This window comes from Azolla caroliniana, unplaced genomic scaffold, assembly GCF_043228905.1.
Source record: "Azolla caroliniana isolate FFs.n. ecotype wild unplaced genomic scaffold, voAzoCaro1.0.p SCAF_1, whole genome shotgun sequence".
Classification (NCBI taxonomy): Eukaryota; Viridiplantae; Streptophyta; class Polypodiopsida; order Salviniales; family Salviniaceae; genus Azolla; species Azolla caroliniana.
In genome coordinates, this window is record NW_028230436.1 from 4080805 (window position 1) to 4152399 (window position 71595).

General features: G+C 46.8%; 3 protein-coding genes across 6 annotated transcripts; 1 reads left to right on the top strand and 2 right to left on the bottom strand.

The window, feature by feature from the left end:
* Positions 1 to 379: 379 nt before the first annotated feature.
* Positions 380 to 6251, bottom strand: RTE1 (protein REVERSION-TO-ETHYLENE SENSITIVITY-like protein (DUF778)). 2 transcript variants are annotated; one of them, XM_087319319.1, is made up of 4 exons: positions 6191 to 6251; positions 2422 to 2480; positions 1912 to 2287; positions 380 to 861 (listed from the first exon to the last, which is right to left on the bottom strand). In XM_087319319.1, exons 3-4 carry the CDS (start codon positions 2194 to 2196, stop codon positions 436 to 438), a joined length of 711 nt encoding a protein of 236 aa, XP_087175445.1. In that variant the 5' UTR covers positions 2197 to 2287; positions 2422 to 2480; positions 6191 to 6251; the 3' UTR covers positions 380 to 435. The 2 variants fall into 2 exon arrangements, with proteins under 2 accessions (XP_087175445.1, XP_087175438.1); XM_087319312.1 differs by lacking the exon at positions 6191 to 6251 and having other exon boundaries at positions 2422 to 3742.
* Positions 6252 to 10119: 3868 nt separating this feature from the next.
* CYB-1 (cytochrome B561-1) lies at positions 10120 to 12764 on the top strand. Its single transcript, XM_087319326.1, has 4 exons — positions 10120 to 10545; positions 11288 to 11336; positions 11421 to 11620; positions 12233 to 12764. The coding sequence occupies exons 1-4, from the start codon at positions 10237 to 10239 to the stop codon at positions 12533 to 12535; spliced, it is 861 nt and encodes a 286-aa protein (XP_087175452.1). The 5' UTR covers positions 10120 to 10236; the 3' UTR covers positions 12536 to 12764.
* A 1126-nt stretch (positions 12765 to 13890) lies between these two features.
* Positions 13891 to 21854, bottom strand: LOC147868450 (mechanosensitive ion channel protein 10-like). 3 transcript variants are annotated; one of them, XM_087319337.1, is made up of 11 exons: positions 20202 to 21310; positions 18774 to 19829; positions 17769 to 17942; positions 17346 to 17684; positions 17112 to 17252; positions 16735 to 16977; positions 16431 to 16646; positions 15222 to 15253; positions 14864 to 15140; positions 14207 to 14355; positions 13891 to 14082 (listed from the first exon to the last, which is right to left on the bottom strand). In XM_087319337.1, exons 2-10 carry the CDS (start codon positions 19680 to 19682, stop codon positions 14218 to 14220), a joined length of 2469 nt encoding a protein of 822 aa, XP_087175463.1. In that variant the 5' UTR covers positions 19683 to 19829; positions 20202 to 21310; the 3' UTR covers positions 13891 to 14082; positions 14207 to 14217. The 3 variants fall into 3 exon arrangements, with proteins under 3 accessions (XP_087175463.1, XP_087175459.1, XP_087175466.1); XM_087319333.1 differs by lacking the exon at positions 13891 to 14082 and adding an exon at positions 21485 to 21854 and having other exon boundaries at positions 14143 to 14355; positions 20202 to 20293; XM_087319340.1 differs by lacking the exons at positions 13891 to 14082; positions 16431 to 16646 and having other exon boundaries at positions 14143 to 14355.
* Between the last annotated feature and the right edge of the window lie 49741 nt (positions 21855 to 71595).

Below are 71595 nucleotides of genomic sequence, written 5' to 3' on the forward strand. Positions count from 1 at the left end.
ATGATGTCCATTTTATGAACATCTCTCATTTATATAATCTTTTGCTAAAATATGTCAGTCCGCAGTTTCTCATTAATCATGGGGGGCAAAAAAAACTTTGCCTGTAGCATTTGTTGCTTTACCATATATAAAGCATTTGAAATGTTTCAAAAATAAGCAGCAAAGCAATACTGATTACTATAGCTTTGGGCTTATGTTCGTCTGTTTATAACATTTACATTCCTTCACTTTGCGCCTGAACAAGGTATAATCTTTTAATAGAATTCCCTGAAGTATCACACCTCCACAGATCCTTCGCATATATTTTTGGGATAAGAACTTATATATACTTCTAATCATATGTGCATATGAAAATATCTTTGAAGTAGGAACCAGCTCATCATAAAACCCACGAACATTCTCATAGAACAAGAAAGGAAGGCACATTAACCAGTCTCAACATTGAAATAGTAGTTTTGGTAAAAGATAAGTTCCCAATAGAAACCAACCAATCAAAAGAAAATTGAACACTGCCCAGCCAGTGAAGAAAGGCCACCCCACCATGTAATAACCCAAGAAGATAACCAGTAAAAATGGTGCAAATGACCTTATTATAGCTGCCTTACTAACCCACTGTCCTTTGATGAGGACCAATAACACAATTGAGATAATATTCCATTTGATTGAGCCTTTGTAAGCAAGTTTATTGAGGCAGCTGGCGACAAATGAATGGCAGTTACATGTAAATAGATTATAAGATGTATGTTGGAACTGCTGCATTGTGGTTCGGATTCCATCATCCCAACTCTGAACTGTGCCACATTGAGCATGATCAAACCCTGATGCACATGTGTGGTCTGATAAGTAATGTGGTAAACAGCACTGCAAAAACAAACACATCAAGCTTGGATCAAAAGGTATGATCGAAGCAAATATTTAAGAATCCAACGGTCCTAATCAACTAGTTAACATGGAATGATTAAGAATCTAATAAGAGAAGGGAGGTCGGATTAGATATGACTATCCACCCAACCAATTGCTCCTGAGCTGAGGCCCATCAGCTGACACTAGGTCAACCAATATCTCATGTATGATGAGGAAAAGATCCTCGTACAGAGGAAAAAGGTGTTTAGACACTGTCATACATACATTGGGAGATGACAGTGGATCTTGTAAGAGAGCGTCATACTCTTGATACAAGAAAGGGAGCTCTCCAAATTGATAGTATCAAAGAGCACAATTAAGTTGTGCCTCTACTTATAACAGTTAACCTTCAGCTTACTTCTACACCAGTGTCCAGATTGTGGACGACCAAATGACTGTTCACTGAGCTAATGGACCTATATCCCTTCTACTTGACTATGATAATCTATGCCTGGAAGAATATATCAAACTATGTGAATGCACGAGATGATGGGGTCTCGCTATGATTTCAAACTGCACATATGACTTGAACACGCCAAATTCGCATAAAAAACTGAAGGGGTAGACATGGAACCATAGAACAAATACAGGCTCACCCTTATTTAGAACAAGAACCCGCAATGTACAGACAATCCATTGTCACGGGTTCCCATTCTGTATCATTATTTCGAAGGACAAGAAACCAAGAATAGTCATGTTACCAATCACTAATGATAAAATGATTGCTTGGATTCCTAATTATTGGACTCATTATCTTTCTTCCAACTAAGGTTCTAGATGTCAAGGGATGTACCAACAGCAATCCGTGAGAATAGAAACATACATGAGCATAGGGTCCAAAAGTATATATATGCCTCCGCACAGCCATGAACAATGATTGAGGTGCCCATATTTTGTAATAAGATCTATTCTCAAATAAAACTTCAGGGAAAACAACTTGAGTTGCATGTACACATCCCCCTCTAGTTTGAATGCATCACGCATTATAATATGGCATGGTAAGCTTACTTGTTCTCTTCTCAGTTGCACATATCTTGCAACAGCACCAAATGCAAAATTATCCACATTAACAAAGTATGGTCCAGCAAAATCCAAGATAACCCCATCTTGACGGCATATGCCCACATGACCAACAAAGGGAGCAAGCCATGAAATAATTGGCAAAGGAGTCCACACAACACAGAGAGGAAAGCGGGCAGTAATAGTATCAATAGTAGAAGATTCCTCTTCTTCTCTCGATGTTCTAGGCACTTTCACGCCAATCAGAGACTCCTCATCATTAAGCTCATTCATCCTTGAAGAATGATATTAAGTTAGGGTGTGGGTGTCCTGTATATCAAGCTCCTCTAAGGTCCCTTTCTATACTCTAAGCAAATGTCCTAACCTGCAAGAATCATACAAAAAACAAAACTAGATAGTTTAGAATTTCTCTCTTTTATCACGGATGAACAAATACTAAATTATCCAGACTTTTGATTTATGATAGCGATAGAACCATTCCATTTATTATCAACATACCTTAGGGTTTGACCTTGAGCAAATAGCACATAAACTCCTTGGGCTTAACATCAGAATCCCTACACATTTATTTGAACAACCTGCTCATCAGTCCTCCTTGTGCACTATCTCATTTGAAGATTTTTCTATAGTTGGCCTCAAAAATCATATTATCTAATATAAGAACTAGTCATACTGTCTAATAAAAGAACTTTTTCAATCCGGATTGTACAAGCATTGGAGTCTGAGACACATTCTGATCATCAAATAATAAACTTATAAATTGAGCAATACCCAGACCCACTGAATATTCATACAATTTTTAAAATTAAATAGTGATTTGCAAAACTATATCCCATTGTTATTTTATAACAAATTAATATCTAACAAGAATCCGAAAGTTATACATTCTTATAGAGATAATTAAGTGAAAGGAACTTGTATGATCCCCTGGCTACAGCCTACAACGCCTAGGAATGTGAGCATAGCCTGCTGTAAGCTTTTTGAACACAAACCACCAAAAAAGTTAAAGGCCTTTCATAAATCCATATAACAATGTGGAAGATGTCATGTGTGGGATGCACTATGCAGCTAATGAAACAGGACCAATTCCCGTGCATTTAGAAACGGAGGCACTGATCACTGAAGGCAGGAAACCAGAATCTGTAGCTGTGACTGCAACAACAATGAGATATTACAGAGCACGAACACCACATACCCAAAATATTTACATTGTCAAATGTGTTCCATTGCATTGATTGGGTTTCAGATCAGAGCACTGACTTGTACAGGCACACTATGGTCAGCCCAAATGAGTGCCGGTTATCCCGCAAACAAAAGTTTGCAGCAAGTATGAGAGTGCATCGTCTATCTATTCTACTGAGGATGGATGGCTGGACCGCATCTTAGACAGCAAGCAAAGCCAAACCTTTCGACTTGCACCTTACCCACCCATCCATAGGTAAAACCGGCAAAATCTTCTAAGGGAGAATAGACAAGAACAAAATCAGTGGGCCTATACCATCTCCCTACCCTCATAAGGAGGAGATGACATTTGTAATAAATGAGATTTCTGTGAATTAGGGCCAAAGTCTGTAAAATTGAGTGCATGAAGGGTGAAAAAGGACAAGATAAGAGGTGCGTCCCACAATCTTGGTGGAAGTGTTCTACTACGCATCTCGCGATCCAGGATGATTTAGCAACCCTGGTGCAGACTGACATGTGCATAGGAATAATCATAATAATAGAAGTCAATTTTGCTGGAGAATCTTCAGAGCCATTCATACACAACTATATATACCTCAATGGGCAGACAGTTTATTTTTCTATTGTACTACCTCATATGCAACATCCAGCCAGAGATGTACCATGCCATAGGTAATAAAGCCTGCCGGAATTAAAATCATGGAAGACGGTGAACGATCTAGTCTCTCTTGGATAGACTGAATCGCTGTCTGAATCTGTATGGAATGTGAGACATCAATACAAACCTGCAATCCAAAGTAACTAGCTGCCCGGCCAGGTGTACTATACAGATAAGGCCAGCTATAGCACAATAAGTGATAGCGGAGTGCACAGAAATGAAAAATGCAAAAGATTGTCCAAAAGATGCAACTTCCATTTGCATGACCATAGTTATGTAAAGAGACATTGGTTTTATCCAAAGCCACCAGGTAGTAAGAAACATAACGCATGGTAAAATCTGCAAATTCCAAGTCATGTAACTCACGGTCAGCTGGCAACTTTATCTTGTATGGATGGACATAGCCTTCGCATAGAAAAGAAGAGATATGGTGCTTCTGGTGAGACCTGTGGAATACATCTTGTTAAGGGAACTGGTGCTTGACATAGCTCTAAATTGTAAGTGCAATAGATGCTGTATTGTAAAGCCCAAAAACGTCAGCAAACTATAGCTGGGGAATCTCGTTCTTAGCACAATGCCCCAGGAAATCGCAATTCATTCAATTGTATGCCTTCTCAAAATCCAAAAGTGGAATAGCAATATGCTATCCTCTATCTTGAGCATGCTGAACTGCCACTGTTCCAAATGCAATGATCTTGAATATAAATTGTTTGAAATCAATGGTTTTACCAATAACATATCCCTATATAAACAAATCCTGAAATGAAACCTCAAAAATATCATGGGATTGCGATCCAATCAAGTGATAATCTGAATTCAGTATGAGCAAAATTACACAGGGAGGGATGAAGAAATAGAAGACGGAAGCAGTGAAATAAACCCTAAAAATCAGATTATAGGAATGGGTAGGCAATTCAAGAAGGGCAATAGGAGAGGTATCACCAGGATATGATTAAAATCCTGCTGTATGAAATTCAGATACAGAGTGTAAAGAACAATGGCAAGAATGACGTGCACTAAGTTTGAGGGTGGGAAAGGAGAATCCCCTGCTAAAAAGGGATACCTCCACAATATGTCCCATTAGGGTAGCAAAAGATAGATCCTTGAGAGCATGACAGCCCAACCATCCAACCAATCAGGTGCCCACCTCTTTGTCTAATAGGCATCCCTTAACGTTGTAAAGTTTGGCATTAGTTTTCACCCTTCTTCCCTAACTAGCTTTATTCTTTTACATTTGCAAAAAGAAAACAGAGATATTTTTGGCAAATAGGGTCAGTCCCATTCGATGAAATGGAACACAAGGTAGACCATCTCAACAACAATCTACACCCATTGCCAATCCCTAGGAGACCATAGAAAATGTTGACACTGTAGAATATGGCGGTTAGAACAATTTAAAGCTTTGGGCACGTGCATGTATTCCCTCGAAGAAGAATAGACAAACATTCAAAGGAGAAATCGAGGTACTAAAAGAAAAGGCTTGATCTTGTAATACTTAACTGAGACAATAGAACAAAATTGGGCATTCGGAACAAACATGCCTTCCCAAAAGCAGGAAACACAAAACTAAAAGAATGAGGCATTTGACGAGGAGTTTGGTCTCAACAGCAGGATCACACAGAGAGGATGAGAGGATCAAGCATGAACTTGAGAACATCAAGGCTGAACACACGATTCACAAAAATATTTTTGCCTGTATAACTATGAAAAGAAATAGTTTAAAGTTTCCATTTTAGTTCTGAATTCTTTGAAACGATTTCCTTCACTTTTTACCATTTGCCCTGTTGGGATGCTCCTCTTAACAGAGGTTCAAAGCATAGAGAGCTGAAAAGGATGCTATCACGAACCACTTTCATACTACATATACTTGAGGAGGGATGTAAGACATAATATGTGGAGACAGAATCTTTCTAGATAATGATGTCCTCTTTCAATGACAATATTCGTAGATAATGATTTCTTCTTAGATGGACAATCTTCTGTTCGTTGATCTCTTCTTAGATCATGATCTAATGCAGCAAAGCATAGGACAGGAATGTGTATCCATGCATTATATAACTGAACTCTACGAGTGAATATTTAGTCCTCTCATGAGACAATTTTTTAACAGGAAATCAAGAAATGTTCTTTTGTTAATCCTGATCACATCAGGTGATGATCCTAAAACTCAATATCTCCAAACGTTTTTAAAGGGGATGCAAAAAGATTGTAAAAATGGAGATTTTTTTGCTCATTGTCAGCCCTTCTCGAAGATCAATCAATCGATTGCAGTAGAAGAGAAAGGGGAGAAGACATTGTTTGTTTTTGTTTTTTTCGGGATTGGAAGCTATGGAAAAACATCTCCTTTTCGGAAGAATTTGAAGATGAAGCAGAACAGAATGCACAAGGAATAGGAATCTATAGGAGAAGAGAAAAAGAAGGATTTACCTCTCAGAGTGTGATCGTTTTTTTTGGGTCTGTGCAGAGATTTCTCTTTTCTGTCGTCGAAATCATGGAAAGGGAAGGTTCTTCACATTTTCGTGACGAGCCTGTCGGAGTTCACACTGAAGAAGTATCTTAAGCCCATTGTCCGTGTTCACACGGGAGAATCTCGGCTTTTGTCCGCGTTCACACGGAAGCATCTCTCAGCCGTGTGTCACTTAACACCTCGGAAGAATCATCAACTCTCATTTCAAATGAAGTTTCTCTGTCTTTGTCTTTGTCTTTGTTTCTCGGGAGGGTCCTCTGGTTTTGTTCTTTTTGTGTCGTGGCCACCGAGCAAATCGTGTCGTGTGGTTGTGAGATTGTGTGTATCCTCTGTCGCCCATCACAATTCCAGCCTCCCCTCATCTCTCTTCTAAGACTTTGAATCTATGCACCCATACCATTCACCATGCCCTCGTGACACACTCCTACTGTCGTTGTCATAACCAAAAATACATGTCTGCTTCTTAGAATGAGTGATTCACTCGAATAACTCTTTGCATAATTGATACAATCCAAATAAACCTTTGTTTTGATTAAGCCCCTTTACGACGAATAATGTGAGCATGTGTGGCGTTTTGTGGCCTTGCATTATGGAGAAGAGTTTCAATGTATATGGTGCATGTTTGCAAAATTTATAATATATATGTACATGCTTTGATGATGTTGTCGACTTGTTTGCTTTTATAGTTGGTGCATTGTTACATGTGATTATGATTGTAAGGTCTTCCTTCATGTGTTACATCTGTGAATCTTAATTTAGTGAAATTGAATCTAATTATAACAATCACTACAATGGAAGTCATTAGTACATATGTTGTCTTGTTTAATTATAAATGGTATGCGTGGTCACTAGATTGCACTTGTAAATCAAGCTTTTTTGTCTTTGATTGATCATGGTTAGATGGAACAACAATTCAACATGCATCAACGTTTTCTATAGGTTACCACACCAATTCAATAATGTAGCCATACTTGATTTCAAAATCTTTGAGTCATATTATGACTCTATAAATATAATTTTCATCTAGCATTTGTCTCTCCAAGGGACTGACTTTCTATAATCTATGTAGAAAATATACAAATGTCATTTGCATGCAAGTCATACCATTAAGCTAAGCCACCCTTTAATGAAGGACATTGTATATAATGCGTGTCAAATCTCGCTCCGTGATGCTTTGATTGTTCAAATTAAGTGAACGTGTAGTCAAAAGATTGTTTAGGTCTTAAAATACTAGGGTACATTGCTTGCTACTTTATGATGCTTTGAAAGTTTGATGCTCGAAATAAAGTGATCACCAAGTCAAAGTTTTCCACATTTAGGTGTTCTCATTTGAAGTTTATGTACCCAACAATTGTGAAGTCATGATTCCGATGCAGTAAAGCAATTATGTCACCATTGTAATTAATATGGCACCCACAATACTAAATTTGAAATATGCATTCTAAAGTCAACAATTTAGATTTTATTTTATGTAATCTTTTTATTGCACATTTATTTATTGTATGACATTTTCACCTTTGCTCCTTGAGATCCTTCAACGAATGTCAAATCAAAATGAACTAAATTGGAATTGAGCATGATTCCAAGACCATGTTGTTAGGGAGAAAGTTACAAGAGTAATGCATTGGTGATCAAACCAATCTAACAGTAATTGGTTTGTTCCACTTGCATTAGGTTTGTGGCAAAATAGGTGTCCACAAAGTCGTCGCCCATGGAACTCAAGATTAAAAATTAACCCCTATATTATCAATAGTCATTATATCATCATGGTACATTCAATTACGTAAACAAATAACGGCTCATAGAGAATGTTTTGAACCAAAATTGCATCTCATGTAAAAAGTTTTATTGATGTTCATGTATGAATATGGAGATATATGCAAATCAAATAGCAATTGCAAGTCGTTTGGGTTGGACTTAAATGGCATTTGCAATTAATGAACCGCCATACTATAATAACTTAATTTGAGAAGGAAGGTTTCACAGTTTCATTTGGTATTCGTCTTTGAGTCCATGTTAGAAATCATGTTTAACTAATTGGCACCTTCCAATGTCTAACTTGTTGTCAATGCAAGAAAGTAAAAAATTCCTTCAAAATTCAAAAACACTAATTAAATTTAACCGTTTATGAGGTAAAACTTAAAGACTTATCTATTTTAAAATATAATTTATTAGTCTAATGTTATGAAGGTAAATGATGTATATAGGGGAATGGAGTGTTCAATGGGTTTCAACTTTCAACAATGAATATGCGCCACATTTTAATATGTCTGATTCTTATAGCTTTTATCTGATTGCTTGATGTCATTTTATTTTCACAAGGCACTGTTGCAAGACTACATCATAAAGGGTTTAAATGTGTGGCAAACTGCAAGGGCAAATGAACAATCTAATGTGTGTGTTCACCTATAAACGAGCTAGACATGTTCATATGTAGTTAGCGCTTATTGCTTCCTTTCTTATTTCTCATAAAAAATATGAGGGCCAAAACACATAATAAAACAATAAAATTTTTTAAGGAAAATGTTTTATTATTGAAATTAGCGTAAAGATGTTCATTGAGGTGTTAAGTGTCGGGGACAACCTTCTCCGAAGTTCACTGCTCCCAAAATGGTCCATGTGCTTTCACGACTACCAACAAATGATTTAGAATTAGCCTAGCTAGTAGCCATTATACATATAAAAACTTTAATGCGTTAGGGACATTATGATAGGCTAGGTTGAACTGATCATGCAACTTGTCACCGCGTTGCTTAAAAGGTTAAATGCATCGCATGTGCATCTCGCTATTTTCAATATATAAGTGAACTATTTGGAAGCACATGCCAATAGCATTAAGAACACAAGGTGTCAAAGAAATAGGAGGTCGAGAACAATAATGCATGGAAGTAATTGCATGCAATTCCAATAGTAAGTGGAAAAGGAGATTTCCCCATTGAGGGTACATGGCCTAAGAAAATAGAGTAATGAGGAGTGCATGTACGAACTAGTACGAAGGGCTTACAGTTTAAATTATGAACATAAGGTCGAAGTTTTTATTATGTGTGATGTGTAGTGCGCGGCAATGCTTATATGAGAGATAGAGAGTGTGAGAGCAAGGGAGACATCCACTTGGGAAGCTCCATCCTAGTCCATATAGAGAATATGTTTGGTCAGTCTCTCTAGTTAAATAACTATATTTGTGGTGGCAAACCCATGAGGCACTTAGCATACTTCCACACTTAATTATTTCAACAAAAGCTAAAATAGAGAATTTGGTTATTGCCACCATAATACTTTTCCTCATCTCTTGGCATGCTCGTGAGATAGAAGACACTTAGCAATGCTAACCAATAACAAAGATACCAAGGGAATATATCGTTTAACAAAAGAAGGTTTCCTCGTAAGTTAGTCTACTGTAACTATATCGCTCTAAGTGGGTCATAGGAATCTGATAAGGTTGCATCATAATCAATAAATTAGATCCCGTTACATTTCTTCAATTGGCTTTATCTTAATTGATTAATTTGATATAACAATTACATCGGTCTTGTCAAGGCTCTCGGGTGCATCAAAATTAAAGAAGCAGTTTTGATTTGATCAAGGCATTGTACTCGGGCGGTATCATCATTAATCATCAAGCATTTAAGAAAGAACAAAGTGAGAGTAATCACATGCATGCTCCACCATTACTCTCTCTCTCTCTTGACTCAATCGAGAAGAAGACAAGGTAGTTCTATTTCAGGAAACCAAAGAAACGAAAGGGGTAAGTGTTGGGAATTTCAGAAAGTTGGGGAGGGGTATGTGTGAGAATTTGGTGAAACCTTCGTCATAGTGTTATACATCTCTTCATTTCATTAATTATTTATTAATCCTTCCTTAATTATCATTAATTATTTATTGTTAACATTTTCTCATTATTGCTACCCTGCCTCACAGAAGACAGACACGCAGAAGCACGAATCCGGAACAGAGAGACCGAGTCAGAGAGTGTTTCTTTTTTTCCTTTCCTCGCTCCGTAGAAATCATGCGCTCAAATCTGAGCAGGATTCATGTCCAGTCTCAGAATTCATCACCATCACCAACGTCATACCCGTCTTCTTCTTCTTCTTCTTCTTCTTCGACCATGAACCTCGGCATGGCCACGAAATCGAAAGGACCCGATCGCGTATGGTCCTTTGAGTCTCATGACATGATGCTCGTCTTGGCCCACTGCCTAGGCCTCGCTTGCTCCGTGTTTGTTCTGGCCTGGATCTTTCGTTTCAGAGGAGGCCTCCCTTTCATGGCTTCCACCCCTGCCCTCGCTCTAAATCAGGCCGCTGATCTCGTCTTCAATGTAAAACCCAAATTCGTGTCTATTTGAATAAGCAAATAGATCTTCTCTGCCAAAATCTGACTGTATGTATGTACAATTTCATTTTAGGATGTATGCAAATATAGTTTAATTTTGGGATGTATGTACATAGGATTTGAATATTGGATGTATGGTTGTATGTTTTGATTTCAGCATGTATCTATAGTTCTATGTACATATTATTATTATTATTTTAATGTATCTTATGGACGTGTGTGTATGTTCACATGTGTGCATTTGGCTTATGATGAAATTGAACAATAAAGGAACCTCCAGGTGACATGCAATGTGGTATGCAATCATAAATTTGGATAAAAAAGGTATTTCAATTGGCTTGCAATGTGGTACATAATCGCAAAGTTTAATAAGAGAGGAACTTTAAGTTGGCTTACAATGTGGTAGACAAGCACGAAGTTGATTAAAAGAGGGTCCTTCAGAGGACGTGTAAGATGGTGGAAATTGTATAATATATGAAGTTGAATAAAAGAGAGCATTTTATATGGCTTACAATGTGGTCGACGATAAAGAAAGAAGCATCCTTCAGGTGGTGTGATGGACTTGATGCATGAAATTGGGCTATCATGGAATTGAATGAAAGAGGGTCCTCTAGGTGGTTCTGATATTGTATTGCAGTGGACAATATGTAATTTTTTTGACAATTTAATATCGAATAAAGAGATAATAATGTTGAATAAAGAGTGTAATGTGCTGGGCACCATTTCAGGTTCATCCAGTTTTGATGCTGATTGGCTACATTGTCCTTACAAGTGAAGGTAAAATTGCTTAATTATTATCAAATTTTAGTTTACCATCCATTCGAGTCTGGTTATGTTGAGGAAGAATACTACTTGTTGCAGCAATTCTAGTTTTTAAGGGTGTACATGGTACAAAATCCTACAAGAAAGGAGTTCACCTCACAATTCAAGCTTTGGCCTTTGTCATGGCCATTTTGGGGATATGGGCGGCTTTTAAGTTTCATAATGCAAAGGGAATCGACAATCTGTACAGTTTGCATTCATGGCTTGGAATAATGACTATTGTTCTGTTTAGTCTCCAGGTATGCATGCTTGGCTGAAAAACATGCAAAATTGAAAAACCTGCTTATTTATCCGTAATGAATATGACGGCTCCTTCTTACTTTTGTGGCGGTGAATTTGTGGTTCATCATTAGATTGGACCCAGTAAATGTATAGGAGTGTCAGTGCATACTCTTCCCGTACGTTGAGGTTCCTCTTACTTGTTTTGCCACGCATGGACACACACAAGACATGTGAGAGTGACGTGTCCTTTAGGGAATGGGTTGAATATGGCTTTCTATGGAGAACATTGGTGCAGCAAATCTACAAGGATACATTTCTTAAAGGGGCATGATGAGCATCATTGTGGCATGCATGGGAAGGTAGACAAAGGAACTATCCATGTGACAGAATATGATAGTTTTGTTTGTACCAGAAGGGTATTATTTTAACTTGTATTAGCTATGACCTTAGCAACCTAGTTGCGGATCATCTGACGAGGTTCTTGATGGTTAATTTTGGACTAGAAGGCCTATTTTCTCAAATAGAAGTATTTTTCCTTGTGGGGTAAACACTGAACAGTAACACTTCAGAGAACTCTTGTTGTCTTGAATAGTTGAGAATTTGACATTCTAGATTGATTTATTTTCCAGTGGATTTCGGCATATTTTGTATATTGGTATCCGGGGGCTATTGGAAAAGTACGAGCTGCTATGCTGCCATGGCATGTATTCATGGGCCTTTCAACCTATTCTATGGCACTGATAACAGCAGAAACAGGATTTCTTGAAAAGATGACATTTTTAATCGTAAATAAGGTGATTGAAAGATACAGCTTGGAAGCAATGTTTGTGAACAGTACTGCATTGCTTTTGGTTGTTTATGGTCTGGTTGTCATTTTGGTCACCGTAGTGCCAAAGACCACAAAAGGAGAGCCGATAAGGAATCTTGATTAATTGCATGAAGTGATGTAACTCCTATTATTGAGTAATTGACAGAAAAACCATTTACTGCTGAGTCATCTGTATATTTATCAAGTTTTTTGCTGGAATTGGTGGGCAAGGACCGAGGTACTTGGGTTTGCTAGATTCGCATTGTTTGCCTATTTTATCTAAAGGCATTGTATAGAATTACTGGCGGTTTTAACTTGCCAAAGAGAGTTGATTACATCCATGAAATTTGATCTCCAAGTAACAAATGCAGTTTACCAATTCAATTTTCAAACAATAGCTTTGCATATCAACTGTATATTTTCACTCTTGTTTGAGACACCTTTGATCACATACACCATTGTAGATTTAGTGGGATTTTCTCTTCGGTTTCTGCCAAGGAATGTAGTGAGAAGTCTTGGTCATCACGAATGTTTTAAGCCTGTCCTTAAAAATTCATTCTCGTCATTTCAGAAGGTTTCCACTAAGCTCAAATTCATAGAAGGTTGAGTTAGAGTTATTATATTAAATTATCTATGATGCAGAAGTGCTCTATTGTATGTGGCTGATGGATGTGAGATAGAATGTGATTGTCTATTTAAATCAGTTTAGTTTGTAACACATTGTCAAAGAGAAAGTGTTGTAATTGTAACTAGGAAGGGCTTTGGGGGACATTTTAACCAGTGTATGTGAAAGTTGAAGACCTATGGCTAAAACAACTATGAAGGGTTTGGACATTTACCTAAACCACCACTTCTACCAACATTCAGAAGCTTGTTTCTCTAAGCTAGTATTATCAATGATGATTTAGATGTGGAGTCACAATCAACTCTATAAGCCAATTGCACTCTAGCAGTGGAGTACATATTTTGATGTAAGATGAGGGGGAAGCAGTAGCACATATATACATGATGAAGGTTGTTTTGATGCCTCCACCAAATATCATGCAACAACGTACACCTTACATCTTGCAAAAGCTATCATTCCCAAATGTAATTAGAAGCTATTATTTCTCAATTATAATAAGAACTTATAAAGTAACATCACAAGCTATTATTCCGCAATAAAGGAATTATCAATTTTAAAAACTAATGGAAAGAAGCAAATTTCCTAGATATTTGCCTGAATCAAGACAGTTTAGAGTATGTCAAGATGTATGCCAAGCATGTTTATAGCAAGATGTGTGAAAATGAGCCTTACTACACGAGGTTGAGATTCTACAATAAAAATATGTCCAATTTGATAAGCCTACTTACAATATCAAATTTCTACATGATTGCAATTTCTATATCAAATTTGATTTTTAGGCATATGTACAATATCAACATTCAACATAATAGTACATATTCAAGAACAATCAATGTGCACTATTCATATTTCATAGATTGCAAAATCTTCATAGATGATTGATGTATAAAAGATAAAATGGAAATATGATTTCATACCCTGCAGAAGTGTTGGCTGATTCTTCAAGGTTTGTGTTCTATTGGACCCCTAAACAATAAAACAAAAAGAAATGACGTAGGCTCCAATCCCAACTCTACATAAAAACCACCCCCTCGTATTCCAATTTTCTGTCATATGAGGCAGTCATTAGATTCTTGCTGGATACAGAATGCAGTCTGGAAAGGGTATGAACTGGAAAGTACTTTTTGTCATTAAACAAAACATAAGGATCCTCACAAGATTACGCCTTACATGATACTATGTCACAACATGTTCATCATAGGAATTCCTTTCACACTGATCTCTTGGCTTGGAAGTTGATATCCTATACCGAGATCCTCTAATTGCTGTTTCAAATGCAGCAGCAAATTGCTTCTTCTTTGATATCTCTCACAGATGTCCTGATAAAATTTGCATGCATTTGCGAGTCAGAACTGTTTGTGTATTATAAGCCAGAAATCTCAATATGAGAAAACGCTACTACAAATAAGTGACTTCCAGGGTCATGATATGCTTCAACCAGAAGAAAACAATAAAAGAAAAGTGCATTAGCTATGCACTTCAGTCTGGTAAAGCATCATTATAAATAGTGTAACAAATATATAGAGGGAATGGTATAATCCAGACTGAATTTCTCTAACCGCATATATTATTTCATGGAATGTTAGTGGGTGCAAGATACAGAGTGCTGACATTTTATATAGTGGACCACGACAACTACACAATGGATCGGCACTCAAGGCTACAAACCTCCCCATCCAAAACCTCTGAAAACTTAAGGCTAAATACACCATTGCGTGAAGAAATGTTTCTACTGAAAACATGCTAGTCAGCATAAATTAATATGAAGATTCTTTTGTCTTTAAAAAATAAACACAAAATACATCTCAGGTCTAAAAAATTGAAAACCTGATAGTTTATTCGATGTCTTAGCCAGATCATCAGGTTCATCTTGTTGCAGTCATGAATTTTATCACACATAATACGAAATTCAGGATACCAAAATTGTGGCAAGCTTTCAAGGTATTGCTGGATTCTCTCCTTCAGTATTCCTAATTTTTTAACTGGAGTTTTCATATTTATCTGAAAATCAATTGAATCACCCTGATCTGGACTTCTATTGTAATTTACTATCCATTTTTGACCAAGAACAGCATTAGGAAAATATATCTTGTCATTTGTAGGCCTGAATGCAAGAAAAATCAAAATTAAGAGCCATAAAAAAAAGTACCATCATTATTGCAGTCACAAGTGATGGCAAGCTTACCCCAGGAAGACAGTATTGAGGATATGCATCTCCTGCAGCAGAACACAAGCAACTTCAGATATTGAGGATATGATTGTTAATCCACAACATGGCAAACAAGAAAACATAATTGACGCGCAGTGCACATGTGTAATAGGTACAGAAAATATTCATAAGCTACACTTGCAGAAACATGTTTCAAATACACCACCTACATGATTTAAGTACCAGGTCTCAAATTTCCATGCCAGTACTAAAGATAGAATGTTCCACAACAGTTCATCAAACATGAGCAGGAAGATACTATGAGCTGTTACCGTAGTACTATCCCAAAATTGAGAAAACGTTGGAATCATTTGAGCAGTCCAAGATGAGCCCACTGAAAGTATCCATAGTTCAAGTGTGAATCAACTCAGTTCACATGCATGCTAAAACCTTTGAAGTGGAGGTGATCACCACCAAGAATCATGAACAGCAAGCAGGACTTCCAGTTTTCCATTATCCTCATTTGCAATCCCAAATTTCCTATATCTTATCCACCCAATGGCTTTCTGAGTAGCCCATCTTCTTTATAATGTGTATATGAGGATTATATTGTTTTCCAATGCAGTATTCCCCTGAATGGATGGTCGATAGATTATCTTAAAAGAAATGCCTACAATTGGCAGCAAACATCCTTGGCTATCATTAGGGCTGCTATCAAAGCATATTCACAGAACAAAATCCCTATAAGCCTGGGATGCTTTCCTTGAGGAAAGGGTGCATATTGTTTTCAACTCCAAGCATGCCATTCTGACCCCAAGGAATTCAAATCCAGTCATATGATTCCTTCTTTCAAACTGCTATATCCTGAAATGTGTCCGTCAGTATAAAGAAACTCATAATTTTAATTTAATCCTAGATACACAAGTTGACTCCATCCTCCAAACACCACCACCCTAACATCCTTACCTTTACTTCTACTATAACAAGATCACTATCTGGTGATATATCCTGGAATTGACTAGGAAGATAACATTACATGTAGTGGAAATACATATGTTAACTGCATTATATTATTATATGAGTCATCTGCATTGACTAGGCTCCTCTCTAGCCTCAGCTGATGCATTATATTATTATATGAGTCAACTGCATGTCAAACTTTTAGTTGTGTACAAATAAACTATGCCAAATGCAATCCACACATAGTAAGCATGCCAATTACTTTGAGAAAAAATCATTAAATACCTCAACAATCATACGTTGTCCATCAATTACAACTCTATCACCCACATCAAATGGGTGTACAACGAAAAGAAATAGGAGGGCTTCAAATGTAGTCCTTGCAGAATTTCCAAAAATAAATACAGATGGAATGAAAAATGAAGAGAAAAAGAGCAATAGTTTTGACGTCTCGATGCCAAAAATAAGAAGAAAAACAATGACCAACGCTGCACACAGGACCTGGTGTCAAAACAAGGCATGAGATGATATTCTTTGAGAACTTAAAACTCCATTAACTTATAGCTTCAATATAATCAATCTAACTTACGACAGTAAGCACTTTGTGAAGTTTCGCAACAACAGTTCTGTTATCATTTAATGTCAGAGACAAAGCACGATGTTCCTTATAAACTGATATCACCCACTTGGCAAGGGCTTTCTTTGTTATTTCACCAGCTTCTGTAACTTCAAAGAGTTGGAATGCTCTCATTGCTTGATCCTCAGGAAGAAAATATAGGAAATCCTTTATTGTGAGAGACTTCTGACCAGGCCTGGCCATATTATAAAAAATCTGGAATAGTAGACATTGAACATCATGCATTATTTTCTTTTCAGTAAAAGGTAAATAAGATATAACCAAGTTCAACATGGATACTCATCTCAACGATTCTGAATCATTGATATGCAGAAAGAACAAGTTTGAACCTGTTTTGCTGCGGCTTTTGCCTGCCCCTCACTGTCGATTTCTCCCTCAATTTTTTCATGTGATATGATCGAAGAGTATGTTGATATGTTTGCCTTTCGTATAGTCTTCATTAAATTTTTGACGGTCCAGACAGAAACAGTCTACAATATCCAATAATATGTTCATCATTCTCAAAATATAGGAAATCTTTAACAGAGAGTTGGCAACAATTAAATTAGGAACAACAATCATACATCTGAAGTTAGCTCTTGAATCTTGCTTTGCTCAAAAGGTAACTCAATATTACGGGAGAATCTCCGTGTTCTTTGCATAGATGGAGTACTGGTTGACTGTTTTCCCCCTGCTTTATGCATGCCTTTTTTGTTTTCCAAGTCTGCGGACTGTCTATCATTACTGCATCCAGTATCTCCCGTCCTTGGGGGTCCAGACAATACCTCTAGGAGATATTGATTGAATATACATTCTTGCATCCTCTCAAAATACACTTTCCGATGAAAGGTGCTCGCTGCAACTTTTACAGCTAGAACTTTGAACATCCAAGAGACTGAAGCCGTGAATATACAAAAAAGAATCTGTGTAACATTTGAGATTAGTTAATGACAAAGATGAAAAGAATTTAGAGCTCGGAGCTTTCAGATTTGCAGGGTTTCAGATACCTTTGTTAAGATATAAACAAGTAAATTGCCTTCAATTCCTTCGAAGATGCTCTCCCAAACAGCAAGAACTAATGCGAGCCATATACAGTTCTTCACAGATTGTCTTAGCCCATATACAAAGTAGAGCACTCTCTTCTTCAACATATAGTGTCTTTTAATCAACATTTCTAGCAGCTTCATGAAGAATAAATAAACTTAAATCTGTGAGTTGGATTCATCAATTCCAAAAATAGTTTATGATGATACCAAAAAACAGTCCAATTCCAGAGTTGGATTTTCTTAAATATACCGTAATTATGAGACAGGTGAACAGAGCCTCCTAATCTATTTCTCTCTCAAGGACTAAAGAAACTTGCTCTCCTAAGTTCGTGTTATGATGAATCCCTCTAATCACTCTAGCAGACATGCTTGACGAGTGCAAGGTCTCTCAAAGTTGACAAAACATCTTGGAAATAATCAGGGTGATGTTTCCAAGAATAAAATATTTACATCCATAACTCTGAATACGCTGAACTATTCTATGTATTTGACAAGTATTTAAAAGTTTCCATCAATTTAAAATAATAATAATAATTTTAAAATTTAAGATGTATTTAATGTATTCTACACTTATTTAATGTATTTTATCTGTACCATACGTACTCTAAGTATTTTTAAAAAATGGGTAGAATACCTTTAGAATATATAGCATACGTATTCTACACATATTGAATGCTAAGTATTCTACAACTATGATCAAGAGCGAGGAGATAATTTATAGTAGGGTGGTGAACCCATTTTGAGCTATAGTGCATAAATGCAACTATTCATGGATCCAGAAGCTTGTGACAGGGAATAATTGGCTAAGTAGATTATCTGTAGATGCAGAAAGACTTGTAAGGATACTGTTTAATTATCTTGTATACATGCAACTGGACTGTGCAGGCAATTCATGTTGTTTAAACAGCTTCAAATGCATAAGATCAATAAAATTTTATGATTTGGGAGATTCTGAAAACAGCTAACCTTAACAAACCAGTCTGAGAGAAGGCGACCACAGAAAACAACAAGAGTAAGAGAATCCCAACGCCACAAATGGAGGTCCAAGAAAGTTGCATCTTTCAAGACCTCAATTTTATAAGAACAGACTAAAAAAACTATCAAGAATATGAGAATAATAAGCTGAAAATATGTAGACCACTTAATCCCTTGTTGTTTCCTCTTTTTTGAGGCTGGAATAACATCATCATCTAGAAAATCACCATCTTCTTCTGATGATGGATCATCAACATCATCTGACATTACATTGGACTCTGAATCATTTTCATTTTCCTCTGGAGTTCGAGAGCAAACACTTGAGTTTCCTCCATCTCCTCGCCTCAAATGCTGCTGCTCCTTCAACATATCCAAAGAGGTTGTTTTCTTAAGAAAAGATGATCTGCAATGTGTGAGCTGGCGATGTATAGCTTGTGTGTGATGTGGTGCATCATGAAATCGTGTTTTTGCCCGACTGGGTGCCATCGACATTCTCCTGAGCAGTGATGGGAACTCTTGTTCATTGCCATCGCTATCACTTGAGAAGTCATCATCTTGGTTTTCTGCTATTTTCTGCTTGAAATCAAGTGTAAGGGCTCTTTTTTGTGATGGATCCTTAGTCACGCTGTTTTGTAGATTATCAGACAAATCATCAGAATTTGAGACCAAGTCCCGCTCAGAAGACGTTAGAGTAGGTCCCACTTCAGCAAACTCTGGTTTCTTCTCAGTAACACTGCATACAAATTCAATCTTTTCAGAAGACTCTGAAACATCCATCAACGGAACTGGTTCTTCTGGGAAACCTATATCAAGACCCACAAAGGCTCCATTTTCTCTTGGGATTTCATTCTTCTCTTCATTACTTGCACCCTTCAAATTCTGTGTGCTGGTTGTTGACATTGTTTACTTCACATAATGTGCAGCAAAGTCTTTCTCAATACGAGGGAAAACAAAATGCAGTAGCAGAAAACTTCAATTATATCTGTGCACAAATGTTGAAAACGTCTCGATCATTTCAAATATTATTTACCCACAACTGCATGAAACCTGCAAACAGTGCACCTGCAGCTTGTTAATGGAAATTCAAAGCAGTATGATTATCTTCCAGGATATTCCTTATAAGAACTAATGTGGAATTTGATAAAAATGTCAACCTGATGAAGGAGCTTTAATAAGCCTTATATTCATGATTGCATCATGCAATAATATTTGCACAATGCAAGATAAGAAAATTGATTTTTGGTATATTCTGTAAAGTCTTCATTTTTGAGAGGTTATACCCTTATTCATTAGTGACACACAACAACATTATTCAGCACAAACACAAAATGTCTATACATATTTAGAAAACTCGTCAATATATTTGCCTCTCCCTAAAAACCTTCTAATGCAAATAACGAAGATGACAAAAGAACATACCTCTGTTTTCTCTTCAAAATCCCCACAAGTGCATCTCCTGACCATATCAAAGCATGAAAACCAAGAGCATCTTTCCACGCATCCTGGAACCACTACAACACACGATTATCTTCGAAATCCCTCAACGATTGACTCTTAAACTCAAAACAGCATCTTGCAATCGATCCCTTTTTTTATGTTCCATGAGCTATTTCTGCTTTAGAAACCCAGAAATTTGGGCCATAATGTTGCTTTCAATAACACCCAATTCAGCTAATAGAATATAAAGATAAGAACTCCAGAATTGAAGCCATATTCCAGCATCCAGACTGAAATGGTCTGCCTAAAGCACTTGATTGTATTGGTATTATACTATATTGAGATTCAATTACTCCGCAATTCTGACCCAATTTTGTACAGTTAATATCCAGCTTTTTCTTTTAGAAAAAGACAGAAAAAGAGTGTGCCAACAGGACCACTTTCAATTTTGGTTTATGTTTCTCAGTTCCAGTAGCTCATATGTAGCTTCCTGTCGCACAAGGACTGTTTGATTAGCCAATTTCACTCAGCTTTGAGAGAAGAGTCATGGATCTGGCTTTAGTACTGCATACCCTTGCTAACCAATGAATGTGACAATCAGTTCATGAAGAGAGCAGCATAAACTAAAAACACCCTCAATAACCAGTATGGAATAACTGAGTTCCATATCAAGTCTGATGACAACAAACTTCAGTTTGAAGACCTTAGAGTGATTGATGCTAGCTCATGGATAACAAGATTAAAATGATTCCTAGGAGGTGAATCACCCAACAATGATACATGTCAATTCCACAAGGAAGATGCACAATCAATTGGGGATGTATTGCAGTGTATTTGGACATCGCCCGGACGTATCTTGCTAAACAAAAACTACAAATAAGAATATTACTACCCCATCAAGGTCAGCAAACGTGGTGGGCCAATCATAGACACTAGTATAGCTTGTTGACCAGTTAAGCTCTTGAAGAATTAGGTTGGAGAGTTCCAATTTGGATAACAGAACTTTCTGAATTGCAATAAACCGATGGTCCTTCTAGCTAGCTATGTGGAAATTCCTCAATGTGATTTCAATTCAAAATGTAGTCACTCACATTACAACCCATTACCTTATCCATTTGCTTCAAGTATTCCTACAGCAATCTTTCTAGTCCTTGATAATTGTTGTAATCTTCTATTTTAAGGGATTAAAAATCTTTCAAAGGAATAATCACAATATTTTGTAAGTACTAGTCTATGTCTTCACGAATTTACAAACCAATTCTTACATTTTCTTAGGGTACAAATTTTGACTTCTGCACCCTCCATCTGTATCTTCCTCCATGCATATCTTTATGCTAAGTTTGACAAAACTAATAGTGAGGAATGAGAGGATTTATGAACAATGTTGAGGTGTTCATTATCATTTTAATACCACCTGGAAGAAAATGTTCACACACATAATCTAAGGCACTTTCTGTCTCGATATATGGCACCATTCACATTCCTAGAAATATGGACATTCAAACCAAATGCATTATATATATGTCACAAGTTTAATGTTCTTGACCTTCTAAAGATGCAAAATATTAAATATTGTCTTAGCCCCCAATTGCTCAGGCCAAACTCTGCTTGCCACTAGCTACACCTTGCATGTGTTTTGACTAACGAAAGTATATTCAAAGTTTGACTCTCGTAGAACTTCAGATACTATTAAATATTGGCTTTTAGCACCCATTCCTTCAGCCAAACTCCGATTGCCACTTGCCCTTGCCAGTGTTTGACAGACTTTCTCATCTAACCAAAATAGAATCTAACTTTGACTCTCATAGACAAATAGCTTCAGATGCTATGGTGCATAAAGAAAGACATTTTACTATCTCGAACAAGAAAATTTTATCTACAGTTCAAGCATGCCCAAAGGCTAGAGGGGCTGGCATCCTAGATGCAAAATCCCAATCCCCAGCATAAAATCGATGTCAAGTCCTGCCAGAAACATCCCAGCCAGATATCAAACGAGACAACATGCCAGCCTCTGGTTACTGAGGAGCGGCAAATGGCAACCAGCCCATCTCCCAATGGAAAAAACAACCTACAGCCGCCTGCAGTGGCCCTTTAATCGGGGCTGGTTTTTACCTTTTTCTTTGTCTCCCCTTTCATTCATTCGTCATCATCAACGTATGGTAAATCTCCAGGTAAACCATGTCTATCATACTATTCAGTAATAACGCAATGCATAAATCCAGATCTGAGCTACACATGCTTTTTCCTTATTGCTTTATTTATCTTTTTGGGTTGCTCCTGTTTCACAAGTCCACAAACTTAACTGGTGTCTTACAAAATGAGGGCGTGTTTTTCCAATGTTGTGTAATTAGTTAGCTACAAGAAATTTTGTTTTTTGGAGGGGTAAGGGACATCTACGTAAGGTGAAACTCCCACCATGAAAAATGATGATAGCAAAGGAACCAAAATGTCACTCTATAGGTCTTGAGACAAGAAATGTCCATAGAAGAATCCACATAGATGCTCCTCTATATCTTCTCAGACATAGGTAGATTTTGAAGGTCTCCAAGTACGTGTGCATTTGTATATGGGCTTCCGTCCGTGTTTCTGCACAAAAATACATATGCATAAAACCGACTGCTTATTTATGATCAACGTATGCATGAAACCTACTTCCAAGACATGCAGACAAGCGCAACATATACACGATCATGTAATTTTGGTGCCGTCATATACATTTCGAAATCCATGAGCAAATTCTTGGCCTTGGGAAAGCATATTTCCTGACACTAATATACATACCCAGAATGATTTAAAAAAATGCGAGCACTGATTGAATAAAACCAGTGCTGAGCACATGAAATAAAGATCAGTTTTTTGGGTCAATTGAGAGAGGCAGAGACGGGATGGTTGTCTGATGAACGTCCAAAAAAATCGGATCAAAAGGACAACAGAGGAAGCAGTCTGTGCTGATTTTTATAAGTACCTGGTGGAGACCGGCGATCGCAGAGAATCAAAAGGGATGAAAAGAAGGCAAGAGAGGGGAGCGTTAAATTTCCCGGTTTTTAGATGCAGAGAGGTTCGTTCCAATTTTTTGGTTATAACTCGTGAAATCTCGTCTCAGCAGCACAAATTCAAAAGACCACACGTGTGTGTGTGTGTGTGTCTCTCTCTCCCTCTCTATGTGTCACAGATAAAATGTATTGTATTGTATTGTATGAGCACCCAAAACTATCGTATATTGTATGCATATTGACATGGTCCTCACACAATATGTATAGCAATGGCCTTTTCTTAAGTCTATCGGTGATTGTAAATCAAGTTAGTCCAAGAGATTGCCCCGTGACAACTATTACGTGCCTCCCTTCTTGTTGAGACGATACAATGTTCATTGTTGTTGCTCGAGCATGAAGGAAAAGGGAAGACTCTTTGTTTTGATTGTGCACATCTTACAATGTGTAAGAAGACAAAGAAGAAGAAGAAGAAGAAGACAAGATCTCGATGTGAGTTAGTTAAGTTGGTTGGGTTTACCGAAATGGATATAGTAGCCCCATTAAAATTAAAATAAAAGCGAGCAAAGAAGAAATCTCCGTGTTGGTATCGAGTCGAAGAAGCAAAATTTTACAATAACATATGTAGCTGGTGCACGCCAAGCACAAGTTGTGCGGGGACAATGTTGCCTTGAGTTCAGTGTGATGGGACATAAGGTGGTGGTGGGGGGATAGTAAGTTAGTAGTGGGTAGGCTACATTTTTCGAATCTAAGAAGAGAAAAAAGGACTCATCCACGGGGTGGGAGGTTTAACTTCCGAGACATAACCGGGACTTGATAACCGGGGACATTTTGCGAGGCGGAATTGGCATGAAGGGAGAAACCAAAGGGGGGAGAGCGCAATGACAGAGAGAGAAAGAGAGGGAGGGAGAGTGTATAAGAAAGAATGAGAAGAGCACACCGGAGCAGCGCGGCGAGAAGCCCAAAAAGGGGAAAAAAAAACGGGAAAAGAAAAAGAATGGTAAAGAAATGTCCGTCCGTCCATCCGTCCGTCCGAGTGGGCGAGTGGGCGAGTGGGCGAAGAGGAAGTAATGTAGAGTCAGGAGGAGTCGAGTTGAGGGAGGGGGTAGTCACAGAAGCGCGCATGCGTGAGGCACAGGAAGAGGCGCTCGTAGGACAGGCCCATCTTGGCGGAGGTGAAGGTCCGGGTGGCCTGCTGGAACGCCGCCTGCCCTTTCTCCGCTAGCGCCACCCTCCCCTCCGCCACCACCCGCTCCAGCTCCACCCTCAGCGACGCCGCGTTGGGGCTGAACGTGTAGCCCACTCCGCTCCCTTCGTACACCACGCTCCTGGTAATGCTGGCGAACCTGGTGGCCACCACGGGCGTCCCGGACATCATGGCCTCCAGCAGGGTGAGGTCCAGCCCCTGCGCCCTCAGCGTCGGGTTCACGAACACGTCGATCCCGTTGTAGAAGGCTGCCAGCTGCTCCGGCAGCATGGAGCCCAGCACCTTGACGCACGGCGCCAGGTCTCGGTAGCGCACCGCCCATGGCCCGTCCCCGGCGATCAGGACGCGGGCCTTGCATTCCGACTCCTCTTGTTGGACACCACCTCCTCCGACGAGCATCTTCTCCAGCACCTCTATGAGCAGCGGATGGCCTTTGTCCTTCACCAGCCGCCCGGCCACGCCCAGCACCACCGCGTCCTCGTCCACCACCCCCACCGCCCGCCGGAACGCCGCCCCGCGCTCCGCCCACGGCCGGAATATCGCGCCGTCCACCCCGCTCAGGATGACGTGCACGTTCCCCGTGGGGATCTCGTAGATCGTCCGCAGCACCTCCCCCACGTAGTCGCTGATCGCGATGTGGTGGCGGTAGTTGCCGAAGAAGCGGACCTCGTTGGAGACCTTGATGAGCCTCTCCGACAGCGTGCGCTGCAGCTCCGGGCTGCGGGACTCGTTGGCAGGGCGGAGGAGCTCGCTCACGATGTCGGAGTGGACGACCTCGAATGAGATCCCGTGCCAGGATGCCACCACGTTGGGGACCAGGGCGGCGAACGTGTGGTGCAGGGCCACGCTCTCCGTGTGGACGATATCGAACGGGGTGGACGCGTTGGCGCCCACGAATGCCGACCACGCGGTGGACGGGTTGTAATTCCAGGAGGCGGTAATGGGGTTTGGGGGATGCGGGTGGACGATGAGGGAGGAGCGGTGGGTATGGCTGAAATTGCCTGGCCCTGTGAAGACATGGACTTCGTGTCCGCGGTCGGCTAGAAAGCGGTGGAGGGTGTAGGCGTGCCGCTCCAGGCCGCCCGGGGTTGCGCCGGACGGCCATTTCCGGACGAAGACGGCGATGCGGAGCTTTAGTGGTGGTGGAGGAGGAGAAGAAGAAGAAGAAGAGGGGTCGTCAGATTCAGAAGGTGGGCCGAAGGAGAGGTAGTTCCAGGGGGTTTGGAGGAGGAGGAGGTTGCGTGGTGGGGAGTTGGCGTTTGGGGGGGCGACGGGGGGCGGCAAGGCGGAGGCGACGAGCAGGGGATTGTTATTATGGCCGCCGCCCAGGAAACGGGCGGCGGCGGAGGAGGAGGAGATGGAGATGGTTTGCTGGAGCAGGCAGGAAGTGTTTAGGAGCTGCAATGAGAACAGAACGATGAAGAAGATGGCACCGATGAGGAGAATGGCTTGTCGGAGGCTCCACACAAATGGTGACAAATGGCGCTTCCCAACCGCGGCGGCGGCGGCGGCGGCGCCACCGCCACCGCCACCACCACCTGCTGCTGCTGCTGCTGCTGCGCCGCCTCTCATCAAACTCGCCTTCATCATCAAATATTTACCTCTCTTCTTCCCATGCGGGAGGTTGTCTGTCACCAAACTCTTGTTTTTCTTTTCTTTTTCCTTTTTTTTGGCTTGGGCCCTCCTCCTTAATGCCTTCTAATCCCTCCCAACACACCCACTTTACAGTAAAGTACAGTAAGTAAAACGCACACGCATGTACACAAAACGTGGTGTTGCGTGCGTGTGTGTTTTCCGCTTTTGTTCTGATTAAAATTTTGAGACAAAACTCTGAAAATGCCCCCCACCCCACCCCACCCCTCTCCTTTTTCTCTTTGCATTTATTTTACTGGCCATGGCTCCCGATCGTATCTATCACACAAGATCGTCATCGAATCAGCCAATGCTTCGAGGAAATGTCGATGGGGTGCACATCCTACAAGAGTTTCATCCTCCTTCCTCCTTCCTTCTCGAATTGTGACTTTCTCTTTTCGCGTTACCCTCCTTGAAGATTGTGATTTGGTCCTTCCCCCCAAAAGGAAAAAAAAAAAAAAGGTTTTACAACTTCCTACATCATGAGACATGAGTTATTCCAAAGTTGCTCCTATCTATCACCCACGATGCGCGACATGGGTAATTATACCTCATGTTCTTCTCTTGTGGTTTAATTATTAATATAACGTAATCCGGTATTGACCATTCTCAACTCGATGTCACTCATTGCTTCAAATGTATCTAGTCAATGAATTGTAAAGAGATTTCGAATTTCTTCGACCTTGTAACAAATTAGTTGCAATGCTCTACCTCGATTATATTTATTTCACATTATCTACATTTACCTTGTGGCTTATGAATTAATCACCTTATCTTATCTCCACACAAATGCATTAGTCTTTATGAATGAAATAAAGGCTGGAATTTTTTTACATTGCTCTTTTTGGCTATTCATTGTTCTTTATCTAACTCGTTATTGTGACATGTATTATCATTGAGCTCTCAACTAACTATATTTAGCCACATTGCCTCTCATTTACATAATGTTACTATGCACCTTGTGACATGGGTAATTTAAATGCTTCTTGACATGTGTTAAGTTGTATATACATTGGAGAGTGTATCATATATGATGTCTCCATGACCAACCAAATATTATCCCCCATCTATAAAACTTAAAAAACATTTTAGAATAATTTCTCCGTATGGTTCATCTACCTTGTGAACGACACAAAAAATAGTTCTTAGTTCTTTGAACATGGTCAAAAAAGAATGTTTATTAAACTTGTAATGTTCATAGCCGAGGGAGAAAAGTAGGTGAACATAACATTTTACAATGATGCATGTTAATGAACATGCTTGTATGTTAAAAATATTAGATTAGACATTCGTTGTCTAAGGAGGCACATCAAATTATTTTACAAATTTTGTTGCAATTTGAAAATGATACTACCAAATCATTTGTGCATGCATTCAACAATCTCAATAGTTTCACACTGCAAATATGTATTCCTTATGTCCTCGTGGAAGGTTGGTAATAAAGCCATAATCTCATACACATTATCTAAATTTAAACAATGGTTTAATGATAAATGTGGTGCCCTCTAATTGATTTAACCTTCGCGTAGGTTTTGTAAGGTTGCATAAACCATGTTATATTTCGGTTAACAATACATATATAAACATGATAGCTTAATGATAACCTGTGTTATGCAATACAACTAACTTCATTGTATTTTTGGGCACCAGAAGAAACGTGCTCATACTTCACTCGTAAAGTGTGGCTTTAGATACTCACGCTCCCAACAAATATAACGGCTTTACAATTCCACTTTCCACAACTCACGGGTTGAGAACGATGATCTTCTTGATGTTTGCAACCATCAATACATACGTGCACACATACATATGTCACAACAAACACCAACTTACTTATTCACAAGTAATAAAGTATAAACCATGAAACAATTATGCATTTTTGTTAGCGTTATTTTTCAATACATTATTATTATTTTATTGATGCATATATTACCAATGAGAAAGCAAAAAATTAATATAAAATTTTAGTGCTCAATAGCACCCTAAATGTTTCCCATAGTTATTTAGTTATATTTAAACATTGAATAGAATTCTTCTATAATATGGCACATGCAAATGCTTTCTCTTCAACATTAACGGACAATGTTTTGTTTCTTTTCTATTTCCATAAATGATCACATCCAAATTCTTACATCTTCTATTGATTCCAAAACAATCCTTCACGGTGTTTTGTTTCTTCTCTATTTCCATAAATGATCACATCCAAATTCTTAAATCTTCTATCGATTCCAAAACAATCCTTCACGGTGTTTTGTTTCTTCTCTATTTCCATAAATGATCACATCCAAATTCTTACATCTTCTATCGATTCCAAAACAATAATTGAAGTGCTAGACATCGAACCATATGAATGACTAAGAACATTCATGAGGATTTGAAACAACACTTTCTTGCATTCTTCAAATGCCTTTCTTTTTGCACACTAATACCGCCCATATAAATATGAAATCAAAACCTTTGCTACATCTACGTCTTTCTTAGATTGACAATACAAACTAAAAACTTTAACGCTTTGTTTCAATTCATAATTTTTAGATTTGTATTATCAACGTCAGCAAGACATAAAAAGAAACAATATCAAGATCCATATAAAAATGTCTGCACTTCTTTGAAGTAAGGAAAATAATTCAATCCTAAAAAATTATTATACTCTAGAAAGGTGACAAATGAGGATCATACACGTTGATAATATAACTTCAATATACATATTCTAACATCCTACTTTTTAGATCGTGGCATTGATGACATGAATTGAATATCCTTTTGATGTGATGTGATGTTTTGTAAATAACACTCTTGTTTGTCTAAATGATCTCAATTTAAAATGTACATGGACAATCACGTTGTCGTGGTATTCCGCGCGGATGCGTAGAAACGGGGCAGGACCACGGGGGTCTTGAACTGAGGAATCGAGAAAGGAGGAAGAGGTCCGCGAGTTGTGTACACACAAACACCGTGAATCAAACAGAGAGGAGTAGGAAGGAGGTGGTCGTAGGTTTCAGACTCAATGCAGTACGAGAGAATAGCAACGCGAGAACGACACAAGGGAAAAAAAAACAACGTAAAGCAACGAAATAGATTGTCAATAGTAGTTAGGACGATGTCGCGTTGTTACGCGCGTGCGTGTAGAAGGGGCGGGACCACGAGGGTCTCGGACTAGGGAGTAGAGGAGAAAGAATAAGACATGATATGGAGGCTTAGCTCAAGAGGAGAAGAAGAAAGAATAAGATCACCACATAGAAGGAGAGATCGGCCAAGGCAAGATGCTCAACAAGTTATATTAAAACGAACGAATGATTACAACAATGGTGGCCGCATGGGCCGCACCAAACGACTATGAGAAAACCCTAACCGAAGATGAATAAGGAAAACCCTAAACGAAACCCTAACCCTAAAACGGTAAGAACTCTAGACTAAGTGGTATACCTCTCATACGCAAAATAGGCAACAACCTCATAAGTGACCCCTCCCTTCTTTTTATAGCCTAAGGAGGGAGGGACCTTACAATGTGGGATAAAATTTCCCCTCTTATTTCTATACACCATTTCCTAGTATACGTGTGCACATGTTGCACACCACCGACTTGCCCTTTCCACCCCGGTTTCCGCCTATGGACGAAAATCTTCACGCCAACGCACGTGTGAAGCGTAGGGAATACAACTGATTAGAGCCGGGAATAGAGCTTCGAGCTCTAGAGCAAACACACGGAAGAAAAGGGGATCTTTGGCGAGGAGCGCGCGAGCGTCTGACGTGAACCGAGGGTTCCTCCCAGGGTTTGGTCGTAGAGGGTCGGAAGAGAACGAGTGAGCGAGCTACTTCTTCCTGTTCGGTAGCATCCTCTGCTTCTCAAGAAAAAAAAACGATCCCTCAAACAATCTGAGGCCGCCCCATTTATAGCACAAGGAGTAGCCGTTAGATCAAGTTTAATGACTCCTTGATATTCTCTCCTAGATTCTCTTCTTGATGTGGTCTCACTATCTCACCTTTGTTTCTCCGCCCCTACCCACGCGATATTAAATCCTCTAATAGTGTCTAACTTCCTAGTAATCCACAAAACCTACCGACACCTAGTACTTACATAAATTAGTACAAAAAAAAGGGGTGCACTTGTACACACCTGCGTTGTTGTGTTGTTATGCGCGTGCGTGGAGAAAGGCGGGACCACGGGGGTCATGGACTAGAGAGTGATGGAGCGTAGGAAGTCGTGCTTCACTGTTTCTGGGGCATCCCAGAGACACACCGGAAGCAACCGAAGAGAGAGAGAGAGAGAGAGAGAGAGAGAGCGTGCTTAACACCGACTCACGCACATGCACACGCACACTCGCACAACCCGACTCGCGCCTTATGTACAGAAAACGCAGGAAAGGGTAAGCACCCGACGCCAACAACAACACGAATATACACAGACAAACGTATATATATATATATATATATATGAAGGGAAGAATACATTCCCGGCGTCGAGCCGGACTGACGTAGGTTATAGTAGTCGTCTGTTGTCAAACCGCCGTCGGGGAGCTCTCAGCTCGTCGCGCCGAGCAGGGTCTTGCACAGGAGGCCGAACCAAGCAACCCTAAGCGAAACATGCAGAAGGAGAAGAAGAAGAACCTAACTCTAAACCTAACGGTATACCCTCTAATGCAAAATGGGCAACCCTTTCACAAAGGGCGTTCCCTTCCTTTTATAAAACAAGGAAAGGGATGCGTTACAATGTGGGACAAATCCCGCCTTACATGGGATCGTCTGCCCCGACTTGACTACTCTTCGGCGCCATAAAGGCGCCCTCGATATTCACACTAAATGTACATGGGTGCGTTCACACGCTGCACCCCGTCAATGTAGCCAATGTTCCCGGTTTCCGCCTCTAGCCGAAATTCTTCACGACATCCGCCCCCACCTAACTGCACGTCCACCGGTACGTGCCAAATCCGGTTGAAGGGTGAGAGATTTCGGCCGGTGAGAAACCGGTCTTTCGTGATCCGCATCCCGGCTCGCTACCGGTTCGACCCCTCGGCTTCGAGTCTTCCTTCGCGCTCGCCTCCCCGTAGGCTCGTTCGACCCGTCGATGGGTCCTCTGCCATGATCTCCGTAGTACGCGTACTTCCGTTGGCCCTTGTTCGGCCGTATGAACGCCCCGCTTCCCGCCGTATGACCGATGTCATGGCAAGACTCGAACCCTTGACTTTATGCTACATGGGTCGAGCTCTTACCATTAGATCATGTATTGTAATACGTAGGATATTATTTTCATTTACATTTTATTATAGGAAATTAGTGTATATTCCAGATTTCTCTGGAACATTCTAGAAGCTTCAGGATTACTCCTGAAAACACTATAAAAGAGGGCACTAGGCATTATGTTGAACCAAATTGGTTCAACACCAGTCTTAAGCCTCTTAGTCGATTTGTACTTATCTTTCATATAATATAAGAGCTGCTGTCATCATCTTATTTCCCTCTCTCTCTCTCCTCTTCTCACTTTCTCTCTCTCGGGAATCTTACGCAGTCCCGTCCTCTTAGTACTAATAGTACTACTCTTCTTAGTACTAATTCCATCTCTGTTTTAGTACTATTCCTGACAGTTTGAACCAATTTTTTCCTCTAGCCTACTTGTCACTCTCCCTCATCCTCCTACCCTTTTCCCTATACTATGGCTACTGTTAGCGCCCAAGAATACCAATCTGTTTTCTCCGAGCTACAGTGCCTAAAAGAAAAGTTTGTTGCCCTGGAACAAGAAAACCAACGGCTGATAGGGGATCTGCAACAAATCGCTCTAGAAAAACAACAAACGCAACAACAACATGGGGAGTTAGCGTTACGGGTACAACAACTCGAAGCAGCGTTGCAACAACAAGGATCCAGTCCCCAAGGATTTCATAAAGAGCCCAAGATTGGACTTCCTGTGAAATTTGATGGAACGCGTTCGCAATTCCGGGGATTCCTTAATCAGGTACGCTTAGTCATCCAGATGCATCCTTCCCGATATCCCACTGATGCATCTCGAGTCGGCCTAATAGGCACGCTACTTAGCGGCTCAGCCTTGGCATGGTTTGCTCCGCTTCTAGAAAAACAATCACCCTTACTTAATAACTTTGAAGATTTTATTGGTGAGTTTAAAGCCTGCTTTGGAGACACCGACAGCATCAGGACGGCGATCAACAAGATCCGGCGATTGCGTCAAGGCGATCGTCCAGCCTCTGCCTACGCGGCGGATTTCCGCCTACTTGCTTCAGATATACCCTGGGATGATCAAGCACTAATGGAGCAGTTTCGCTATGGCTTGCGAAACGATGTCAAAGATCTACTTCTAACTTTCCCCGAAGAACCAAAGTCTCTTACGGAGGCAATCAGTCGAGCAGTTCGATGTGACAACCGCCTTTTTGAACGGCGTTCAGAACGTCAATTACAGATACCACGCTCTAGGCCAGAGCCCACTTACGCCGCAGTCGCGGCTAAACCGTTTGCACGAGACACACCTCAAGCAAATACTTCGACACCGATGGAGATCGATACCATGCGTCGACGCGGCCCGTTATCGGAAGAAGAAAAGCAACGACGACGTGCCAATCGATTATGTCTTTATTGCGGTGGACCAGGACATATCGCCATCAATTGTCCCCATAGGCCAAGAAGACAGGTAAATCAAATCGTCGCCTGTACTAAACCCGAGTCAATTCTTCCCTTTGGAGTATCTGATAGTATTAATAGTACTAATAGAGTGTCAGATAGTATTCATAGTACTAATAGCCCAAGTATCTCAAATAAATTTGAAATCCTTAGTCAATTAGATGAAGAGTTAAACGATTGAGTCCAGCCAAAATAGGAGCCATTTGGTTGGACAGCAGCCCTAGATCTGTACAGCCCATTAGTGGTTCCATTCCTTCCAAGCAAGTTAGCAATGTGTTCCTAGCCCAAGTCATTGTTAGTACTAAAAGTACTCCCCCAGTACCCGTCCTAGCACTTTTAGATTCCGGAGCTAATTCCTGTTTCATGGATCGAAATTTTGCCCAAGCTTCTCAGATATCCTTAAGAAAACTTCCTTGTCCCGCATCTGTAGTGGTCATTGATGGTCGTCCCATTGCTTCCGGGAATATTGTAGAAGAATCAGAACCCATTCAAGTTGTCCTAGGTAGTTTTGTGTGTATAATATCATTTAATATAATTAGTAGTCCAGAGCATCCCATTGTCCTAGGATTACCTTGGCTTGAATTACATAATCCAGCCATAGATTGGAGAACAAGAGAAGTCCGATATCGACCACCCCAAGAATCAACTCACCGAGTTTCGACCATTTCACTCCATCAACTACGCGAAGAAGGACCCAAGGAGGCAATGTTCCTATTTGCCATATCAGTACATCCTTCTAGTACTATTAAGAAGGACTCCTCAATACAACTTCCGGCAAAATATCATCCTTATGCCGATGTATTTGACAAGGTAAATGTTGGAAGCGAGGTCGTCAATGCGGAAGATCCAGAAGCATTCAGTTCTGTTCTGAATACCTGCGTATGAGAGATTGTAGGTCGTTGCACAGAGAGAGAGAGAGAGAGAGAGAGGCACAAAAGACTTTTTCTTTCATAAAGCAAATAATACAACAACCAACCTCACAAAGAGGTTACAAGGTCACTATATATAGTGACCGACTTAGGGCAACTACCCTTTATGCTAATTACATAAATGGCCACAACGGGATGGTGTGAATACGTCCATTATACACATGTATTCGACACTCCCCCGTAATGGGCGTATACATGGGTTATCTAAGATTACAGGTATAGACTTAGGTTCTCGGACATATCAGCTTTGTTCGAGTCGGCAGGATCCGAAGACAGAAGACCGAACTGGTCGGGTCGGAACAGTTGAAGCCGATCATTAAGGAGCTGATGTCGGTTGTCGGGAACCATCCTGCTCTGTGTCCGGCTCTAACCGGACTGGTTTGTCGTTACGCCCATCTGATGCCGAAGAGACCGAAAACGGTCTGCCGAGAGACATTTGGTCATTCCATCTGCGACATTATCGGTTGTGGATATTTTCTCTAGACCGATTTTCCCTGAAATGACGCAGTCCCGAACGAAGTGATATCGAACGTCGATATGTTTGGAGGCGTTGTGGTGAACCGGATTTTTCGACAGGGCAACAGCACCTTGACTGTCGCTGTAGACAACTGGAGTTGAGTCGTGGTCGACTTGCCGAAACGTGTGCGCCAGCCGACCGAGCCACAAAGCTTCTTTTGCTGCGTCGGACGCAGCTACATATTCTGCTTCGGTTGTTGAGGTCGCTGTGCACTCCTGAAGTTTCGACTTCCACGAGATTGCTCCATTGCCGAATTTGAAGCAGTATCCGGTTGTTGATTTTCGACTGTCTATACAGCCGGCGAAGTCCGAGTCGGTGTAACCGACTACACCTGAGGTTCGGTTCGGTCCGAAAAGAATGCCATGGTCTTTTGTGCCAGCCAGATATCTGAACACATGCTTGACTGCGTTCCAATGCGATCGGCCAGGATTGTGCATAAATCTGCTAACGACTCCTACGGCATGAGAGATGTCAGGCCGTGTCGCGACCATCAGGTACATAAGGGAGCCGACTGCCGGTGCATACGGTACCGACTTCATATCTTCCCCCTCCGAACCGGATGTCGGGCAGTCTCGCTGAGAGAGCCGAAGATTCATAGGGAGTGGGGTTGAAGCAGATTTGGCTGATTGCATGTTGAAGCGTTCCAAGACACGTCCGATATAGTCGGTCTGAGACAAAAAAAGATGTCGTTTATCGCGATGCCGACTAATCTTCATGCCGAGTATGTGTCATGCCGGACCGAGGTCCTTCATGGCAAACTTCAACCGCAGTTGCCGAATGAGATCGGCAAGTTCGCCCGCGTGGCGTCCAGAAATTAGCATGTCGTCCACGTAAATGATGAGGAAGATGGGTGATCCATCTTGAGCTGTGTTGGTGAAGAGACAATGGTCCTCATCGCTTTTTGAGAAGCCGATCGATTGGATGAAGTCGTCGAACTTCTTGTACCATTGTCGCGGTGCCTGTTTGAGGCCGTATAGACTCTTCCTGAGTCGGCAGACTAGATGTTCTTGGCCGGTTGCCACGAAGCCTTTTGGCTGCTCCATATAAATTTCCTCCTCGAGATCACCATGGAGGAAGGCTGTTTTGACATCTAGCTGAATCAGCTCCAAGTTGTCGGCTGCCACTACGCCGAGTAGGAAACGAAGGGTTGTCATTTTCACCACTGGTGAAAAAATCTCGTCGAAGTCGACGCCATATTCTTGTCGGAAGCCCTTCGCAACTAATCTGGCCTTGTACTTTGGGGTGGTCGAATCAGACGTCTCTTTTAGTCGATAGACCCACTTGCAAGGAAGAGCACGTCGGTTCCTAGGTAATTCGACCAGATCCCAAGTCTTGTTTGCCCGAATGGAGTGCATTTCCGACTCCATCGCCAGATGCCAGGTGGCGGAATCGACAGATGTCGATGCTTCTTTGTAAGACGTCGGTTCGCCGGCGTCGGTGAAGAAAATTCCAGGAGAATACCTCTCCGGAGGTTGCGACAGTCGCTCGGATCGTCGAGGTATGATTGGACTGGTCGCATCGGGTATCGAGGTCGGATGGTCCGAAAGCGAATCATTCGGCTGTGCCGAGTCGGAGTTGTCCGAGTCGGTAGTGTAAGGTTCAGCTACCCGTGAAGCTGACCGTGTGTGGAGAGCGGGGCCTTCTTGAAGGGTCGGCACATCGGAGAATGTTACCCTTCGGACTTCGATCGGTTTTTCGACTGATGGATTCATAGCCGACTCGTTGAACACAACGTCCGAACTTCGAACGATTTGTCTGCGTTCGGGGTCCCAGAGTCGGTATCCCATTTCGCCGTCGGATCCATATCCAAGGAAAATGCATTTCCTGGACCGAGGTGCAAGTTTTCGGCAATCATCTTTCGGAATAAGGGCGTACGCCTCGCATCCGAAGATCCTCAGCTTGTCGTAATTCGGCTTACTGCCGATCCATAGTTCCTGAGGAATTTGAAGTCCTAGAGGTCTACTTGGCGACATATTGATTATGTGTACTGCCGTGAGTAGAGCCTCTGCCCAGAAGCCATCCGATAGTCCGGAGTGTTGGAGCATGGAAACTATCCGTTCTTGGATTGTCCGATTCATGCGTTCGGCAATCCCGTTTTGCTCCGGACTGTGTGGTGCCGTAAATTCACGTCGGATGCCGCGTTGTCGGCAGAATTTGACGAATTCTTCGGATTTGAACTCTCCCCCATTGTCTGTCCGAAAGCATTTCAGCTTTCGGTCGGTTTGATTTTCTACCATAGCGAGCCAGTCGGTGAAGATCGAGAAGACACGATCTTTAGTGCGAATTGGATAAGCCCACACCTTTCGAGTCGAGTCGTCAATAAAAGTGACGAAGTAAGAGGCACCGCCTAGAGACTGATGCGGCATTGGGCCACAGACGTCCGAATGGACTAAATCGAGAGGTCTCGTTTCTCTTGGTGCGGATGTCGGGTGTGATGCGGCTGCTTGTTTGCCATACTGGCAATGCTCGCAGAATTGATGGTCCGAGAAGGAGAGTTTGGGGATGTATCCGGCTCTGGATAGGTGCGTGATGCCGGCCTTGCTGAGGTGTCCTAATCTTCGGTGCCATAGTGATGACACAGGAATATCCACCAAAAACAGGTTACCCTCTCTGAGCGTAACATGTAACGGATACAAGGAGTGTATCTTAGGTCCTCTAGCAAGCAGAAGGTTCCCCCTGTGGAGTGTCCACCCTCCCGAAGAGAAACCGGCACGAATGCCGTCTTCATCTAGTTGTCCGACTGAGATCAATGGCCTTGAGAGCTCGGGTACATGTCGGACATTGTGGAGTACAAGTGTAGAGCCACCTGCAAGGTTGAGCTCTACTGTGCCGATTCCGATGATGTCACAGTGTTGCGAGTTGCCGACCCGAACTGAGTCGGAGTGACGGATCGTATATTGCCGAAATTGGGACCGATGAGGAGTCACATGAAATGACGCGCCCGAATCCAAGAGCCATGTGCTCGATTCTTCAGTCGTGAGCAGAACTTCTGATCCGACTTGATTTTCGATTGATAGTATGTTCGGGTCGTCTGGTAGCACATCAGCTGAGAAGCTGACGTAGTTGACCTCCTCATGCCGGCCACTCTTCTTGTTGTTCTTGTTCTTGAGTGCGCGGCAATCGGCTTTGATGTGTCCGGGTTTCTTGCAATAGTTGCAGATTCGATTATCCCGTGACTGGCTCCGTCTTCGCTGATTGTTCGGCGGTCGTGAGGAATCTCTTCCTCGTATGTTCGATCGGTCTGTCGAACCTTGTACTACGTAAGCGTCGTCTGTTGAGTCTTTGGCGAAAGACTTTCTCCGAGCTGCTTCGGTCAGGATTGCGCTCGTGACTTCGGAGTATTTAACAGCCGTGGTTGACGCGTTGCACACGGTTGTGACGAAAGTTTCCCATGATGAGGGAAGGCTGCTCATGAGTATCATTGCTCTGAGTTCATCCTCGATTGCCGTCCCCTGTGACGAGATTTGGGAGCTTATGCTTTCGTACTCATTGAGGTGTGCTTGAACCGAGTCGGATTCTTTCATCCGCAAGTTGTAGAGGCGCCGGATCAGAAACATCTTCGTTGCGGCGACCTTCTTTTCGTAAGTGTCCGACAGTGTTTTCCACAGTTCGAATGCTGTCGTACACGATTGCACCGTAAAGTATACCGATTCCGATAGGTGCATCCGAATCGTGGCGCGGACGATTCTGTCCAGCTTCTGCCACTCAATTGGTTTGTATCCTTCTGGAGGTTCTTCGTTTTCGATGGGATCGATTTGCCCCTTGACTATGAGATAGTCCTGCATTTGCTCCTTCCAGAAGTTAAAGTTCGATCCATCGAACTTTCGTAGACTCATTTCTGACGAGCCGGATGTTGATGCCATCAAATTCGGTTTCGGTTGACGAAGCTCGGTTCGGAGTTGACTGTGAACCTTGTTGGAGTGCAGCCGGTTGGCTCACCCGATATCGTTCTAGTCGGATTTGAACCCGAGTCGGTTCGGCTTCGGAACTTGCTCGAATTGACTCCGGTAACTTGAGGGACAGAACCGACTGGTCTTCCCGAATGTCGCCGAGTCGGAGTGAGCCCGGTTCGCTTCGGATATATGTGCCGAATACCGATTATTTGGAACCGATTATCTGGACCGATTCTGCTTCGGGTGGCTGCAGCGACGAGAGAGACAGATCCAACTGATCCTCTCGAATGTCGATCAGCCGGATGAAGCACGAATTGGGGTTGTTGTCTTGAGACCGATCTGCACCGGGTGGTTACAACGAGCAGCGTTTGGTGACCTCTTCGGATGCCGTTTAACCGAATGGAGCACGATCGTGTCAATGATGCACAAGGGGATTTCACCTCGAGCGGTTACGATCACAAGGAACAGAGTACAACCTGAAGGCTTACTCCAAGCAAGAGGATCTAACGCGATGAGGTGCAAACCTCGTTTTTGTTCTTCTTCTCTCTTTCTTCGAATGACGCGAATACTGTGCAGGCCGAGATGGAGTGAAGAACCGAATGCTGTGCAGGCGGTGATGACGGCCGAACCTTCGCTCTGATACCAGATGTTGGAAGCGAGGTCGTCAATGCGGAAGATCCAGAAGCATTCAGTTCTGTTCTGAATACCTGCGTATGAGAGATTGTAGGTCGTTGCACAGAGAGAGAGAGAGAGAGAGAGGCACAAAAGACTTTTTCTTTCATAAAGCAAATAATACAACAACCAACCTCACAAAGAGGTTACAAGGTCACTATATATAGTGACCGACTTAGGGCAACTACCCTTTATGCTAATTACATAAATGGCCACAACGGGATGGTGTGAATACGTCCATTATACACATGTATTCGACAGTAAAAGCCGGTACCCTTCCTCATCACCGTCCCTATGACTGTCCCATCGATTTACAACCAGGAACCGAGCCACCATGGGGACCAATTTACAACTTGTCACCCACCGAGTTAGAAGTCCTTCGAGCCTACATAGAGGAGAACTTGGCAAGCGGGTTCATCCGTCATTCAAAATCTCCGGCCGGTGCACCCATCTTCTTTGTCAAGAAGAAAGATGGCTCACTTCGTCTTGTCGTTGATTACCGCGGATTGAATAAAGTCACCATCCGGAATAGGTATGCACTTCCTCTTATATCAAGTCTTTTAGAGCGAGTTAATGGTGCCAAGTTTTTTACTAAAATCGACCTACGAGGAGCGTATAATCTCGTGCGGATCCGACCGGGAGATGAGTGGAAGACCGCTTTTCGCACGCGGTATGGGCATTTCGAGTATACTGTTATGCCGTTTGGCCTAACCAATGCACCCGCAGTCTTCCAACACATGGCAAATGATATATTCAGAGACCTCTTGGATATCTGTTTGATCATTTATCTGGATGATCTGTTGATTTATTCGAAGACCCAGGAAGAGCACGATTCTCATGTACTATTAGTACTAAAGCGACTCCGCGAGAATGGTCTTTATGCTAAGCTAGAGAAATGTAGCTTTGACTGCAAGCAAGTGGAATTTCTAGGCTACGTCATCTCCTCAAAGGGCATCGCCATGGATCCAGCTAAAATCCAAACTGTACTAGAGTGGCAAATTCCACGGTCGGTACGAGATGTACAATGTTTTCTAGGCTTTGCTAACTTCTACCGTAAGTTTATACAGGATTACTCGAAGATTATTTTACCTCTCACACAACTTACGAAGAAGGGCCAAGCATTTCTTTGGTCCATCGAAGCGGATATGGCTTTTCGGCATCTTAAGAAAGCCTTTACATCAGCACCGATTCTAGCTCATGTGGATACAAGCAAACCATTCATCATGGAGGCCGACGCATCAGATTTCGCCCTCGGTAGCATCCTTTCTCAACAAGGCGATAAAGAAGAGTTGCATCCGGTGGCTTTCCATTCGCGCAAATTCAATGTCGCAGAAATCAACTACGAAATACATGACAAGGAGTTATTAGCCATCGTGGATTCATTTGTACAATGGCGGCATTTCTTAGAGGGCTCTCCACATCAGGTCATTGTCTTTAGCGATCATAAAAATCTTGCTTATTTTCAGAACGCTCGCGTACTAAATCGACGGCAAGCTCGGTGGGCGCAATTCCTCACGCGTTTCAACTTCGAAATCACATATCGACCGGGGAAGCAGCAAGGAAAAGCAGATGCACTATCACGGCGTTCATATCTTGCACCTCGTCCTGGTGACGCAACATTTGATAATCAAAAGCAAGTAATCTTGGGACCAACACGACTGCACACGACGCGGATTTTTCACACCCCGATGGATTCAGGGATTACCGATGACATACGTGCAACCTTGAAGACGGATAGTTTTGCTCAAGACATCCTGGCGCACATTGATACTTCTCGGGCATCCTGTTCTCAGTCTCAACAACCAGGTATTGACTACCGACAATTCGAATATCATGATGGTTTGTTATTCTTTAAAAAGCGCGTATATGTCCCCGATTGCTCTTGTCGCCTTCAAATCGTCCAACATTGTCACGACACCCATACGGCGGGACATTTTGGTAGTACCAAGACGTTGGAGTTAGTGCAACGATCTTTTTGGTGGCCCCACATGCGCCGTTTTGTCGACGACTACGTTCGGACCTGTGATGCTTGCTGCCGAGCAAAGATGCCACGACACCATCCATATGGCTTGTTGGAACCTTTACCAATTCCAAGTAAGCCATGGCAGTCTATTTGTCTTGATTTTATTACAGATCTGCCGGTCTCGAAGGGGTTCGATGCTATCCTAACCGTCGTCGATCGATATACGAAGATGGCACATTTTGTGCCATGTACTAAAGCCATCACTAGCGAGGAAACCGCCGCTCTTGTTATGCGTGAGGTATTTCGGCATCATGGCCTACCAGACAGTATTATCAGTGACCGAGGCCCGCAATTTGTCTCCAAATTTTGGCAGCATCTCTTCAGGATGCTCAAGGTCTCCTGCAACCTCTCCTCCGGCTACCATCCTCAAACTGACGGACAGGCGGAACGAACAAACCAAACGTTGGAGCAATATCTCCGGTGTTTCCTGAGTTATCAACAGGACGATTGGGCCGAGATTCTCCACTTTGCGGAGTTTGCGTATAATAATGCTATTCACTCCTCGACTCGGGTCTCCCCATTTCTCGCTTATACCGGTTTCCATCCTCGCTGGTCGGTGATCGACACTCCGGAGCTACCTACCAACCCTCGTGCCGAGGACCATTTGGAGAGGCTACGCAAGATCCAGATGGATCTCTCTACTCACCTTCGTCATGCTCAACACACACAGAAGACTTATGCGGATCGTCATCGGATTCCCTCCTCTTTTGCCATCGGAGATCGAGTATGGCTCTTACGTCGTCACATCAAGACTACTCGACCGTGCGACAAGTTGGATTATCGACGACTCGGTCCTTTCCGTATTACGGGGAAGATTAATGATGTCACCTTCCGCCTGGATCTCCCTCCGCAGCTTCAGATACATCCAGTTTTCCATTGTTCTCTTCTTGAACCTTATAAAGCAAACACCATTCCCGATCGTGTGACACCACCGCCGCCCCCGCTGGAGTTGGACGCCGGCCCGGAGTATGAAGTTGCTGCCATCCTCGATTCCAAACTTGTTCGCAACAAACTTTATTACTTGGTCGATTGGCTCGGTTATAGTCCGAGCGAACGTACTTGGGAACCCGTCGAGAATGTTGCCAATGCACAAGATCTTCTTGCTGATTTCCACCGAAAGTATCCGGACAAACCCGGTCCGCAATTAGCGCCGACTCGTTCCACTCGTCGTCTTTAAGGGGGAGATAGTGTCATGGCAAGACTCGAACCCTTGACTTTATGCTACATGGGTCGAGCTCTTACCATTAGATCATGTATTGTAATACGTAGGATATTATTTTCATTTACATTTTATTATAGGAAATTAGTGTATATTCCAGATTTCTCTGGAACATTCTAGAAGCTTCAGGATTACTCCTGAAAACACTATAAAAGAGGGCACTAGGCATTATGTTGAACCAAATTGGTTCAACACCAGTCTTAAGCCTCTTAGTCGATTTGTACTTATCTTTCATATAATATAAGAGCTGCTGTCATCATCTTATTTCCCTCTCTCTCTCTCCTCTTCTCACTTTCTCTCTCTCGGGAATCTTACGCAGTCCCGTCCTCTTAGTACTAATAGTACTACTCTTCTTAGTACTAATTCCATCTCTGTTTTAGTACTATTCCTGACAACCGATGTCCTCCGTTTGAGGAACGCCCGTAGCGGCCCGCTTGGCCTTCGTTGATCATTCGCGTCGTCCTGATTGCCGTCCCATGTCGTTTCGCGTTGCCCTCGTCCTTTCGCCGCCACCTTCCTTCTCCATGGTCTTACATCGCCGCATCGGCTCGAACCGCCATGGTCTCCGGAATAGTGTGGAGGATCCCTTCCCGGCCTGATCGTGCATCGCCGCTCACCCGCATACCAGTGTCCTTTGCATCCGAGGAACACCCCGTAGTAGCCCGCTTGGCCCTTCCCATCTTCGTGTTGCTGCAACAGGTCCTGAGTCTTTCGTTTGTCGTCGTCCCCTCGCCCCCACCTGCTTGTCATCCCGGCTAGCCGTGTCAGTCTTCGCTACTTTGATGGAGCTACCGAGATCTACGAAGCGAGTGTGGAGGATCCTCCTCCGGCCTCTCTTGCCATCTCCTGACTCCGACCCTGTGCAGCCCACTAGGCACTTGTCACCTCGTTCCCGGCACCTCCCTTGTGTCGTCTTCCGCTTCCTTCGTTCGGCCCGCCCGCGCCGAACACCGTCACGTAGTCACGCTTCGATCCAGCCCACGATGGCCACTTGCGAGACTCTTATTCCGTCCCAGGTGTGCCTTTTCGGCCCGACACACCTTCCCGTGTTTGCCCCTACCGGCTCCTTCCGAAACCTCGTGTTGTTGGGTCCCGTTCCCTTCCGCCACCGTCCTTCTCCCTCGGTCCCACGTTGCCATGTTGGCCGAACTGCCGGGGTCTCCGGATCGGTGTGAGGGTCCCATAGGACTGGACTCCGCGTCTATGCTTGCCGAAATTCGGGTGGTCCCTCTCGGACTCTCCTCGTGTCTTCCGCGTAGTTGGGTCCCGTTTCCCACCGCCACCAACCTTCTCCCTCGGTCTTACGTTGCCACGTTGGCCGAATTGCCGGAGTCTCCGGTTAAGTGTGGGGATCTCGTAAGACCGGACTTCCTTACGCCCATTGCCTTCGTCACCTCGCCGCCACCGTCAGTATCTTGGTCTTACGTCGACCGCGTTGATGACTGCCGAAGTCTCTAGAACCGGTGTGAAGGATCCTCCGCCGACCGCCCATCCGTACCCCATTTGCCTTCGTCACCTCGCCGCCACCGTCAGTATCTTGGTCTTACATCGACCGCGTTGCCGACTGCCGAAGTCTCTAGAACCGGTGTGAAGGATCCTCCTTGGGCGTTCATCGCCTTCTCGACCCTGTCCCGGGTCGTCCTTTTCCGCATGCCGAGAGAGCGTTTTGTTTCGCACCCTCTCCCGTGGTACCGACGTACCGTCTCCTCGGCCCCTTCGTAGGCCTGCTCTCTTCCTCCCTCCCGGAATGGTCATCCGGGAGTCCGCTCCGCCCGGTTCTCGTCCAGGTCCGTTTGTCCTTCTCCGGATTGCCGAGTCCCGTTCTCCTGTCGCCACCGATCTCTCTTGTCGGACTCACGCCGGCACTCGGGCCTGCATCCGGATCGGTGTAAGGAAACCCATAGGACCGGCTTTCATTCTCTTTCCTAATCTCGACCTTCGCCTATTCGGTCTTTCTCCCCATGTAAAAGAGGGTGGCTCGTCCCGCACCCTCTCCCGTATCGGCACCTTCATCCCTGTGAACGTAAGTGTTTGCGGAAGCGTAAAACAAAGAACAATAGAGAGAGAGAGAGAGAGAGAGAGAGAGAGAGAGAGAGAGAGCAGAACACAATTTCAAAATTATATCAAAACTCTGTATGCACTCTGTGCTAAGTAGCTCTATTTATACAAGTCCTCTTGGGACTGACAAAAGTACCATGTACTTCAATGCTCACACGAGCATCTGACACTTACTACGAGACTATAGCTACCTAGTAGTCTATCCTATACTAGGCTTCTGATTGGACTTCCGGTTACGGATTGCACCCGGCCTCCACTGCTTGCCGGTTCGGTTGCTCACCGTCATACCGATCCGTTTCGCCCGATCCGTCTCGCTTACCGGCTCCGGCTTATTCAGCCGATCTGGCTCCGGTTGAGCTTGCCGCTTAACACTCCCCCTCAAGCTCAACCTGAGGTGGGGTCGTAGTGTCGACCTTTGTGGCAGTCAGTTCTTCCAACCGACTTCTCCTGGCGTCACTCTGCCTTGCTCGCGCTCCTCGTCCGGTCCGGTCCCGTTTGCCGCGACCCCTTTGGTTCTACGCGCCTCGACCCTCTCGGTCGACATGTCTGCTCAACAGGCCCATCTCAGCACTCACGTTGCTGTGACTCCGGCGCTTGCCGATCCGTCGGTTCTCCCACAATGGCATCGACTTCCGCTGTGTCCGTGTCCCCTTGGCCTTCAGTCGATCCGACTCATCTAGATCCATCTGTTGATCCGAGTCAGCTGTCTCCGACTCGTTCCAGCTCTTGTCCGAATCGGTACACTCCGATTCGACTTCCGGCTTCAGGCCTCTCACCACATCGGACCACTTCCGAGTCTTGGCCTTCTCCATGCTTCCCTCGGCTTCTTCAGCCGGTGAACCGAAATCGAATTCTTCATTCGACTCCGCATCATGGTCAGTACCATCGTGATGACCTCCGCATAACATGCACTTCTCTTCCTGAGTGCACAACTCTTCTTCACAACCGCTTGCTTCGACCTGTTCGGATGTGTCGACTTCCTTCGTCGACTTGGCTTCCTTCAGCTTCTTGTCTCCTCTTCTTCCGACTCTCCTCTTACCGACGGGTTCAACAGTTTTTTGGCCTTTGCCCGTTTCAGTAGAGACTTTGCCCTTGCTTCTCCCCCTCAAGTGCGGCACGTCGAGATGCTGAATACCAAGCATGTCGGTAAAGTGCTGCAACTTGTCCGATCCGAGCGGCTTGGTGAAGATGTCGGCAACTTGCCGATCCGTATGTGTCGAATACATGTGTATAATGGACGTATTCACACTATCCCGTTTTGGCCATTTATGTAATTAGCATAAAGGGTAGTTGCCCTAAGTCGGTCACTATATATAGTGACCTTGTAACCTCTTTGTGAGGTTGGTTGTTGTATTATTTGCTTTATGAAATAAAGACTCTTTTGTGTCTCTCTCTCTCTCTCTCTCTGTGCAACGACCTACAATCTCTCATACGCAGGTATTCAGAAAAGAATCGAATGCTCCTTGATCTTCCGCACAGACGACCCTCCTCGCTTCCAACATCTGGTATCAGAGCAGAGGTTCGGCCGTCATCACCGCCTGCACAGCATTCGGTTCTTCACTTCATCACGGCCTGCACAGTATTCGCGTCATTCGAAGAAAGAGAGAAGAAGAACAAAAACGAGGTTTGCACCTCATCGCGTTAGATCCTCTTGCTTGGAGTAAGCCTTCAGGTTGTACTCTGTTCCTTGTGATCGTAACCACTCGAGGTGAAATCCCCTTGTGCATCATTGACACGATCGTGCTCCATTCGGTTAAACGGCATCCGAAGAGGTCACCAAACGCTGCTCGTTGTAACCACTCGGTGCAGATCGGTCTCAAGACAACAACCCAAATTCGTGCTTCATCTGGCTGATCGACATTCGGGAGGATCAGTCGGATCCGTCTCTCTCGTCGCTGCAGTCACCCGAAGCCGAATCGGTCCAGATAATCGGTTTCAATAATCGGTATTCGGTATATATATCCGAAGCGAACCGGGCTCACTCCGACTCGGCGACATTCGGGAAGAACAGTCGGTTCTGTCCCTCAAGTTACCGGAGTCAATTCGAGCAAGTTCAACAATACATATATCCGAAGCCGAACCGACTCGGGTTCAAATCCGACAAGAACGATATCGGGTGAGCCAACCGGCTGCACTCCAACAAGGTTCGTAGTCAACTCCGAACCGAGCTTCGTCAACCAAAACCGAACTTGATGGCATCAACATCCGGCTCGTCAGAAATGAGTCTACGAAAGTTCGATGGATCGAACTTTAACTTCTGGAAGGAGCAAATGCAGGACTATCTCATAGTCAAGGGGCAAATCGATCCCATCGAAAATGAAGAACCTCCAGAAGGATACAAACCAATTGAGTGGCAAAAGCTGGACAGAATCGTCCGCGCCACGATTCGGATGCACCTATCGGAATCGGTATACTTTACGGTGCAATCGTGTACGACAGCATTCGAACTGTGGAAAACACTGTCGGACACTTATGAAAAGAAGGTCGCCGCAACGAAGATGTTTCTGATCCGGCGCCTCTACAACTTGCGGATGAAAGAATCCGATTCGGTCCAAGCACACCTCAATGAGTACGAAAGCATAAGCTCCCAAATCTCGTCACAGGGGACGGCAATCGAGGATGAACTCAGAGCAATGATACTCATGAGCAGCCTTCCCTCATCATGGGAAACTTTCGTCACAACCGTGTGCAACGCGTCAACCACGGCTGTTAAATACTCCGAAGTCACGAGCGCAATCCTGACCGAAGCAGCTCGGAGAAAGTCTTTCGCCAAAGACTCAACAGACGACGCTTACGTAGTACAAGGTTCGACAGACCGATCGAACATACGAGGAAGAGATTCCTCACGGCCGCCGAACAATCAGCGAAGACGGAGCCAGTCACGGGATAACCGAATCTGCAACTATTGCAAGAAACCCGGACACATCAAAGCCGACTGCCGCGCACTCAATAACAAGAACAACAAGAAGAGTGGCCGGCATGAGGAGATCAATTACGTCAGCTTCTCGGCTGATGTACTACCGGACGACCCGAATATACTATCAATCGAAAATCCAGTCGGATCCGAAGTTCTGCTCACGACTGAAGAATCGAGCACATGGCTCTTGGATTCGGGCGCGTCATTTCACGTGACTCCTCATAGATCCCAATTTCGGCAATATACGGTCCGTCACTCCGACTCAGTTCGAGTCGGCAACTCACAACACTGTGACATCATCGGAATCGGCACAGTAGAGCTCAACCTTGCAGGTGGCTCTACACTTGTACTCCACAATGTCCGACATGTACCCGAGCTCTCAAGGCCATTGATCTCAGTCGGACAACTAGATGAAGACGGCATTCGTGCCGGTTTTTCTACGGGAGGGTGGACACTCCACAGGGGGAACCTCCTGCTTGCTAGAGGACCTAAGATACACTCCTTGTATCCGTTACATGTTACGCTCAGAGAGGGTAACCTGTTTTTGGTGGATATTCCTGTGTCATCACTATGGCACCGAAGATTAGGACACCTCAGCAAGGCCGGCATCACGCACCTATCCAGAGCCGGATACATCCCCAAACTCTCCTTCTCGGACCATCAATTCTGCGAGCATTGCCAGTATGGCAAACAAGCAGCCGCATCACACCCGACATCCGCACCAAGAGAAACGAGACCTCTCGATTTAGTCCATTCGGACGTCTGTGGCCCAATGCCGCATCAGTCTCTAGGCGGTGCCTCTTACTTCGTCACTTTTATTGACGACTCGACTCGAAAGGTGTGGGCTTATCCAATTCGCACTAAAGATCGTGTCTTCTCGATCTTCACCGACTGGCTCGCTATGGTAGAAAATCAAACCGACCGAAAGCTGAAATGCTTTCGGACAGACAATGGGGGAGAGTTTAAATCCGAAGAATTCGTCAAATTCTGCCGACAACGCGGCATCCGACGTGAATTTACGGCACCACACAGTCCGGAGCAAAACGGGATCGCCGAACGAATGAATCGGACAATCCAAGAACGGATAGTTTCCATGCTCCAACACTCCGGACTGTCGGATGGCTTCTGGGCAGAGGCTCTACTCACGGCAGTACACATAATCAATATGTCGCCAAGTAGACCTCTAGGACTTCAAATTCCTCAGGAACTATGGATCGGCAGTAAGCCGAATTACGACAAGCTGAGGATCTTCGGATGCGAGGCGTACGCCCTTATTCCGAAAGATGATCGCCGAAAACTTGCACCTCGGTCCAGGAAATGCATTCTCCTTGGATATGGATCCGACGGCGAAATGGGATACCGACTCTGGGACCCCGAACGCAGACAAATCGTTCGAAGTTCGGACGTTGTGTTCAACGAGTCGGCTATGAATCCATCAGTCGAAAAACCGATCGAAGTCCGAAGGGTAACATTCTCCGATGTGCCGACCCTTCAAGAAGGCCCCGCTCTCAACACACGGTCAGCTTCACGGGTAGCTGAACCTTACACTACCGACTCGGACAACTCCGACTCGGCACAGCCGAATGATTCGCTTTCGGACCATCCGACCTCGATACCCGATGCGACCAGTCCAATCATGCCTCGACGATCCGAGAGACTGTCGCAACCTCCGGAGAGGTATTCTCCTGGAATTTTCTTCACCGACGCCGGCGAACCGACGTCTTACGAAGAAGCATCGACATCTGTCGATTCCGCCACCTGGCATCTGGCGATGGAGTCGGAAATGCACTCCATTCGGGCAAACAAGACTTGGGATCTGGTCGAATTACCTAGGAACCGACGTGCTCTTCCTTGCAAGTGGGTCTATCGACTAAAAGAGACGTCTGATTCGACCACCCCAAAGTACAAGGCCAGATTAGTTGCGAAGGGCTTCCGACAAGAATATGGCGTCGACTTCGACGAGATTTTTTCACCAGTGGTGAAAATGACAACCCTTCGTTTCCTACTCGGCGTAGTGGCAGCCGACAACTTGGAGCTGATTCAGCTAGATGTCAAAACAGCCTTCCTCCATGGTGATCTCAAGGAGGAAATTTATATGGAGCAGCCAAAAGGCTTCGTGGCAACCGGCCAAGAACATCTAGTCTGCCGACTCAGGAAGAGTCTATACGGCCTCAAACAGGCACCGCGACAATGGTACAAGAAGTTCGACGACTTCATCCAATCGATCGGCTTCTCAAAAAGCGATGAGGACCATTGTCTCTTCACCAACACAGCTCAAGATGGATCACCCATCTTCCTCATCATTTACGTGGACGACATGCTAATTTCTGGACGCCACGCGGGCGAACTTGCCGATCTCATTCGGCAACTGCGGTTGAAGTTTGCCATGAAGGACCTTGGTCCGGCACGACACATACTCGGCATGAAGATTAGTCGGCATCGCGATAAACGACATCTTTTTTTGTCTCAGACCGACTATATCGGACGTGTCTTGGAACGCTTCAACATGCAATCAGCCAAATCTGCTTCAACCCCGCTCCCCATGAATCTTCGGCTCTCTCAGCGAGACTGCCCAACATCCGGTCCGGAGGGGGAAGATATGAAGTCGGTACCGTATGCACCGGCAGTCGGCTCCCTTATGTACCTGATGGTCGCGACACGGCCTGATATCTCTCATGCCGTAGGAGTCGTTAGCAGATTTATGCACAATCCTGGCCGATCGCATTGGAACGCAGTCAAGCATGTGTTCAGATATCTGGCTGGCACAAAAGACCATGGCATTCTTTTCGGTCCGAACCGAACCTCAGGCGTAGTCGGTTACACCGACTCGGACTTCGCCGGCTGTATAGACAGTCGGAAATCAACAACCGGATACTGCTTCAAATTCGGCAATGGAGCAATCTCGTGGAAGTCGAAACTTCAGGAGTGCACAGCGACCTCAACGACCGAAGCAGAATATGTAGCTGCGTCCGACGCAGCAAAAGAAGCCTTGTGGCTCGGTCGGCTGGCGCACACGTTTCGACAAGTCGACCATGACTCGGCTCCAGTTGTCTACAGCGACAGTCAAGGTGCTGTTGCCTTGTCGAAAAATCCGGTTCACCACAACGCCTCCAAACATATCGACGTTCGATATCACTTCGTTCGGGACTGCGTCATTTCAGGGAAAATCGGTCTAGAAAAAATATCCACAACCGACAATGTCGCAGATGGAATGACCAAATGTCTTTCGGCAGACCGCTTTCGGTCTCTTCGGCATCAGATGGGCGTAACGACAAACCAGTCCGGTTAGAGCCGGACACAGAGCAGGATGGTTCCCGACAACCGACATCAGTTCCCTAATGATCGGCTTCAACTGTTCCGACCCGACCAGTTCGGTCTTCTGCCTTCGGACCCTGCCGACTCGAACAAAGCTGATATGTCCGAGAACCTAAGTCTATACCTGTAATCTTAGATAACCCATGTATACGCCCATTACGGGGGAGTGTCGAATACATGTGTATAATGGACGTATTCACACTATCCCGTTTTGGCCATTTATGTAATTAGCATAAAGGGTAGTTGCCCTAAGTCGGTCACTATATATAGTGACCTTGTAACCTCTTTGTGAGGTTGGTTGTTGTATTATTTGCTTTATGAAATAAAGACTCTTTTGTGTGTGTCTCTCTCTCTCTCTCTGTGCAACGACCTACAATCTCTCATACGCAGGTATTCAGAAAAGAATCGAATGCTCCTTGATCTTCCGCACAGACGACCCTCCTCGCTTCCAACAGTATGAACATACCGTAGGTCAATTTCACCGCTCAAGACCCGCTCACGCACGAAGTGGTAGTGCACCTCGATGTGCTTTGTGCGAGCATGGAACACAGGGTTCCTAGCGAGCTGCAGGCTGCTCATGTTATCGTAGTAAATCGGGATCGGGGTCAGTACCTCGATCCGCAAGTCTCGCAGCAGTCGCCGAAGCTAGATGGCTTCACAAGTGGCAACGGTAGCGGCCCGGTACTCAGCCTCAGTGCTTGACAAAGCCACTGTGGGCTGCTTCTTGCTGCTCCACGCAACGGCCGCGCTACCTATGGAGAACATGTATCCGGAAGTGGAGCAGCGATCAGACGCATCACCGGTCCAGTCAGCATCTGTGTAACCGACAAGCTCTTCGGGTATACCTCGCCGGTATAACAGTCCCCGGTCCTTAGTGCCGCTGACATACCGTAATATTCTTTGCGCGCATTGAGGGTGCTCCACGGTCGGCTTCTGCATGAACTGACTTACCATGCCGACCGGATAGCTGATGTCGGGTCGGGTGATGGTTAAGTAGATCAGGCTTCCGACAACCTGTCGGAACCGTTTCTCATTGCAGGCTGGTCCGGAGTTGGGACGGAGCTTCTGGTTCTGGTCCAGGGGTGTGGAGACAGGTCGGCAATCCGTCATGCCGAACTTATACAACATATTCAACACATAATGTTGTTGTGAGAGCAATATGCCGTCGGGGGTCCGGATCACTTCGATCCCAAGAAAATAATGAAGGTCCCCCAGGTCCTTCATTTCGAATGCGTCCGACAACTGGGACTTGACGCGGTTGATTTCGGGAAGACCCGGTCCGGTGATGACTAAATCATCCACATACAAGAGTATACATACCGGACCGTCAGAGCCTTACCGGATGAACAACGAAGAGTTCGACTTAGAGACAACAAACCCCAGCTTACGCAACCGGTGCGTGATCTTCGCGTTCCTGGCTCGGGGGGCTTGCTTCAAGCCGTAAAGCGACTTCTTAAGTCGGCATACCGCCGACTTGTTCATCTCCGATTGAAATCCGGGGGGCTGAGTCATAAAGACTTCTTCTTCAAGCTCTCCTTGAAGGAAGGCGTTCTTCACATCCATCTGGTGAAGATGCCACCCCCTTGCCGCAGCAACCTTTAGTACCACACGAACCGTCGTCATCTTCGCCACATGAGCGAAGGTCTCGTCGTAGTCGATTCCGTGGGTCTGCGCGTATCCCTTCGCCACTAACCGGGCTTTGTACCGGTTAACAGAACCGTCGGCGTTGTACTTGACCTTGTACACCCACTTGCATCCGATCGGTTTACAGTGACGGGGAGGATCAACTAGGTCCCAAGTTTCGTTGGCATCGAGTGCCCGCATTTCTTCGTCCATGGCGGCACGCCAATTTGCGTCCTTTGCCGCTTCTGCGTAGCTCTCTGGCTCACGCACTTCTGTCACCTTAGTCATGTACGCATAATGATGCGCCATGTATTCATTGTACCCATACCGCATGACGGGATCCTTCTGGCGGGTTGATCGGCGCAACGCACCGTCACCTAATTTGAGGCCCTTCTTGGCCAGTTCGGTCTTCGTTGCCGAAGATCCGCCGTTCTCCTTTCCGGAGTCGGATACGCACCGATCCGACTCATCGTTGCCGGTTTCGAATTCCGGCATCTTCCTCTTCCCCTTCTCTTTGCGCGTGAACCGTTTCCTCGGTTCCTTGCGAGGGGAGAGCACGACAAAGTCTCCACCACTTGCCGTCTCTTCATCCGACTGGTCCAACCGACTCAATCGCTCGTTCGGTCCACTCAATCGTAACGATTCCGGACTCTCATCTTGAGTCCCGGCTTCATCATCCTCTGCCAGGGTTGATTCAGGCTCACTGGCCTGATCTTCCGGCATTGGGTCGGGATCGGAAGTCGGAGTCGGTACGGAGTACCAGGATGCCGATTCATCGAACTCGACATCCCGGCTAACTCGGACTTCCTTTGTCCGGGGGTTATAGCACTTATACCCCTTTTGCTCTTGAGCATAGCCGACTAGGATGCATTTTTCCGATTTTGCATCCAGCTTTCTCCGCTTCTGATCCGGCACATGCACATACGCTATGCTGCCGAATATCCGAAGGTGTCTTAAGTTCGGCTTGCGCCCGAAATACAGCTCATGAGCTGACACCTTGTCACCAATTCGGTTTTGTATGTAGACGGCCGTCCGGACCGCCTCTGCCCAGTAGAACCGGGGCATGCTCTTCTCCTCCAGCATTGCCCTTGCCACTTCGATGAGTGTCCGATTCTTCCTTTCGGCCACACCGTTTTGCTCCGGTGTGTATCTGCAGCTGAACTCTCGTCGAATTCCCTTCTGCTGCAGATAACTAGTGAATTGGCTGGAAAAATATTCCTTTCCGCCATCCGACCGAAGGCATTTGATCTTCCTCTCCGATTCCCGTTCCACCATCTTCTGGAGGCTCCGGAAACAGTCGAAGACTTCGCTCTTCCGCTCAATGAGGTAGATCCAAGTATGTCGAGTATAGTCGTCGATGAAGGAGACGAAGTACCGGCTCCCGCCAAGGCTTACACTTTGTGCCGGTCCCCACACATCCGAATGGATGAGATCGAGCTTGTTACGGCTCCGGTTCCGTTCGGTGGGGAATGGAAGCCGGTGTTGCTTCCCAAGTTGGCAAGCTTCACAAATTTCGTCTCTCCGGCCGCTGAACTTCGGCAAACCGACAACGACTTGTTTCGTTTGCAGGTCTTGAAGCCTCCGGTAGTTGACGTGGCCTATCCGCTTGTGCCACAGGTCGATGTCCGACTCGACCTTCTGTCGATTCGTGAACAGACCGGTGCCAAAGTCATTGGTGTTGAGGATAAACATCCTCCCGTCTCTACGCCCTTGTGCAATGACTTCGCCCTCATCCTCAATGAAGCACCCGAGGTGCGTAAACCGCACCTGCATCCCCTGGTCGACAATCTGACCGACGGACACCAGGTTCTTCGTGATTGTCGGAACGTGTAATATGTTCATTAGCTTCCCTTTCTGTCCGACGTGGCTTAGAGGGACTTCTCCGACGTGCACGATTGGGTGAGGAGTGTCGTCTCCGGTTTCGACTACTCCTGGTTGATCCGGTTTCTCCAGAAAGGAGAACCACTCTTTGTGGCTCGTCATGTGGTTCGACGCGCCGGAATCAACGTACCACACTTCCTCCGTTTTGGAAGTGGTCTTCTTCATTGAGTTTGCCTTGTGATTCATCACCAAGGCTGGCCCCTTACTGGCCTTTTCGGTTCCGGATCCTCCTGATCCGTTTGCGTAGTGCGAGTTTTGCCGGCCATCCTTACCGGTCTTGCCGGATCCGGATTTTTCCGAATCGGCACGCTTTCTCCAGCACTCGCTTTCCCTGTGACCTTTTTTGCCACAGTACCAGCATTCCGTAGCGGATTTGTCTTGCCGGCCTCCGGCATCGCCTTGACTCCCCCTGCTTGTGGAAGTCCCGGAACTGCTGTCGGCACGCTCATAGTGCCTCTGTTCCTGCTCTTGCCGGCCGCCTCGATTGCGTGCCGACCCACCTCTTCCACCACGCCCACGAAGCCGATCCGTTCCTGTGTACAACATTCGGCTGTCCGGGGAAGCACTGGTAGATGCACCGGCGTGGTTCTCCTCTACAAGGAGCATCGACTGTAAGTCGAAGAATGAGGGGGTATTCTCCCTTGTACACACCGCAGTCCGGAACGCTCCAAACTTGGACGCCAGGCCTCCGAGACATACCTGCACCATCTCGTCTTCCTCTACAGTAACATTGATAGAGGCGAGCGAGTCGCAGATTTCCTTTATCCGGCCCGTGTAGTCTGCCACGGTCATGTTCTTCTGTCGAACATTGCTCAACTCCTGTCTGAGTTGCAGCTTCCGGGCAGTGGTGCTTGTGGCGAAAACCTTTTTCAGGTTCCCCCAAGCATCCTTCAGTGTCTTGGCGTCACGGATGTGGCTGAGCAGCTGATCGCCGACACTGGACGCGAAGCAGTACATCACCCTGCTTGCCGCCTGTTCCCATATCGGGAAGTCCTTGTGTGCCGAGTTGGGCGCCATATCATTCGCTCCTTCGACATAACTCCAGTACCCGTGTCCAAGCAGGTACTGGTGCATCTTGTAAGACCAGGATGCGTAGTTGCTCCTATCGAGCTTCTCCACCGGGAGCGACGTAGCCATGCCTCTATCCATGTCTTCTACTGTGTCTGTTTTCGACCTGTTAGGGTTTTCTTCTCAAGAGTAAATGTCTGCAGCAGAGGTTCTCAACCCTCGCTCTCTGATACCATGTGAACGTAAGTGTTTGCGGAAGCGTAAAACAGAGAACAACAGAGAGAGAGAGAGAGAGAGAGAGAGAGAGCAGAACACAATTTCAAAATTATATCAAACCTCTGTATGCACTCTGTGCTAAGTAGCACTATTTATACAAGTCCTCTTGGGACTGACAGAAGTACCATGTACTTCAATGCTCACACGAGCATCTGACACTTACTACGAGACTATAGCTACCTAGTAGTCTATCCTATACTAGGCTTCCGATTGGACTTCCGGTTACGGATTGCACCCGGCCTCCACTGCTTGCTGGTTCGGTTGCTCACCGTCATACCGATCCGTTTCGCCCGATCCGTCTCGCTTACCGGCTCCGGCTTATTCAGCCGATCCGACTCCGGTTGAGCTTGCCGCTCAACAATCCCGAATCCGGCCCCGATCGAACGATCCACGACCGGATTCCGCTCCATACGAATCGGAATGCCAATCTTCTCGTGCCGCTTCCGTCCTCGGCCTCCTCGCAGGCCGTTTCCCATCCTTCTTCGCTGGCATCGTGCCAGGACTCCTCGGTACCGCCATCCATCTCCTCGGTCTTACATGGGCATACGGGCCCGAATGCCGAGTTCTCCAGAATTGGGTCCGTGGGCTTTCGTCCGCTCCTTTCCCGTATCGTCTCGCCGGTAATTCTTGGCCTTTCTCCGCAGCCTTCCTCCGCTTGGGACTCACGTGGGCACTCGGGCCCGACTGCCATCGTCTCGGGAGTAAGTGTGGGAAGACATAAAGAATCGCCCGTCCGTTTTACGCCCTTGTCCGTAGCCTCGACTCTTCGTGGTCGGCGGTCGTCTTCTTACCGATCGCGCAAGCCCCGTCTGGGCTTGCTTCTCCAATGACCTGGATCTCGGGCTGACACGCCCGAAACCGCTGGTCCCAACGTTTCGGTTCCGCGATCTGTATCTCGGCCTCGTCCTTGGCCGTTCTATCTCCGCAAGTCGAGAGGGCGTTTCGTTCTGCACCCTCTCCCGTGGTACCGTGGTACCGATCTTCCGCCGTCGCGTGGGGCAAGTCTGTCTTCTCAGTCTCGGCTTGCGGCCTCTGTCTTTCCTCTTCCTCGAGCATCGCCTCGAGAGCTGCGTACGCCTCCGCAATCCTAGCCCCTACGCCGACCCTTGCTGACTCTCTCTGCCGTTCGGCCTCTTCCCGCTGTGATGGCACGCCGTCGCGTCCCTTCCTCTTAGCCTTCTCGGCTCGCTCTTTGAACAATAGGACCTTGTCCACCCTCACCAAACCTTGTTCCCGCTCTGGGAGCCGAGCAAGCCGTCGCTCGAACTCTCGGAACGCCTTCGTCGCGCCCTGATGGGTCTTTGCCGATGCTACCCACTGGTCGAAGTCGTGCCGTCCCTGGCTCTTCCGCCGTCCTCCGTATGCCTTCAGGAGCGCCTCTTCGAAGGCCCCCCACGAATTATGAGCCTCACGGAGCTCCTTTACTTCCGCATGCATCCGGATAGCCACGACCCGACAGAAGAACTCCAGCCTCAACGCCTCGTCTACGCCACGCTCCTCCATCTCCGCGTTGTGGGCTTCCATGTAAGATGGGACTTTGTCCCCGTTGAAACGATCGACTCTTTCGACCACTCGCTCAACCGCTTGTTGCGCTGTTTCTCGCCTCATCACCACTCGTGCTGACTCCAACACCACTTCGGCCACCATCTCCGCAAGGTCATCGTCTTCCGACTCCATCCTCCCTTGCGGCCTTTCACGTCGGGTTCACCAAATATGTCGCGTTGTTACGCGCGTGCGTGGAGAAAGGCGGGACCACGGGGGTCATGGACTAGAGAGTGATGGAGCATAGGAAGTCGTGCTTCACTGTTTCTGGGGCATCCCAGAGACACACCGGAAGCAACCGAAGAGAGAGAGAGAGAGAGAGAGAGAGCATGCTTAACACCGACTCACGCACACGCACACGGACACTCGCACAACCCGACTCACGCCTTATGTATAGAAAACGCAGGAAAGGGTAAGCACCCGACGCCAACAACGACGTGAATATACACAGACAAACGTATATATATATATATATGAAGGGAAGAATACATTCCCGGCGTCGAGCCAGACTGACGTAGGTTACAGTAGACGTCTGCTATCAAGCCGCCGTCGGGGAGCTCTCAGCTCGTCGCGCCGAGCGGGGTCTTGCACAGGAGGCCGAACCAAGCAACCCTAAGCGAAACACGCAGAAGGAGAAGAAGAAGAACCTAACTCTAAACCTAACGGTATACCCTCTAATGCAAAATGGGCAACCCTTTCACAAAGGGCGTTCCCTTCCTTTTATAGAACAAGGAAAGGGATGCGTTACAATGTGGGACAAATCCCGCCTTACATGGGATCGTCTGCCCCGACTTGACTACTCTTCGGCACCATAAAGGCGCCCTCGATATTCACACTAAATGTACATGGGTGCATTCACACGCTGCACCCCGCCGATGTAGCCAATGTTCCCGGTTTCCGCCTCTGGCCGACATTCTTCACGACAACGTTCCCATGCATTTGCCAAAATTTCCTACCTATAATATTTGTGTGGGGTTCTTCCGGGCTGTCCGGACTATCGCGGCCCCATGCCTTGATAGCCCTCTCTAAAAATCCCCTTGGTTGTCGGCATCGAGGGTCTCACGGTTTCGCTCGTGGTTGGGTCGCACTGTCATGAATTGTATGGAATGCCGACCGTCTTGGCTCTTGACGCGCGCATACGCCGAACCATTGTTCAATACTTTCGTCTCCATGCGTGCTGCCGTAATGTACGGTTCGCCGAGAATTACCGGGTGCGAGGAAGTCTCCTACACGAAGAAATGCTGATCTATCTCAACGTCGCCGATCTTCACTTGTACGTTCGGGCACACACCATGCAACTCCTTTGTAGCGTGCATCGCCGCGCGTATCTTCCACCCCTGCTGGGTGTTGAATGACCATTTCCCCTTTTTATAGAAGTCCATGGACATTAGGTTGATCTCCGAGCTGTGGTCTACCAATGCCACCACCGGCTCCTGGATGTCGCCGATTCGAACAGGGGTTTCCGTAGTGGCCCTGGCCCAATGCGGCTTCGCGTAGTGGCTTTCCGCCAACTCATCCTCTAGGGCCGTGTCTTCTAAGTGCGTTGTCCGCACTTCCACCGGCCTCTCCGGTTCTAGCTCCGTCGAGAGCCTCTTCCGCTTCACCAAGTGCACGATGGAGTCGTGGAACTCCTTCTTGGCGATTCCCAACATCTCCCGTAACGATAGCACAACCTTGTTGTCGAGAATTCTCTCTTCCAGGACCTTCCACAGGTCCGTTGTTCGTTCGATTTTGGTGCTCAGCCGGAAGCCGACCTCCTTCTTCTCCGGCACGCCGTCGTTGGCAGTCCGAACCGGGTTTCGTAGCGCTGCGAGGGCCCGCCCCCTCCGGTCTTTCCCGCGTGCTTGTCTTCTACTAGAACCTCGTAGTTTTGGCATGCGGCTGCCACAAAGCCAGTCTTTTCTTCCACCGGGTCGTCCCATCCGGTGACCTCCCGGATCCGTTGTTCCGCGTGGTCTGCCTCTTCCTTCTTCAGTCATACTCCGGAGAGACCCTCTAGCACTAGCGGCCAGAATCCAGAGTCCTTCGCTTTCCGGGCCTCATCACCCTCGACCCGGATTCCCGCCGACGCCGAGTAGTTAACGGCCTCCGCCTCTTCCATCAACCGCTTCATTCTATCACGCCCCGTATTCAACTCTAGGGCTTTCTAGTTCTCGCTCGCGTGCACTCGCCCATTCTAGAGGTACACCACGTTGGTCCCAAGCGCCTCGGCGAAATCCGGGCATTCTTTTCGGATGTGACCGATCACGTCGCACCACTTGCATCGCTGCCCTGCCGGCGACCTTCGGTCATGAGACTATTCGCCGCTATCCCTCTGGGCTTGTGCGATTTGGAGATCTTGCACCATCCGCGACAGCTCTTCAAGAGCCGCGCCTCCGAAGGGACCTTTGACCACTCCGCTCTTCAAGAGGTGCCGGAACGGAAAGGTGAGCGTGAACATGGGTTGCGCGGTTCGGAGGGAGCGCGTGAAAGGTCAGAGGAGGATCCTCCACACCGTTCCGGAGACCATGGCGGTTTGAGCCGACGTGGCGACGTAAGACCAGGGAGAAGGAAGGTGGCGGCAAGAGGACGAAGGCAACGCGAAACATCATGGGATGGCAATCAGGACAACACGAATGATCGACGGAGGCCAAGCGGGCCACTACGGGCATTCCTCAAGCGGAGGACATCGGGCATACGGCGGAGAGCGGGGCGTGCATACGACCGAACAAGGGCTAGAGAAAATACGTGTAGTACGGAGATCACGGCGAAGGACCCATCGACGGGTCGAATGAGCCTACGGGGAGGAAAGCGCGAAGGAAGAACCGAAGCCGACGGTTCAAACTGGCAACGAGCTGAGATGCGGATTACGGAAGACCGGTTTCTCAACGGCCGAAATCTCTCACCGTTCACTAGATTTGGCATGTACCGGTGGACGTGCGGTTAGGTGGGAGCGGATGTCGTGAAGAATTTTGGCCAAAGGCGGAAACCGGAAAATATTGGTTACATCGGTGGGGTGCACCATGTGCACTCACCCTCGTATAATTGTGTGAATAATAGGAGTTAAGTCGGGACGAAGAATCCCATGTAAATCGGGATTTATCCAACATTGTAATGCATCCCTCTCCTTGTTCTATAAAAGGAAGGGATGGTCCCTTGTAGAGGGTTGCCCATTTTGTGTTAGAGGGTATACCGTTAGATTTAGGGTTAGTTTCTTCTTCTTCTTCTTTGCGGGGAGGTCGATGGTTGAGGGTTGTTTCTGCTCGGTCTCCTATGCAAGACCCCGCTTTGCGTGACAAGCCTGAGAGCTCCCTGAACGACGGCTTGGCAGCAGACTGCTGTTGTAACCTACTGTTGAGAGACAAGCTCAACATCGGCCAGATCAGCTGAAGAAGCCGAGGACCGGATCGGCTGGGACCGATCGGTTAGGCCGAGTGCGTAAACCGGGAGGTCGTTAGGAAAGATATTCCGTAAGGAATATATTTGGGAGTTAGTGTAGGAGCTCTTAATGAGCATTGAAGTACTGTCAGTACTTCAGTCAGTCCTTCCAGGACTTGTATAAAAGTATTCAGTGAGCACGTCTTATGTACAGACTGAGTATTATTGTTGAATATAGTTTTTTCTGTGTTTCTCTCTCTGTCTCTCCCGTGTATACCGTGTGAGCCGAAGCTCTTCATTGAACCTTAGTTTCCTTCCTTTGTTCTGTCTTCATACCTGCTTCCGCACACTATTCTTTTCATGGTATCAGAGCGCGAGGGTTGAGAACCTCTCTACAGCCGACACATCTTGACGAAGAAGAACAAGAAGAACGATGGATAGAGGCATGGCAAGCTCGCTTCCAACAGAAAAGCTCGACAGAACCAACTACGCGTCTTGGTCCTACAAGATGCACCAGTACCTGCTCGGGCATGGCTACTGGAGTTATGTCGAAGGAGCTAATGATGTGGCACCCGAATCGACACACAGAGACTTCCCGTTGTGGGAGCAATCGGCGAGCAGGGTGTTGTACTGCTTCGTGTCGTGTGTGGGCGAACAACTATTAAGCTATGTTCGGGATGCAAAGACGCCGAAGGGTGCGTGGGAAAATCTGAAAAAGATTTTCGCCGCGAGCACCACAGCCAGGAAGCTTCAGCTCCGACAAGAGTTGAGCAACCTACGACAACGCGATTTGTCGGTGGCGGACTATACCTCGAAGATCAAGGATATCTGCGACTCCCTCGCCTCTATAGAGGTGAACATCGAGGAGAGCGAGATGGTCCAGATCTGTCTCGGAGGTTTGGCGTCGAAGTTCGGAGCGTTCCGAACGGCTGTGTGTACCCGGGAGAATACGCCGTCCTTTTTCGACTTACAGTCGATGCTCATGGTAGAGGAGAACCACGCGGGCGCGTCTACAAGCACGCACGCCGACAACAGAATGTTGTACACGGAGGGAGATAGGCCTCGTGGACGTGGAGGACGAGGCGAGTCGGGGCGTAATGAAGGCGGCCGACGAGATCAAGGAAGAAGGCACCGAAGTGATGCCGACAGCAACTCCGGACCCTCCGGAAACAGGGGGAGTCGAAGCTATGAGAACCGGCAAGGGAAGTCCATCGCGGAGTGCTGGTATTGTGGCAAGAAAGGCCACAGGGAAAGTGAGTGCTGGAAGAAGCGCGCCGATTCGGAGAGAACTGGCTCTGGAAACGGCTCCGGACATACCCACAAGGGAAATTGGCAGCGATCGCACTACGCCAAAGACTCCGGGAGAGCTGGAGAAGGGTCTGTCTTTGTGACGAGACACGAAGCAAACTCAATGAAACAGAGCACCCCGAGATCGGACGAGGTGTGGTACGTAGACTCCGGTGCGTCAAACCACATGACGAGCCATAAGGAGTGGTTCTCGTACCTTGAAAAACCGATACAACTTGGAGTAGTCGCAACAGGAGACGACACTCCGCATCCGATCGCGAATGTCGGAGAAGTTCCCCTTAGCCATGTCGGGCAGAAAGGGAAACTCATGAACGTGCTGCACGTTCCGACAATCACGAAAAACTTGGTCTCGGTCGGACAGATTGTCGGCCAAGGGATGGAGGTTCGGTTTACACACCTAGGGTGCTTCATTGAGGAAGAAGGCCGTGTGATTGCGCAAGGGCGCAGAGACGGGAGGATGTTCATCCTCGACTCCACTGACGGCGGCACCGCAATGTTCGCGAAGGGACAAAAGACCGAGTCGTACATCGACTTGTGGCACAAGCGGATAGGCCACGTCAACTACCAGCGGCTTCAAGATCTGCAATCGAAACAGGTAGTGTTCGGATTGCCCAAATTTAGTGGCCGAAGGGCACAAATTTGTGAAGCCTACCAGCTCGGGAAGCAACACCGACTTCCTTTCCCCAACGAGCTAAATCGGAGCCGGAATAAGCTCGACCTTATACACTCCGATGTATGGGGGCCGGCACAAAACGTTAGTCTTGGCGGGAGCCGATATTTCGTCTCCTTCATTGACGACCACATGTGGCACACGTGGATCTACCTCATTGAGAGGAAGAGCGAAGTCTTCGACTGTTTCCGGAACCTCAAAGGGTTCGTGGAAACGGAAACGGGACGAAAGATCAAGTGCCTGCGGTCGGATGGCGGGAAAGAGTACTTTTCCGGTCAATTCAACGATTATCTACAACAAATGGGAATTCGGCGCAAATTCAGTTGTAGATACACGCCGGAGCAGAACGGCGTGGCCGAGAGGAAGAATCGGTCAGTCGTGGAAGTGGCACGGGCAATGCTGGATGAGAAGAGCTTGCCCAAGTTCTACTGGGCCGAGGCGGTAAGGACCGCGGTATACATCCAGAACCGGATCGGAGACAAAGTGTCGGCGCACGAGCTATATTTCGGAACGAAGCCGAACTTGCGACACTTGAGGGTGTTCGGTAGCATTGCGTATGTGCATGTACCGAAGGAGAAAAGGAGGAAGCTGGACGCAAAGGCCGAGAAGTGCATCTTGGTCGGTTACTCGGAGGAGCAGAAGGGTTATAAATGCTATAACCCTCGCACCAAACAAGCGCGTGTCAGCCGCGACGTTGTGTTTGACGAGTCTGCAACTTGGTACCTGCCCCCGACTCCAATCCGATCTCTGACGATGAGGTCAGCGAGGCCGAGATGCCTCCGGATGAGCCCGAAATCGAGACCCGCGAAGAGAGTCCGATTTCACTCCGGTTAAGTGGACCGATTGGACGACTGAGTCGGTATGACCAGTCCGACAAAGAGCCGACGAGTAGTGGAGACTCGGCCGTGCATTCCCCGCGCAGGAAGCCGAGGAGACGACTTACGTGCAAAGAGAAAGGGAAGAAGAAGGTGTCGGATTCCGGCACGGAAAGGAACGAGTCAGACCGACGCGAGTCCGACTCCGAGGGAACCGGTGACGGGTCTTTAAAGGTGAAGACCGCGTCAACCGAGAAGGCCTCGACATCGGCTAATGGGAGATTACGCCGATCTACCCGCCAAAAGAACCCAGTTGTGTGGTTCGGATACAACGAGTACATGGCGCATCATTATGCGTACATGACCCGTGTAGCGGAAGTACGTGAGCCGGAGAGCTACGCAGAAGCGGCTAAAGACGCGAATTGGCGTGCCGCGATGGAGGAAGAGATGCACGCATTAGCGGAGAACGAGACCTGGGAGCTGGTTGAAGCACCGAAGGGTGCGAAGCCGATCGGGTGTAGATGGGTGTACAAAGTCAAGTACAACACCGATGGCTCGGTCAACAAGTACAAGGCTCGGCTAGTGGCAAAGGGCTACGCGCAGAAGCAGGACATCGACTACGATGAGACGTTTGCGCCGGTCGCGAAGATGACGACCGTCCGTGTTTTGCTCACGGTAGCCGCGGCCAAGGGGTGGCACCTACATCAAATGGATGTAAAGAATGTGTTCCTGCAAGGTGACCTTGAGGAACAAGTGTACATGGTACAACCCCCCGGATTTCACTCTGGAATGAACTCCTCGGCAGTATGCCGACTGAAGAAGTCCCTTTACGGACTGAAGCAAGCCCCGCGTGCCTGGAACGCGAAGATCACGCAACAACTGCGTCGGATGGGCTTCGTCACGTCAAAATCAGACTCTTCCCTGTTCATCCGGAAAGGTCGACTCAGACCGGTTAGTAATTTACTCTATGTTGATGACTTGGTCATCACCGGCGCCGACCTAGGTGAAATCGACCACGTGAAGCTCCTGCTTGCGGCATCGTTCGACATGAAGGATCTAGGGGACCTTCATTACTTCCTTGGGATCGAAGTAATCCGTACCCCCGAAGGCATATTGATCAGCCAACGTCACTACGTGCTGAGTATGCTCTTCAAATTCGGGATGGCCGACTGTAAGACCGTCTCGACTCCTCTAGACAGAACTGTCAAGCTTCGTCCCAATACGGGAAAGGTATGCGACCCGACGAGGTTCCGACAAATTGTCGGAAGCCTCATATACTTGACCATCACCCGACCCGACCTCAGTTACCCGGTCGGGTGATCAGTCAGTTCATGGCGCGACCTACCGAGGAGCACCTTCAATGTATGCAACGCATACTTCGGTATGTCAACGACACTAAGGACCGTGGACTGCTATATCGGACCGGTGCAGCCGCGCAGTTAGTCGGCTACACCGATGCTGATTGGGCTGGCAATGCCGCCGATCGCCGATCCACGACTGGATACGCGTTCTCCCTCGGGAGTGCCGCAATAGCGTGGAGCAGTAAGAAGCAGCCGACAGTTGCACTGTCGAGCACCGAAGCGGAGTACCGAGGAGCGGCTGTCGCGACATGCGAAGCCATATGGTTGAAGCGGCTACTTAAGGACCTGCAAGAGGAAATGTCAGATCCGACGACGATCTACTGCGACAACCTCAACAGCATCCAACTCGCGAAGAACCCCGTCTTCCATGCACGGACCAAGCACATTGAGGTGCACTACCATTTTGTCCGTGAGCATGTCCTTTCAGGTGAAATCGAACTTCAGTATGTTCCGACGGATCGGCAGACTGCCGACATCTTCACCAAGCCTCTTGGTCTGGACAAGTTGCGACAATTCTTAGGTGCGCTCGGATTGCGTCCCCTTGACATGCCGAACTTGAGGGGGAGAACAGTCCCGAACGACCGAGCAAGGCAGCAGGAAAGGAGTGGAGACCGCGACACCGAGTCAGTTGACAAGTTCGACTTCGGATCGGCTGAAGAAGCCGAGGGCGGACCCGGGGAAAAGTTCGGAAGCGAACAGAAGGGGAGCAACCGAAGGAGAGAGCCGAAGCCAACCACGCATGGGGAAGATGACGCCATCGAGGGCGAGAAGACCGAAGACGAGTTGGAGACAGCCAACTCGGACGAGAGCCAAAACCGATCAGAGGTAGCCGAGTCGGTTCGGATGTTTGATTCAGACACGCTGAATCAACCGAGGTCCAAGCGGAAGAAAAGGCAGCAGGAGAAGCATCAACACCGCAAAAGCAGAAGAGCTGATAAGGGAATGTATTCTTCCCCATGGTCCGGCTCGAAGCCGGGAATGTATTCTTCCCCTTTGTAATGTACATACTAGTATCCGTCAGTGCATACTCGTGTCTCTGTTTGTGTGGGTGTTTTGGTGTTCCCTTCCCTGCGTTGCCTGTACATAAGGGCGTGAGTTGGGTCGGCGCAGTGTGTGTGTGTGTGTGTGTGTGACTCGGCGTCAAGGGCGCGCTCCCTCTCTTTCTCCCTCCCTTTCTCCCTCTCTTTCTCTCTCTCTCTCTCTCTCTCGTTCGGTTGCTTCTGGAACGCGTCTGGAATCGTCTTCTCGGCTTCCCTTTTTCCCTCGTCTGAGACACCTGTGGTCCCGCCCTTCTACACGTTGTCCATTCGCAACTCTTTGCCTTCGTCCCCTCGCTGCCACTGATCATCACTCTAGGCCGACCGCCGGCTCCTGGGCCGACCGTTGGAGTCTCTAGAACCGGTGTGAAGGATCCTCCTCGGGCTCGTCGTATCTCTGACCCTTATCCTGGGTCTTCCTTCTTTCGCAAGCCGAGAGGGTGGCTCGCTCCACACCCTCTCCCGTGCTACTGACGTATGGTGTCCATGGCCTCTTCGTAGGCCTCCTCTTCCTCCCTCTCGGAATGGTTATCCGGAAGCCCGCTCCGCCCGGTTCTCGTCCGTCATTCTCTGGATTGCCGGGTCCCGTTCTCTTGTCGCCACCGATCTCTCTTATAGGACTCACGCCGGCACTCGGGCCGACAGCCGGATCAACGTAAGGATCTCCGTAGGACCGGTCTTCGTTCTCCTCTTCCTCCTTTGTACTTCTCCCTAACTTGTCGTTGCTCTCCTCGCGTACCCGCCTCCATCTCTCATCTCTCTAGGTCCCACACCGGCGCTCGTTGCCGGCTGCCTGAGTCTCTAGATGAGACGTTGTCGTGAAGATTTTCATCCACAAGCGGAAACCCGAGCAACGAGAGCCAAAGAGCGATGTGCAACGTTGCACACATACATAATGTATTTGTAATAGTAATAAAGGTATAAAGGTGATGTGGTTGTACGCACATCCACGCGAGAGAGAGAGAGAGAGAGGTACTATGCGGTACATAGGTACCTAGTCATTTGTGAGGAGGTGGGAGTTAAGGGGCCATCAATCTCACCCTCCCCCAAATCAAGGCAAATATCCCCTTTGAATGAAAGGGGATATTTTAGTCTCACTTTTGTAAACGGTCTTCCCTCCTTGTGCTATAAAAGGAGAGAGAAGGCACCATTGTGGGGGTTACCTATTTTGAGTGTGCAAGGTATACCACATAGGTCGAGCGTTAGGGTTCGGTTAGGGTTTTCTTCTTGGGTTTTCCTTTAGGGTTTTCTTATAGTCGTTTGGTGCGGCCATGGCGGCCACCATTGTAAAGCGTTTATGTTTTCTTAATCGAACTTCTTGTTGAGTATCTTGACTCCATCTTCTTCATCTTCTTCTATCATAATGTCATATTCATTCTCTTCTCCTCTTGAGCTATGAGCTAATCTTCCATTCGTTGTCTTAACCTTTCTCCTCTTCTCCCTAGTCCAAGACCCCTGTGGTCCCGCCCCTTCCACACGCACGCGCGTAACAACGCGACAACGTGGTGTTTCCGTCCCGTAATGATTTGCGGACGCTTGTTCGGGGTACCACTCCCAAGCATGTTCGGTGAGAAGCATCTGGTTTGTGATCAACCAAGCCCCGCCTAGGCTTGGTTCTCCAATGTCCGGAGTTTCGGCTTTGATGCCGACCTCTCCGGACTCGTTCTGAACCCTTGATCACTTCCCTTCCAATTCCCGACCTTTGCCCGGTCGGTCTTTTTCCCCATGTAAAAGAGGGCGGCTCGTCCTGCACCCTCTCCCGTATCGACATCTTCATGCTGAATCCAGCCCCGATCGAACGATCCACGACCGGATTACGCTCCATCCGAATCGGAATGCCGATCTTCCCGTGCCGCCTCCGTCCTCGGCCGTTTCCCATCCCTCTTCGCTGGCATCGTGCCAGGACTCCTTGTCGATGCCTTCCTTCTCTCCGGTCTCATGTCGGCACACGGGCACGACCGCCGGAGTCTCCGGAATTCGCGTGGAGGGCTCTTCTTCGCTCCCGACCTTGTCCTCGGTCGGCAATTCTCTACAAGTCGAGAGGGCGTTTTGTTCCGCACCCTCTCCCGTGGTACCATGGTACCGATCTTCCGCCATCTCGTGGGGCAAGACCGTCTCCTCGGTCGCAGCTTGAGGCCTCGATCTTTCGTCTTCCTCGAGCATCGCCTTGAGAGCTACGTACGCCTCCGCAATCCTAGCCCCAACGCCAACCCTTGCCAACTCCCTTTGCCGTTCGGCCTCTTCCCGCTGTGATGGCACGCCGTCGCGCGCCGTCGCGCGCCTTCCTCTTAGCCTTCTCGGCTCGCTCATCGTCTAGCCGTCGACACACCCTTCCGACCTTCGACCAGTCCTCTATAAGCCCATTCGCTCCTTCATCGTCTTCGAGCTCCATCCCGATGGCCTCCCGTTCCGCTCGGTCGATCGACCTAACAAACAATAGGACTTTGTCTGCCCCGACCAAACCTTGTTCCCGCTCCGGGAGCTGAGCAAGCCGTCGCTCGAACTCTCAGAACGCCTTCGTCGCGCCCCGATGGGTCTTTGCTGATGCTACCCACTGGTCGAAGTCGTGTCGTCCCCGGCTCTTCCGCCATCCTCCATATGCCTGCAGGAGCTCCTCTTCAAAGGCCTCCCACGAACTATGAGCTTGTTGGAGCTCCTTCACTTCCGCGTGCATACGGACGGCGACAGCCCGACAGAAGAACTCCAGCCTCAACGCTTCATCCACGTCTCGCTCCTCCATTTCCGCATTGTAGGCTTCCAAGTAAGATGGGACTTTGTCCCCGTTGAAATGGCCGACTCTTTCGACCACTCGCTCAACCGCTTGTTGCGCTGCTTCTCGCCTCATCACCACTCGTGCCGACTCCAACACCAGTTCGGCCATCATTGCCGCGAGGTCGTCGTCTTCCAACTCCATCCTCCCTTGCCGCCCTTCACGTCGCGTTCACCAAAGATGTAGCGTTATTACACGCGTGCGTGTAGAAGGGCGGGACCACGGGGGTCTCGGACTAGGGAAGAAAGGAGAACAAGAAGACGATTCCGGGCGCGTTCCGGAAGCAACCGAACGGGAGAGAGAAAGAGAGAGAGAGCGCGCTTGACACCGACTCACACCCACACACACAAACACCACGCCGACCCAACTCACGCCCTTATGTACAGAAGCAGAGGTAAGAGAACACCAAAAACACCCACACAAACACCAGACCCCAACAGAGACATGAATATGCATAGACAGACGCAAATGTATATATATAAAGGGAGGAATACATTCCCGGCTTCGAGACGGACCAAGGTAGGTTACAACAATCGTTTGCTGCCAAGCCGCCAGTCGGGGGGGGAGCTCACGGGCTTGTCGCGCCGAGCGGGGTCTTGTGGAGGAGACGAGGTGACACAAACCCTAACGAACACAAAGGGGGGGGGGGCGGGGAAGAAGAAGAAGAGGAAGAAGAAATGTAGTTAACCCTTAAACTAACGGTATACCCTCTAACGCAAAATGGGCAACCCTTCTACAAGGGACCATCCCTTCCTTTTATAGAACAAGGAGAGGGATGCGTTACAATGTGGGATAAATCCCGATTTACATGAGATTCTTTGTCCCGACTTGACTACTCTTCGGCGCCATAAGGCGCTCTCGTTATTCACACTAAATGTACAAGGGTGATCACACATGCTGCACCCCGTCGATATAGCCAACATTTCCCAGTTTCCGTCTCTAGCCAAAATTCTTCACGACAACGCACGCGCGTAACAACGCGACACCGGCCTTGCCGCCGATGAGTCCTCGTCGCTCTACTCTTGCCACTTGTCGAAACAACCGTAGACCCTCCTTACCATGGCCCAGTCTGCCGTGAGCCCTTCATCTGTTTCCAACAGGAGACACACCTTCTCCCGGTGTCGCGTTGTCGCGTTGTTACGCGCGTGCGTGGAGAACAAGGCAGGACCACTAGGGTCTTGGACCGAGGAATAGGTGGGGAAAAGAGAGAGAGAGAGAGAGAGAGAGAGAGAGAGAGAGAGAGACGCTCACTCACGTATAGACAAAGAAGCGCACGGGGACGCACGGCACAACAACACAGGAGACACGAGTTGAGAACACTAGAGTATATGTGTAACAACATGCTTGTATTTGTTGTATGCAGACGACTCGAACGGTTACAACCGACCAGGTCGGCGAGGCGGATGCCGACGCCTGATCACCCACGCACATAGGAGAGCAAGATGGAGATTCTGCCGGAAGCACACAGGCGTTCCACTGAGCAAAATCAACCTCCTGAGAGCCTGCGCAAAAGACAGCAATGGAGAACGACAGAGAAGAAGAGCTCGGTCCTAGTCCGACAACACTTCGTTCCCTCTAGCGTGCTATCTCCATCTCTCCCCGTCTCCCTCTCTTTTATAGCTCAAGGAGGGAGGCCGTCCTACCCGTTTACATCACATTAATTCTTTGTCCTTTCGGACAGAGATACTCCTCGATTTCCCCTATAGAATATTGCTACCTAGGATTTAACCCTTGCGCCTACCTATCTACTTTACGACAAGGGACGTGCCCACGTGTAAGGGCCGATTCACACACATTATACACGATTTGCGCTTGGGGACGGTTTTCTTCACGACATCCGCCCCCACCTAACCGTGCATCCACCGGTATGCGCCAAAATCGGGTTCCTATGGGAGAAAACTGATCCTTGCTTTTATTCCTCGTTTACCGGTTCATCCTCTGCCTCGGGCTGCTCGTCGTCGCTGTCCATGCCCCCTAGCTCCGGCTCCCCGTCGTGCCGTTTCTTGAACACTTTGATCCTCTTCCCCGCTACCGGTATCGCCATTCTCGTACCATCGAGCTCCGCGAGATGGTACGTCCCATTGCCGTTGGCGCCTGTTACCACGTAAGGCCCGAACCACCTCCTCGCAAACTTCCGCGTGGCCCTGTGCTGATTGTCGAGGCTGCTGTTGTATACTAGCACCTAGTCGCCTTCCTCGATCTTCCTTGGCCTGGACCGGTGTGTTCGGTCGAACCGGGCTATGTTCCTTATCCTCGCTACTCGAAGTTTCTCCGCGGCTCGCTCTACGTCCTCCGGCCTCCGCTCGAGCTGTCGAATCCGCGCCGCCAATAGTTCCTCCCGGCTCATCTCATCCCTCCAGCCCACCATGGCCCACGAGGAGATCGTTCGCTCTGTTGGCATGATCGGCTTCTGTCCGAACATTAGCTCAGCTGGCATGAACCCGGTTACCGAACTGTGCGTAGTCCGGTGCGCCCACAAGGCATAAGGTAGTAGCCGTGGCCAGTCCCCGACTCGGCCTCCGCACGCCCGTACTAGCGCTTTGACAATTGGCCCGTGTCCGCGCTCCACCTTCCCGTTCGCCTCCGGATTGTACGCTGTGGTGAGCGAAAGTTTGACTCCTAGCCGGTCGAACAACTCTTTGTCCTCTTCTGCGTCCAACTCACCACGGTCAGCCACGATCTTCCGTACGCACCCGTATCGGCATACCACGTCCTCAATCAAAAACCGGCATACGGCTGCCGTCGTCTTGTTCTGCAGGGCTTGGCCTTCAACCTGGTTCGTTAGATCTTCCCGAGCCAGCACCAGATACCACATCTGTCCTACCCCCATTGGCATCGTCACCAAATCCACCATCCACTTGAAGTGGACGGTCGGAGGGTAGGTCGGGTGAAGCTCGTCCCGGTGTCGGATCATGGAGTGCACCTGGCAGCTTTCGCAAGTCGTCACGAACCAATGCACGTCCCGGTATAGTCCCGACCACTAGTACTTCCCCTTTAGCTTTTCGAACGTGGCCCACATTCCACGGTGTCTAGCCCACGGGCTATCGTGGTACGCCGCCAGCAAATCCTCCTGTTCCCCCTGCTTCGCGACCACTCGGAGCGGGATGCCGTTCCTCTTCTTCGGGTGCTTCCAGATGTATCTGTCCCGAAGAAAGAATCGGTAGGCTTTCTTCCGAATCCGGTTGGCCTCATTCGTTGTCCATGCCGCGTCGGGTGTCATTGTTTTCAGGAACCCGCCGATCTGCAGTCACTCCCCGTCGTACTTGCTCTCGTGGAAGTCGTTAAGCGTTGGAGAGCATTCCCCGTTGGTTGTCACGTAAGCCGCCTCGAAGAAGTCCACGCCGACTTCCTCGTCCTCTGAAACTATGTCGCCGTCGTTTTCGAACCTCGCCCTTGAAAGCATGTCGGCCATGGTGTTGTCTTTCCCAGAAATGTGTCGTATTTCCGAATTCAGGGACTTGATGTACGCTATCCACCTGAGCATCGCCAGGTTCGGCGTCGCGCATCCGGAAACCATGCCAGGAATTGGCAGGCAGTCTGTCTCGATAATTACCTCTGCCCCGATCAGGTAGTCTTTATCGGCCTTTATCGCCGAAACGATACCCCAGAGCTCGCGTTTAACCTAGGCGTATCCTTGCTGTCGCTCGCTGAGGACCTTCGCGCCGAACCGGATCGGGAAACGTATGCGCAAAAGAAAACTATGGAGAACGACAGAGAAGAAGAGCTTGG

Coding starts and splice junctions, on each gene's coding strand:
- RTE1 (XM_087319319.1), bottom strand. CDS start 2,196: ATGAATGAGCTTAATGATGAGGAGTCTCTGATTGGCGTGAAAGTGCCT. Junction 862..1,911: donor TGCAACTGAGAAGAGAACAA/GTAAGCTTACCA, acceptor TTGTTTTTGCAG/TGCTGTTTACCACATTACTT.
- CYB-1 (XM_087319326.1), top strand. CDS start 10,237: ATGCGCTCAAATCTGAGCAGGATTCATGTCCAGTCTCAGAATTCATCA. Junction 10,546..11,287: donor CCGCTGATCTCGTCTTCAAT/GTAAAACCCAAA, acceptor GCACCATTTCAG/GTTCATCCAGTTTTGATGCT. Junction 11,621..12,232: donor TTGTTCTGTTTAGTCTCCAG/GTATGCATGCTT, acceptor TTTATTTTCCAG/TGGATTTCGGCATATTTTGT.
- LOC147868450 (XM_087319337.1), bottom strand. CDS start 19,682: ATGTCAACAACCAGCACACAGAATTTGAAGGGTGCAAGTAATGAAGAG. Junction 16,647..16,734: donor TTCACAAAGTGCTTACTGTC/GTAAGTTAGATT, acceptor TTTTGACACCAG/GTCCTGTGTGCAGCGTTGGT. Junction 15,254..16,430: donor GACAACGTATGATTGTTGAG/GTATTTAATGAT, acceptor GTTCTGCTGCAG/GAGATGCATATCCTCAATAC.